This window comes from Triticum aestivum, chromosome 6D (genome assembly GCF_018294505.1).
Source record: "Triticum aestivum cultivar Chinese Spring chromosome 6D, IWGSC CS RefSeq v2.1, whole genome shotgun sequence".
Lineage (NCBI taxonomy): Eukaryota > Viridiplantae > Streptophyta > Magnoliopsida > Poales > Poaceae > Triticum > Triticum aestivum.
The window spans coordinates 3,846,255-3,918,343 of record NC_057811.1 but is presented as its reverse complement, the minus strand read 5'-3'; the positions used below and the strand labels follow the sequence as shown (position 1 = coordinate 3,918,343).

General features: G+C 46.3%; 2 protein-coding genes and 2 pseudogenes across 2 annotated transcripts; all 4 read left to right on the top strand.

Annotated features, from left to right (window-relative positions):
- Nucleotides 1–26,645: 26,645 nt before the first annotated feature.
- LOC123142927 (extra-large guanine nucleotide-binding protein 3) lies at nt 26,646–32,995 on the top strand. The gene is made up of 9 exons (XM_044561637.1): nt 26,646–27,886; nt 27,995–28,132; nt 30,166–30,270; nt 30,379–30,561; nt 30,876–31,053; nt 31,131–31,375; nt 31,747–31,919; nt 31,991–32,179; nt 32,288–32,995. The coding sequence occupies exons 1-9, from the start codon at nt 26,885–26,887 to the stop codon at nt 32,673–32,675; spliced, it is 2,601 nt and encodes an 866-aa protein (XP_044417572.1). The 5' UTR covers nt 26,646–26,884; the 3' UTR covers nt 32,676–32,995.
- A 2,404-nt stretch (nt 32,996–35,399) lies between these two features.
- LOC123146438 (uncharacterized) lies at nt 35,400–36,934 on the top strand (annotated as a pseudogene).
- On the top strand, nt 35,948–40,497 carry LOC123146437 (uncharacterized; annotated as a pseudogene).
- A 2,959-nt stretch (nt 40,498–43,456) lies between these two features.
- LOC123140674 (uncharacterized) lies at nt 43,457–46,513 on the top strand. The gene is made up of 4 exons (XM_044559959.1): nt 43,457–43,564; nt 43,719–43,776; nt 44,132–45,300; nt 46,084–46,513. Exons 2-4 carry the CDS (start codon nt 43,742–43,744, stop codon nt 46,257–46,259), a joined length of 1,380 nt encoding a protein of 459 aa, XP_044415894.1. The 5' UTR covers nt 43,457–43,564; nt 43,719–43,741; the 3' UTR covers nt 46,260–46,513.
- Nucleotides 46,514–72,089: the final 25,576 nt, after the last annotated feature.

The window sequence follows — 72,089 nt, the reverse complement described above, 5'->3', positions numbered from 1 at the left end:
CCGCCACAACATTCTCTTTTCCTTTGATGTACTTGATGACATAAGGAAATGACTCAATGAATTCACTCCATTTAGCATGACGCTTGTTCAACTTAGTTTGACCCTTAAGATATTTAAGTGTTTCATGATAGGTGTGAAGAATGAACTCATGAGGGCGGAGATAATGCTCCCAAACATGCAAGACTAAAGCATATAGCTCTTTGTCATATATGGGGTAATTGAGTTGCGCTCCGGAAAGTTTCTCACTAAAGTAAGCGATGGGGCGCTTCTCTTGCATTAACGCACCTCCTATGCCATAACCGCTAGCATAGCAATATATCTCAAATGGTTTATCAAAGTTCGGTAATGCAAGCAAAAGAGCATGTGTAAGAAAATTCTTAAGCTCATTGAATGCGGTATCTTGAGATGGTCCCCAAACACAAGGTGCATTCTTCTTACTCAAGGCATGTAAAGGTAAAGCAATGGTGCTAAAATCCTTCACAAATCTATGGTAGAAACCGGCTAAAGCAAGAAAACTTCACACTTGTTGCAAATTTGTTGGTTGGGGCCAAGTTTTAATAGCATTGATCTTAGATTCATCTACATGCACACCCTTAGAAGATACTACAAAACCCAAGAGAACAAGCTTATCGACACCAAAAAGGCATTTTTCCATATTAGCATAAAGGCACTCTTTCCTAAGGGTTTGTAAAACGGTTATAAGATGGGTGACATGATCTTTGAGGGATTTTCTAAAGACAAGAATATTGTCAAAATAGACCACAACAAATATGCCAATGTAGGGGCGAAGAACAAAATGCATGACTCGCATGGAGGTACCGGGTGCTTTGGATAGACCCATTGGCATAACACGCCATTCGTATAAACCAAACTTGGTTTTGAAAGAGGTTTTCCATTCGTCACCCTCTTGGATGCGAATTTGGTAATAGCCACTCTTAAGATCAATCTTAGAGAAAATGGTGGCTCCGCTAAGCTCATCTAACATATCATCAAGGCGAGGAATAGGATAAAGGTATCTAACGGTGATAGCATTGATAGGACGACAATCGAAACACATGCGAAATGTACCATCTTTCTTGGGAACAAGGATTACCGGTACGGCACATGGACTCAAGCTTTCTCGTACATGGCCATTGCCGATGAGTTGTTGTACTTGTCGTTGGATCTCCTTGGTTTCCTCGGGGTTGACGCGGTAGGGAGCCTTGTTAGGAAGAGGTGCTCCGGGGATGAGGTCGGTGTTCGATGCCTCGTAGTGGAGGTAGACCCGGAGGTAGCTCGTTGGGGAATACATCTTGGAATTCCTGCAATAGAGAAGATAACACTAAAGGTAGATTGTGAGAGGTGTTAGTTGTTGTTGCCTCGTCCTTGCACAAAAGGACATAGTGCATAACACTTGATGGGTTCTCGCACACTTCTCTCATCTCACTTTTTGTGGAAAATAGCACTAAGTATTTCTTCTCGCTCATCATGGAGGCACTCATTTTGGGCTTGTGGCTCTCACTCCCTTTTGGGTGGCTCACTCTTTCACTATTCTCTCCACAATGGGTGGCTTGCTTGTCGGCGATCACTTGGCTTGGAGATATAGGTCGTAGCACGTACTCCTTTCCCTTCATCTTGAAGCTATAGTGATTGGTTCACCTGTTGTGGATGACGCCTTGGTCAAATTGCCATGGTCGTCCAAGAAGGAGGTGGCGAACGGACATCGGAACGACATCACACTCCAAAGTATCTTCATATGCTCCTATCTTGAAGAAACTTGCACCATGTGCTCCACTTGAATAGTGCCGGAGTTGCTTAGCCATTGGATCTTGTAGGGATGCGGGTGCTTCATCTTGACCAATTGGAGCTTGGAGCATAGTTCTTCACTCGCCAATTTATGGCAACTCCCTCCATCAATGATGACCTTCACGTACCTTCCATTGATGCCGGCCTTGGTGTGGAAGATATGGCATCTTTGGTCTTCGTCTTGTTGATGTTGAAGTGTCAAGACCTTGGAGACAATGACAGCGGGGCTCGAATCTTCGTCACAAAAGACTTGATCATCTTCACCTTCATTCGCTTGTCGGTGCATGGCCACTTGCTCAAGGGCTTCCATTTCCCCTTCACTCATGGAGTCATATGTACCATCGTCGTTGAGGATCATGGTGCGCTTGCTGGTACACTCGAAGGACTTGTGGCCTCGGCCGCCGCAAGTGAAACATTTGATGGAACTTGTCTTGACGGTCTCATCCAGTGGAGTGGTAGATGATGAAGCTTGCGGCTTGAAGTTGCTTGTAGTAGGAGGACGACTTGAGGTTGTCCAAGTTTTCTTGTAACTTGACTTGTCGCAGTTGCTTGTAGAAGGCGTTGGAGTCGTTGACGCTTGGTTGTTGTAGTCGTATGTCCTGGAAGAGAATTTGGCATACTTGAAGTCATCTTGCACTTGTCGTTCCGCCTTGGTAGCTTGATGCACTAACTCTATGAGGTTGGAGTAAGGTTGGAAGTCGGCAATCTTCTTGATAGGGCTATTGAGTCCATTCAAGAAACGTGCCATAGTTTTCTCATCATCTTCCGTGACATTAGCTCGTATCATGGCGATCTCCATTTCCTTGTAGTACTCTTCAACGGTCTTTGTTCCTTGCTTTAGGAATTGGAGTTTCTTGAAGAAGTCATGGTTGTAGTAGGTTGGCACAAAGCATGCTCACATGACATCCTTCATTTGAGCCCATGTTGTGATGGGTGGTTCACCTCTTGCCTCGCGGCGCTCAATGACTTGCTCCCACCAAATGAGGACATAGTCTTGAAATTCAAGGGATGCCATGGCGATCTTCTTCGCTTCATCATAGTTGTGCGATCGAAATATTTTGTCAACCTTCAATGCCCATGAGATACACTCCTCGGGATCATTGCTTCCGGTGAACTTGGGCATGCATGGTGAACTTGAGTTTGCCGTAGCGTTGCTCTTCATTGATTTGGGGTCGAGGGTGATGATGACGTCCTTGATGAGGAGGATTTTCTACCTCATGTTGCTCTTGGCGTGTAGGATTTCCATTGTCTTGTTGCTCTTGGCTAGCTTGTGGTTATTGTCGAGCTTGTGGGGGAGCTTGAGGAACTTGTTGGTGCAATCGTGCTTGATAGATCCTCTCTAGAACTTCATCGCGAAGTGCTTCTTCTGAAGGAAATATGCCCTAGAGGCAATAATAAAGTTGTTATTTATGTTTTCTTATATCATGATAAATGTTTATTATTCATGCTAGAATTGTATTAACCGGAAACTTAGTACATATGTGAATACATAGACAAACAGAGTGTCACTAGTATGCCTCTACTTGACTAGCTCGTTGAATCAAAGATGGTTAAGTTTCCTAGCCATAGACATGAGTTGTCATTTGATTAACGGGATCACATCATTAGAGAATGATGTGATTGACTTGACCCATTCCGTTAGCTTAGCACTTGATCGTTTAGTATGTTGCTATTTCTTTCTTCATGACTTATACATGTTCCTATGACTATGAGATTATGCAACTCCCAAATACCGGAGGAACACTTTGTGTGCTACCAAACGTCACAACGTAACTGGGTGATTATAAAGGTGTTGTACAGGTGTCTCCAATAGTGTTTGTTGAGTTAGCATAGATTGAGATTAGGATTTGTCACTCCGATTGTCAGAGAGGTATCTCTAGGCCCTCTCGGTAATGCACATCACTATAAGCCTTGCAAGCAATGTGACTAATGTGTTAGTTGCGGGATGATGCATTACGGAATGAGTAAAGAGACTTGTCGGTAACGAGATTAAACTAGGTATTGAGATCCCGACGATCGAATCTCGGGCAAGTAACATACCGATGACAAAGGGAACAATGTATGTTGTTATGCGGTTTGACCGATAAAGATCTTCGTAGAATATGTAGGAACCAATATGAGCATCCAGGTTCCGCTATTGGTTACTGACCGGAGATGAGTCTCGGTCATGTCTACATAGTTCTCGAACCCGTAGGGTCCGCACGCTTAACGTTCGGTGACGATCGGTATTATGAGTTTATGTGTTTTGATGTAACGAAGGTAGTTCGGAGTCCCGGATATGATCACGGACATTACGAGGAGTGTCGAAATGGTCGAGACATAAATATCAATATATTGGATGACTATGTTTGGACATCGGAAAGGTTTCGAGAGAGTTCGGGCATATACCGGAGTACCGGGGGGTTACTGGAATCCCCCAGGGAGTATATGGGCCCTAATGGGCTTTAGTTGAGAGAGAGAGGCAGCCAGGGCAGGCCGCGTGCCCCCTCCCCCTCTGGTCCGAATTGGACTAGGAAGGGGGGCGGCGCCCCCCTTTCCTTCCTCCCTCTCTCCCCCTTCCTTCTCTCCTAGTCCAACTAGGGAAGGGGGAATCCTACTCTCGGTGGGAGTAGGACTTTTCCAGGGCGCGCCATAGAGGGCCGGCCCTCCCCCCTCCTCCACTCCTTTATATACGGGGGAGGGGCACCCCATAGACACACAAGTTGATCATTGATCTCTTAGCAGTGTGTGGTTCCCCCCTCCACCATAATCCACCTAGGTCATATCGTTGCACTGCTTAGGAGAAGCCCTGCGCTGGTAGCTTCATCATCACCGTCATCACGCCGTCGTGCTGATGAAGCTCTCCCTCGACACTCAGCTGAATCAAGAGTTCGTGGGACGTCACCGAGCCGAATGTGTGCAGATCACGGAGGTGCCGTACTTTCGGTACTAGGATCGGCCGGATCGTGAAGACGTACGACTACATCAACCACGTTTTCATAACGCTTCCGCTTACGGTCTACGAGGGTACGTGGACTACACTCTCCTCTCTCGTTGCTATGCATCACCATGATCTCGCGTGTGCGTAGGCAATTTTTTGAATTACTATGTTCCTCAACAGTGGTATCAGAGCCAGGTTTATGCGTAGATGTTATATGCACGAGTAGAACACAAATGAGTTGTGGGCGATAATAGTCATACTGCTTACCAGCATGTCATACTTTGATTTGGCGGTATTGTTGGATGAAGCGGTCCAGACCGCCATTACGCATACGCTTATGCGAGACTGGTTCTACCGACGTGCTTCACACACAGGTGGCTGGCAGGTGTCAGTTTCTCCAACTTTAGTTGAATCAAGTGTGGCTACGCCTGGTCCTTGTTGAAGGTTAGAACAGCACACTTGACGAAAAATCGTTGTGGTTTTTATGCGTAGGTAAGAACGGTTCTTGCTCAGCCCGTACCAACCACGTAAAACTTGCAACAATAAAGTAGAGGACGTCTAACTTGTTTTTGCAGGGCATGTTGTGATGTGATATGGTCAAGACATGATGCTAAATTTTATTGTATGAGATGATCATGTTTTGTAACAAAGTTATCGGCAACTGGCAGGAGCCATATGGTTGTCGCTTTATTGTATGAAATGCAATCGCCATGTAATTGCTTTACTTTATCACTAAGCGGTAGCGATACTCGTAGAAGCAATAGTTGGCGGGACGACAATGATGCTACGATGGAGATCAAGGTGTCGCACCAGTGACGATGATGATCATTACGGTGCTTTGGAGATGGGGATCAAAGGCACAAGATGATGATGGCCATATCATATCACTTATATTGATTCCATGTGATGTTTATCCTTTATGCATCTTATTTTGGTTAGTTCGGCGGTAGAATTATAAGATGATCTCTCACTAAATTTCAAGGTACAAGTGTTCTCCCTGAGTATGCACCGTTGCGAAAGTTCGTCGTGCCGAGACACCACGTGATGATCAGGTGTGATAAGCTCTATGTTCACATACAACGGGTGCAAGCCAGTTTTGCACATGCAGAATACTCGGGTTAAACTTGACGAGCCTAGCATATGCAGATATGGCCTCGGAACACTGAGACCGAAAGGTCGGGCGTGAATCATATAGTAGATATGATCAACATAGTGATGTTCACCATTGAAAACTACTCCATCTGACGTGATGATCGGACATGGTTTAGTTGATTTGGATCACGTGATCACTTAGATGATTAGAGGGATGTCTATATAAGTGGGAGTTCTTAAGTAATATGATTAATTGACCTTTAATTTATCATGAACTTAGTACCTGATAGTATTTTGCATGTCTACGTTGTTGCAGATCAATGGCCCGTGCTACGGTTCCTTTGAATTTTAATGCGTTCCTAGAGAAAGCTAAGTTGAAAGATGATGGTAGCAACTATACGGACTGGGTCCGTAACTTGAGGATTATCCTCATTGCTGCATAGAAGAATTACGTCGTGGAAGCACCGCTAGGTGCAAGACCGCTGCATGAGCAACGCCGAACGTTGTGAACGCCTGGCAGAGCAAAGCTGATGACTACTCGATAGTTCAGTGTGCCATGCTTTACGGCTTAGAACCGGGACTTCAACGACGTTTTGAACGTCATGGAGCATATGAGATGTTCCAGGAGTTGAAGTTAATATTTCAAGCAAATGCCCGGATTGAGAGATATGAAGTCTCCAATAAGTTCTACAACTGCAAAATGGAGGAGAATAGTTCTGTCAGTGAGCATATACTCAAAATGCCTGGGTATAACAATCACTTGATTCAACTGGAAGTTAATCTTCCTGATGATAGTGTCATTGACAGAATTCTTCAATCACTGCCACCAAGCTACAAGAGTTTCGTGATGAACTATAATATGCAAGGGATGGATAAGACAATTCCCGAGCTCTTCGCAATGCTAAAGGCTGCGGAGGTAGAAATCAAGAAAGAGCATCAAGTGTTGATGGTCAACAAGACCACCAGTTTCAAGAAAAAGGGTAAAGGGAAGAAGGGGAACTTCAAGAAGAACAGCAAGTGAGGCAGTCCTGGATTAGGGGGTCCTCAGACAGCCAGACTATATCCTTTGGCTGGACTGTTGGACTATGAAGATACAAGATTGAAGACTTCGTCCTGTGTCTGGGTGGGACTCTCCTTTGCGTGGAAGGCAAGCTTGGCAATTCGGATATGTAGATCTCCTCCCTTGTAACCGACTCTGTGTAACCCTAGCCCCCTCCGGTGTCTATATAAACCGGAGGGTTTAGTCTGTAGGACAACAACAATCATAATCATAGGCTAGCTTTTAGGGTTTAGCCTCAATGATCTCGTGGTAGATCAACTCTTGTAATACTAATATCATCAAGATTAATCAAGCAGGAAGTAGGGTATTACCTCCATCGAGAGGGCCCGAACCTGGGTAAACATTGTGTCATCCGCCTCCTGTTACCATCCGCCTTAGACGCACAGTTCGGGACCCCCTACCCGAGATCCGCCGGTTTTGACACCGACATTGGTGCTTTCATTGAGAGTTCCACTGTGTCGTCGTCAAAAGGCTTGATGGCTCCTGCGGCAGTATTCGGGAGATCACCCCTGTGGCAGCTCCGGCCCTCGATCCGGAGCAGATCGCGCCGTCCGAGGACGGGTGGATGGACCCCGCCACGGAGGCCGCACACTCAGCAGCGATAGAGCCGAATACTGACTTCACTTCCTACGAGACTTGTGTTGCCGGATCCTTGGATTCGTCCCCGGCCACGGGCTCCAAACCGCCGGCGTCCGTGCCTATCGAATCTGATTGGCGCCGATCATGGAGTTTTTCTCCGCGGATATCCTTCAGCACTCACCCCTGGGCGACGTGCTGAATTCGTTAAGGTCTCTCTCCTTGTCAGGAGGCCCTTGGCCGAACTATGTCCGGCTTGAGTGGGAAGCGGACGGCGAAGAAATTCGTTCCCCACCCACCACCCACTTAGTAGCCACTGTCGACGACTTAACCGACATGCTCGATTTCGGCTCCGAAGACATCGTCGGTATGGACGACGATGCAGGAGAAGAACAGGAACCACCGCCCACAGGGCACTGGACTGCCACCTCATCTTATGATATATACATGGTGGACACCCCCAAAGAAAGCGATGGCAATAAGGCAACGGAGGATAATCCCCCCGAGAAGCAATCTAAACACTGGCGTCATCGGCGCCGCTCTAAGCCCCGCCATAGCAAAAGCAGCGATACCGGATAGTGCCAAAGACAAAGACAATCCCCTCCAACCAGGCCTCGAGCAGGAGGATGGGCAAGCTAGCCCTAAGGAACAGGCAGCAGACGGAGAATCAGAGGATGACAATTACATGCCTCTCTCCGAAGACGAGGTGAGCCTCAGCAACGAAGAATTTATCGTGCCTGAGGATCCCGTCGAATAGGAGCGATTCCAGCGCCGACTTATAGCCACAGCAAAAAGGCTGAAGAAAAAGCAACAGCAGCTTAAAGCTGACCAAGATCTGCTAGCGGATAGATGGACTGAGGTCCTAGCGGCCGAGGAATACGAACTCGAGCGCCCAACCAAAAGCTACCCAAAGCGCAGGTTGCTACCCCAACTAGAGGAGGAAGCATTGAAGCCTGCGCCTCCAGCATATGATGCGGCTGACCGGCCACCTTGTGGCCGAGACAAAGCGGCATATCAGGCCGAAGTCCAGCCCGCACCCCGTCGCCAGACAAATAAAAATACCAAGGATCGGGGTAACACGCAGGACCTGCGAGAAGTATTGGAAAACAAAGCAGGACATGCAAGATCAATTTATGGATCACGGGGGCGCGCCCCAACGCGTGACGATGACCGTCACGCCGGATATACTAAAAGCAAACCCGGCCGGGCCGAATACAGCAGACAAGACTCGTATGAACTGCGTCGTGATATAGCCCGGCACAGAGGTGCCGCACACCCCCTATGCTTCACAGATGAAGTAATGGATCACGAATTCCCGGAAGGTTTTAAACCCGTGAACATCGAATCATATGATGGTACAACAGACCCCGCGGTATGGATTGAAGATTTCCTCCTCCACATGCACATGGCCCGCGGTGACGATCTACATGCCATCAAGTACCTCCCGTTAAAACTCAAAGGACCCGCCCGGCATTGGCTCAATAGCCTGTCGGCAAACTCCATTGGCAGTTGGGAGAATTTGGAGGACGCATTCCTTGACAATTTCCAAGGCACTTATGTGCGACCACCAGATGCCGATGACTTGAGTCACATAACCCAACAGCCAGGGGAATCAGCCAGGAAATTCTGGACTCGGTTCCTAACTAAAAAGAACCAAATTGTCGACTGTCCGGATGTCGATGCCTTAGCCGCATTTAAGCATAACATCCGCGACGAGTGGCTCGCCCGACACCTCGGCCAAGAAAAACCGAAGTCCATGGCGGCCCTCACGACACTCATGACCCGCTTTTGTGCGGGCGAGGATAGCTGGCTGGCTCGCAACAACAGCACATCAAGAAACCCTGGCAATTCAGATGCCAAAGATAGCAACGGCAGGCCACGTCGCAACAGACACAAGCGCCGCAACAACGGCGACAGCACCGAAGACACGACAGTTAATGCCGGATTCAGTGGCTCTAAATCCGGTCAGCGGAAAAAGCCGTTCAAAATAAGCAATCCGGGCCCGTCCAGCTTGGACCGCAAACTCGATCGCTCGTGTCAAATTCACGGCACCCCCGATAAACCAGCCAATAACACCAACAGAGAATGCTGGGTGTTCAAACAGGCCGGCAAGCTGAATGTCGAAAACAAGGAAAAGGGGCTGCATAGCAACGACGAGGAGGAGCCCCGGCCGCCGAACACAGGAGGACAGAAGAAATTTCCTCCCCAAGTGAAAACGGTAAACATGATATACGCAACCCATATTCCCAAGCGGGAGCGGAAGCGTGCACTGAGGGACGTCTATGCGATGGAGCCAATCGCCCCAAAGTTCAACCCATGGTCTTCTTGTCCGATCACCTTCGATCGCAGGGACCACCCCACTAGTATCCGTCATGGCGGTTCTGCCGCATTGGTCCTTGACCCCATCATTGACGGATTTCACCTCACCCGAGTCCTTATGGACGGTGGCAGAAGCCTGAACCTGCTCTATCAGGATACAGTGCGCAAAATGGGTATAGACCCCTCGAGGATCAAACCCACTAAAACCACCTTTAAAGGTGTCATCCCATGTGTAGAGGCCTGTTGCACGGGCTCAATCACACTGGAAGTGGTCTTCGGATCTCCAGACAACTTCCGAAGCGAGGAGTTAATCTTTGATATCGTCCCCTTTCGCAGTGGCTATCACGCACTGCTCGGACGAACCGCATTTGCCAGATTCAATGCGGTACCGCATTATGCATACCTCAAGCTCAAAATGCCAGGACCTCGTGGGGTTATAACAGTCAATGGAAACACAGAACGCTCACTCCGTACGGAGGAGCACACTGCGGCCCTCGCAGCAGAAGCGCAAAGCAGCCTTATGAGGCAAACCGCCAATTCGGCGAAAAAGACCCCAGACACCTTCAAGCGAGTCCGGAGTAACCTGCAAGAGGATCGCCAGGCACGTCTAGAGCTCGCCTAGCAATTCGGCCTCCGTCCTAGCCCCAGTCAAGCGGCGAAATTTGCGCCGCGCGTACATAATTACGCACTCAAGATACCATGGGCATAGGCGGAGGCATGGCCATGGCACGGCCCACAATGCGGCTCAACCGCTTCAGGACCTGTATAACTTTGATCTTCCTTTCAGGCCCCTATTCTCTGAAGGCCCTCTCCGATCGTCTGATTATCGGACCCGTCACGGGAAGGAAGAACCAAGGAAGCTAGAAGCTTTGACGTACAAGGGAATCCTCAGGTGGTCTCTGATAACGATCGATATACCTGTTTTGCATACCCACACGCAGCTTGCCCTTGGATAGGACATGTCAAATAGTCCTATTTTTTACTTATTGCACTACATGTATGCATACGCTTTGACGTATCATTTAAATAACAATGTACAGCATTAGCTCATTATTGCATTCTTTTATCTTTTTTCCTGTCTGCTTATTTACGACAAATTGCACCCGTACATTCTGATACGTCCAGTGCGCTAGGGGCTTCAGTGTACCCCATAACATAGCATGAAAAGTCCGAACACTTTCGACAGTGCGGCACCCCGAACTTATAGCATTATATGCATCAGCTCTGAATCATGTCTTGGGTCAATAGTTGGGTTTGCCCGGCTCCCATGTTTTGGTACCTTACGTTCCGCTATATCGGCTAAGGTAGCACTAGGAGAACTACTGCGGTTGTGTCCCGGTTCTCCCGGACGAGCACCTCGGTAAAGAAAGCCGAAAACTGACTGTCATGATACGGCGAGGGCTGGTCACTGTTCGAGAGGTCTCAAATCCTTAAAGATTTTTTCCGCTTCGGGCGAGGAGTCGGCCTTGTCCGATTTAGGCGTACATAGCGCCCCAAGTTCGGCCTTCCGAATACTAGGGGCTTTGCCAAAATTTAAAATTGTAGACTTCTATGGCTAAGTGGGAGTGATAGAGCCTTATAGTCCGATTGCCTGGTTCGTTGTGCTGAACACCTCCTTCGAAGGACCCAAAACTGGGATACAGAGTGATCAGGTTTATCCCGAACACCTCAGTACTAGTTACATGGGTGCAGAAGCCGACGACTGGCCAACTCTCAAATTTTATAAACGGCCGCATAGAAGGTAATATTTTAAATTAACAAGCGTTACATAGCGCACATGAACTCGTTTCATATTACAGGATCACATGAGTACATTCATTCAAATATTACATCCTTAGCACATTCCTCTGCCACAAGGCGAGCACCCTTCAGGACACTGTCATAATACTTTTTGGGGTGGCGATGCTCCTTGCCCTCCGGCGGCCCCTCCTTCACCAGCTTTTCGGCGTCCATCTTCGCCCAGTGCACTTTCGCCCGGGCAAAAGCCCGGCATGCACCCTCAATGCAGACGGACCGCTTTATGATTTCAAACCGTGGGCAGGCGTTCACAAGCCGCCTCACCAGGCCGAAATAGCTGCTAGGAAGGGGCTCACCAGGCCACATCTAGACTATGAGACCCTTCATGGCCAATTCGGCCACCTTGTGAAGCTCGACCAGTTGCTTCAACTGGTCGCTCAAGGGCATCGGATGTTCAGTCCCAGTATACTGAGACCAGAACAACTTCTCCGTCGAGCTCCCTTCCTCGGCCCGGTAGAACTCCGCGGCATCCGACACACTACTGGGTAGATCTGCGAATGCTCCTGGAGAGCTCCGAATTCGGGTAAGTAAAAGGAAAGTTTCACTCACATGCTTGCTTTGCATATTGAATGCCTTACCCACCGCTATCTTCTTAACCGCCTCAATTTCCTGGAGGGCCTTTTGGGCTTCGGCCTTGGCATTTTGTGCGTTCTCAAGGGCCTTCGCAAGCTCGGACCCTTGCGTCTTAGAGTCACGCTCCAAGGACTTGTACTTCTTGACAAAGTCCTGGAGCTCTTGCTGCACCTCGCCGACTCGGGCCTCTTGCTTCTCCCGCTCGGCGCGCTCCTTGGCCGCTTTGCCTTCGGCCTCGGACAGCGCCTTCTTCAGGGCCGCCACTTCGGTCGTGGCCCCTAGCAAAATTCATGACGATCCTGTGATCTAACAACCACCTTCCTTTTTCTTTATCAATAAACAGACGGGGTATTACTTACCTTTGTTCTCTTTGAGCTGCCTCTTAGTAAGGCCGAGCTCTTCCTCGGACCGCTCAAGGTCCCGCTTCAGTGCGGCGACCTCTGCCGTGCGAGCGGCAGCGGCCAGCAACGAAGCCTGCTTATGCACATAGACATATTCTGATTAGACTCCTGTGATTATTATTTTGATCCTCTGTTCGGCCTTTCTTTGCGAACACCAAACAGAGCATCAGGGGCTACTGTCTATGCTGTAACATTTTCTCATAATTTGATTACTTACCTCAAAGCCTGTTAGGAGGCTGGCACAGGCTTCAGTCAATCCGCTTTTGGCGGACTAAACCTTCTTGACCACCGCACTCATGATAGTGCGGTGCTCTTTGTCAATGGAAGCGCCGCGAAGCACTTCCAGCAAATTGTCCGATGCCTCTGGATGGACAGAAGACATCGGCACAGACGGCTTGCCCCCCTTGGCGAGGGGTCGCCTGACAGAGTCCGGAACCACTGGAGGTTCCGGCGTAGTATTCGGCTAGGGGCTAGACTTGCTGCCCCCGGCATTAGGGCCCATGGGAGTCTTGCCCCTCGTGCGCCCACCACCTGGAATGTCGCCTTGGGGCGCCTCTGGAACTGTCTCCCCTTTGTTCAGTGCCCTTTGAGACAACACCTTGACATTGTCTGTAGGGCGGGGGGAGGAGGCGGTCGGGAGTGAATCGCTGTTCATCTCCGACGGGCCCAAAGACTCCTCCGAAGAGGATACATCGATATGGGCTTTGGATGGGCTGCATGATCATGTTCGGCATGATAAGAAGAAATAAAATGAAACATACCAAGAACTATCATGGTATCCGGATACTTACAACTTCGCCAGGGGCTTGTCCCTGGGTAACCACTCCTCGTCGCTAAAAGCGGCCGCCGTGGAGCAGTCCGGAAGGAGAGTCCTTCCCTTCTTGGACCCTTCGGCCTCCCCTGACGGGGCGACCTTCCTCTTCTTGTCTCCCCAGGCTGGGGGGGGAGAACTTTCCTCTTCCTCCTCCTCGTTTTCGTGGGAGGAGGGCGCCTCGGTGTTATCGGACGATGAGTCCGATATGACCTTGTGCCGGAGACCTTTCCTGGTCCCCGTGGCCTTCTTCTTGGCCTTCCTCTCCGGCGCCTCATAGGGCGCCAGAACCAGCATCTCCGTTAGGAGATCCCTTGCTGGATCTTCGGGTAGTGGGGCCGGACAATCAATCGACTCCGTTGTCGCGACCCAGTCCTGTTAAGTGGCATGGAGGCTTAGACCCCTCATGTGATTATACTGGGGAAAGGAACATCTTATGAGATACAAGGAGCTTACCGGATTGGCATGGCTCTTCGCGCTGAGTCCGCGATCCTCGGTAAGGGGAGGAGGTACCTCGGCGGACTTGAACAACACCTTCCAGATGTCTTGGTGCGTCGTGTCGAAGAGCTCTCGCAGCGTCTGGTGCTTAGCCGAGTCGAACTCCCACAAATTGAATGCCCGCCTTTGACACGGGAGGATCCGCCGGAAGAGCATGACTTGGACCACGTTGACAAGCTTGATTTTCTTGCTTATCATGTTTTGGACGCAGTTCTGGAGTCCGGTCAGCTCCACCGATGAACCCTAGGATAGGCCCTTCTCTTTCCAGGAGGTGAGCCGCATGGGGATGCCGGATCGAAATTCGGGGCCGCCACCCAGTTGGTGTCGCGCGGCTCGGTGATGTAGAACCACCCCGATTGCCACCCCTTTACGGTCTCCACATAGGAGCCTTCGAGCCAGGTGACGTTGGGCATTTTGCCCACCATGGCGCCTCCGCACTCCGCTTGCTAGCCGACCACCACCTTCGGTTTAACATTGAAGGTCTTCAGCCACAGGCCGAAGTGGGGCTTGATGCGGAGGAAGGCCTCGCACACGACGATAAATGCCGAGATGTTGAGGATGAAATTGGGGGACAGATCATGGAAGTCCAGCCCGTAGTAGAACATGAGCCCGCGGACAAATGGGTGGAGGGGAAATCCCAGCCCGCGGATGAAATGGGTAAGAAATACAACCCTTTCGTGGGGTTCGGGGGTAGGGATGATCTGCCCCACGTCTGGGAGCCGGTGCGCGATATCTGCGGCCGGGTATCCAGCTTCCCGGAGCTTCGTAATGTTCTCCTCCGTAACGGAGGAGACCATCCACTTGCCTCCCGCTCCGGACATGTTTGGAGTGGTTTTGCGGAGAAAATGCGAACTTGGGCGTTGGAGCTCGAGTGCGCGACAATGGATGGGCAGGGAAGGAGAAGGCGTGGGTGGAAAGGAGGAATCCTTGTCCCTTTATAAGGGCGGAAGAAACTGTGCGCCTCCCCACCTGCCTGGTAAACCCGCTTATTTCCCAAGCACCGTAATTGATGGCGCGGTTGGGTTACCCACACCCGTATTGATGAGAATCTCGTGATAAGGGGACACGATCTCTGCTTCGACAAGACATGCCAAGAAAACTGCCTCGCAATATGTGCAGTAGCTGGTCGAGAAAAACGGTTCGAATAATGACCGGGCCATGGCGTGATGTCACGTGGTGAAAAGTTGTCAGCGGATTAGATTTGCGGAAATATTATACTCTCTACGGTGGTATGTGGAATTTGTTTTGTAGAGCCGGGCACTATCCTTGTGTTCGAAATCTTCTATGGAGTATTCGGAGGAAGAACCCGCCTTGCAATGCCGAAGACAATCTGCGCGCCGGACTCATTGTCATTGAAGCCTGGTTCAGGGGCTACTGAGGGAGTCCTGGATTAGGGGGTCCTTGGACAGCCAGACTATATCCTTTGGCTGGACTGTTGGACTATGAAGATACAAGATTGAAGACTTCGTCCCGTGTCCGGGTGGGACTCTCCTTTGCGTGGAAGGCAAGCTTGGCAATTCGGATATGTAGATCTCCTCCCTTGTAACCGACTCTGTGTAACCCTAGCCCCCTCCGGTGTCTATATAAACCGGAGCGTTTAGTCCGTAGGACAACAACAATCATAATCATGGGCTAGCTTTTAGGGTTTAGCCTCAACGATCTCGTGGTAGATCAACTCTTGTAATACTCATATCATCAAGATCAATCAAGCAGGAAGTAGGGTATTACCTCCATCGAGAGGGCCCGAACCTGGGTAAACATTGTGTCCCCCGCCTCTTGTTACCATCCGCCTTAGACGCACAGTTCGGGACCCCCTACACGAGATCCGCCGGTTTTGACACCGACAGCAAGCAAGTTGCTTCTCAAGTGAAGAAGCCCAAGTCTGGACCTAAGCCCGAGACTGAGTGCTTCTACTGCAAAGGGACTAGTCACTGGAAGCGGAACTGCCCCAAGTATTTGGCGGATAAGAAGTATGGCAAGGTGAACAAAGGTATATGTGATATACATGTTATTGATGTGTACCTTACTAATGCTCGCAGTAGTGCCTGGGTATTTGATACTTGTTCTGTTGCTAATATTTGCAACTTGAAACAGGGACTACGGATTAAGCGAAGATTGGCTAAGGACGAGGTGACGATGCGCATGGGAAATGGTTCCAAAGTCGATGTGATCGCCGTCGGCACGCTACCTCTACATCTACCTTCGGGATTAGTTTTAGACCTGAATAATTGTTATCTGGTGCCAGCATTGAGCATGAACATTATATCTGGATCTTGTTTGATGCGATACGGTTACTCATTTAAATCTGAGAATAATGGTTGTTCTATTTATATGAGTAATATCTTTTATGGTTATGCACCCTTGAAGGAGTGGTCTGTTTTTGTTGAATCTCGATAGTAGTGACACACATATTCATAATATTGAAGCGAAAATATGCAGAGTTGATAATGATAGTGCAACTTATTTGTGGCACTGCCTTTTGGGTCATATTGGTGTAAAGCGCATGAAGAAACTCCATTCTGATGGACTTTTGGAATCACTTTGATTATGAATCACTTGGTACTTGCGAACCATGCCTCATGGGCAAGATGACTAAAACTCCGTTCTCTGGAACAATGGAGCGAGCAACAGATTTGTTGGAAATCATACATACTGATGTATGTGGTCCGATGAATATTGAGGCTCGCGGCGGGTATCGTTATTTTCTCACCTTCACAGATGATTTGAGAAGATATGGGTATATCTACTTGATGAAACATAAGTCTGAAACATTTGAAAAATTCAAAGAATTTCAGAGTGAAGTGAAAAATCATCGTAACAAGAAAATAAAGTTTCTACGATCTGATCATGGAGGATAATATTTGAGTTACGAGTTTGGCCTTCATTTGAAACAATGCAGAATAGTTTCGCAACTCACGCCACCTGGAACACCACAACGTATGGTGTGTCCGAACGTCGTAACCGCACTTTATTAGATATGGTGCGATCTATGATGTCTCTTACTGATTTACCGCTATCGTTTTGGGGTTATGCTTTAGAGACGGCTGCATTCACATTAAATAGGGCACCATCTAAATCTGTTGAGATGACACCTTATGAACTGTGGTTTGGCAAGAAACCCAAGTTGTCGTTTCTTAAAGTTTGTGGCTGCGATGCTTAAGTGAAAAAGCTTCAACCTGATAAGCTCGAACCCAAATCGGAGAAATGTGTCTTCATAGGATACCCAAAGGAGACTGTTGGGTACACCTTCTATCACAGATCCAAAGGCAAGACATTCGTTGCTAAGAATGGATCCTTTCTAGAGAAGAAGTTTCTCTCGAAAGAAGTGAGTGGGAGGAAAGTAGAACTTGATGAGGTAACTGTACCTGCTCCCTTATTGGAAAGTAGTTCATCACAGAAATCTGTTCCTGTGACTCCTACACCAATTAGTGAGGAAGCTAATGATGATGATCATGTAACTTCAGATGAAGTTACTACCGAACCTCGTAGGTCAACCAGAATAAGATCCGCACCAGAGTGGTACGGTAATCCTGTTCTGGAGGTCATGTTACTTGACCATGACGAACCCTACGAACTATGAGGACGCGATGATGAGCCCAGATTCTGCAAAAATGGCTTGAGGCCATGAAATCTGAGATGAGATCCATGTATGAGAACAAAGTGTGGACTTTGGTTGACTTCCCCGATGATCGGCAAGCCATCGAGAATAAATGGCAAGAAGAAGACTGACGCTGACGGTAATGTTACTATCTACAAAGATCGACTTGTTGCGAAAGGTTTTTGACAAGTTCAAGGAGTTGACTACGATGAGACTTTCTCACCCGTAGCGATGCTTAAGTCCGTCCGAATCATGTTAGCAATTGCTACATTTTATGATTATGAAATTTTGCAAATGGATGTAAAGACTGCATTCCTGAATGGAATTCTGGAAGAAGAGTTGTATATGATGCAACCTGAAGGTTTTATCAATCCAAAGGATGCTAACAAAGTGTGCAAACTCCAGCGATCCATTTATGGACTGGTGCAAGCATCTTAGAGTTGGAATAAACGTTTTGATAGTGTGATCAAAGCATATGGTTTTATGCAGACTTTCGGAGAAGCCTGTATTTACAAGAAAGTGAGTGGGAGCTCTGCAGCATTTCTAATATTATATGTGGATGACATATTGTTAATTGGAAATGATATAGAATTTCTGGATAGCATAAAAGGATACTTGAACAAGAGTTTTTCAATGAAAGACCTCGGTGAAGCTGCTTATATATTGGCATCAAGATCTATAGAGATAGATCAAGACGCTTAATTGGACTTTCACAAAGCACATACCTTGATAAAGTTTTGAAGAAGTTCAAAATGGATCAAACAAAGAAAGGGTTCTTGCCTGTGTTACAAGGTGTGAAGTTGAGTCAGACTCAATGCCCGACCACTGCAGAAGATAGAGAGAAAATGAAAGTCATTCTCTATGCTTCAGCCATAGGTTCTATCATGTATGCAATGCTATGTACCAGACCTGATGTGTGCCTTGCGATTAGTTTAGCAGGGAGGTACCACAGTAATCCAGGAGTGGATCACTGGACAGCGGTCAAGAACATCCTGAAATACCTGAAAAGGACTAAGGATATGTTTCTCGTTTATGGAGGTGACAAAGAGCTCGTCGTAAATGGTTACGTCGATGCAAGCTTTGACACAGATCCGGATGACTCTAAGTCACAAACCGGATACGTGTTTATATTGAACGGTGGAGCTATCAGTTGGTGCAGTTCTAAGCAAAGCGTCGTGGCGGGATCTACGTGCGAAGCGGAGTACATAGCTGCTTTGGAAGCAGCAAATGAAGGAGTCTGGATGAAGGAGTTCATATCCGATCTAGGTGTCATACCTAGTGCATCGGGTCCAATGAAAATCTTTTGTGACAATACTAGTGCAATTGCCTTGGCAAAGGAATCCAGATTTCACAAGAGAACCAAGCACGTCAAGAGATGCTTCAATTCCATCCGCGATCAAGTCAAGGAGGGAGACATAGAGATTTGCAAGATACATACGGATCTAAATGTTGCAGACCCATTGACTAAGCCTCTCTCACGAGCAAAACATGATCAGCACTAAGACTCCATGGGTGTTAGAATCATTACTGTGTAATCTTGATTATTGACTCTAGTGCAAGTGGGAGACTGAAGGAAATATGCCCTAGAGGCAATAATAAAGTTGTTATTCATATTTCCTTATATCATGATAAATGTTTATTATTCATGCTAGAATTGTATTAACCGAAAACTTAGTACATGTGTGAATACATAGACAAACAGAGTGTCACTAGTATGCCTCTACTTGACTAGCTCGTTGAATCAAAGATGGTTAAGTTTCCTAGCGATAGACATGAGTTGTCATTTGATTAACGGGATCACATCATTAGGGAATGATGTGATTGACTTGACCCATTCCGTTAGCTTAGCACTTGATCGTTTAGTATGTTGCTATTGCTTTCTTCATGACTTATACATGTTCCTATGACTATGAGATTATGCAACTCCCGAATACCGGAGGAACACTTTGTGTGCTACCAAACGTCACAACGTAACTGGGTGATTATAAAGGTGCTCTACAGGTGTCTCCGATGGTACTTGTTGAGTTGGCATAGATCGAGATTAGGATTTGTCAATCCAATTGTCGGAGAGGTATCTCTGGGCCCTCTCGGTAATGCACATCACTATAAGCCTCGGGAGCAATGTGACTAATGTGTTAGTTGCGGGATGTTGCATTACGGAACATGTAAAGAGACTTGCCGGTAACGAGATTGAACTATGTATTGAGATACCGACGATCGAATCTCGGGCAAGTAACATACCGATGACAAAGGGAACAACGTATGTTGTTATGCGGTTTGACCGATAAAGATCTTCGTAGAATATGTAGGAACCAATATGAGAATCCAGGTTTCGCTATTGGTTATTGACCGGAGATGAGTCTCGGTCATGTCTACATAGTTCTCGAACCCGTAGGGCCCGCACGCTTAACGTTCGGTGATGATCGGTATTATGAGTTTATGTGTTTTGATGTACCGAAGGTAGTTCAGAGTCCCGTATATGATCACGGACATGACGAGGAGACTCGAAATGGTCGAGACATAAAGATCGATATATCGGATGACTATGTTTGGACATCAGAAAGGTTTCGAGAGAGTTCGGGCATATACCAGAGTACCGGGGGGTTACTGGAACCCCCCGGGGAGTATATGGGCCCTAATGGGCTTTAGTGGAGAGAGAGAGAGAGGGGCAGCCAGGGCAGGCCGCGCGCCCCTCCCCCTCTGGTCCGAATTGGACTAGGAAGGGGGGCGGCGCCCCCCTTTCCTTCCTCCCTCTCTCCCCCTTCCTTCTCTCCTAGTCCAACTAGGGAAGGGGGGAATCCTACTCCCGGTGGGAGTAGGACTCCTCCAGGGCGCGCCATAGAGGGCCGGCCCTCCCCCCTCCTCCACTCCTTTATATACGGGGCAGGGGGCACCCCATAGACACATAAGTTGATCATTGATCTCTTAGCCGTGTGCGGTGCCCCCTCCACCATAATCTACCTCGGTCATATCGTTGCAGTGCTTAGGCGAAGCCCTGCGCCGGTAGCTTCATCATCACCGTCATCACGCCGTCGTGCTGACGAAGCTCTCCCTCGACACTCAGCTGGATCAAGAGTTCGTGGGACGTCAACGAGCCGAACGTGTGCAGATCGCGGAGGTGCCGTACTTTCGGTACTAGGATCGGTCGGATCGTGAAGACGTACGACTACATCAACCGCGTTGTCATAACGCTTCCGCTTACGGTCTACGAGGGTACGTGGACTACACTCTCCCCTCTCGTTGCTATGCATCACCATGATCTTGCGTGTGCGTAGGAATTTTTTTGAATTACTACGTTCCCCAACATCTTATTGCTCACGAGTATGCCAGTTGCGTGCGGCGACGACACGATTGGTGTTGAGGACAGCGCGTTCCGCCTCAAGGGCTTGTGCTTCACGCCGTTGTTGTTGTTGACGTTGTGCCTCGGCATCTTGTTCGTCTTGGTGTTGGCGCGCTCGCTCTTCTTCTTGTTCGTGTTGGCATTGCCTTTCTTGTGCTTGCGCAAAGGTAGCTTGATTTTGGCGATGTCGATGTTCTTGCGCGCGAAGTTGATCTTGATGATCGGTGTCGTGTAGAGGATTGCGGTTTGCTTGACGGTCTTGGCGCGCGGCTTGGCGAAGAGTGTTCAATGTCAGCGTACTTGAGTTGTCGAAGGAGTGTCGACTTGAGTGGCTCCGTCTTGAATATGATGATGAGGTAGAAGAGTGGTTGACCAACAAGGTGATAATCTCGTCCATTCTTGCATTGTTCTCTTTTTTTGTTCATCGAGCTTGTTGTCGAAGTAGTCTCGTGTACGTTGCTCGGAGAGTCGCAAGTCGGTGGCGAGATTATGCAAAGCTCGTTGTGCACCGAAGAGGTGGTTCTTGGTGATGTAGGTGTTCGAGTCATCGTCTTGCTCGATGAAGAGTGGGTTGGTAGAAGAACTTGGCCTATCCATCATTCCAAGCAAATATGTGAGTGGGAGAAAGAGAAGAACTATACCAAATGTACCTTGACCGATGTTGAGGGTGGATCAATGATCACTCAAATGTGTAACAAGGAAATAGCACAATTGGTACCAATTCTTGTCGGTTCTCAAACCTACACAAATAAAGCTTATAGTGGAGCTCGGTTAGGATGGTGGCACAAAATTTATGCAATTGTTAGTGAGACTCAATAATGTTGGAAAAGATTCACAAAATCGCAAATGTAGCAAGTAGACCAAGCAAGTAAGGTACACGGAAACACACACACAAATAGATAAGTGGGGTTGTGCAAACCAAAAATGAGCTCAAGATGTGGAATCCACGGAAAATGCTCTTGTTGCACAACTCTAGAGAGACGCTAGCACGATTGCACAATAGGCGGATACGAGACTTGTGCACAACCTATAAAGCAAAAATGCAACGACTTCTATCCCAAGTATGCTATATGTATGGTGTTCTGATGATATGATCCAAGATGATCGAGTATGACAATCTTAATGTAGTATGGTGCTATGGTTCTTGCTTAAAAGCTCTTTGCTTATCTTTCCCTTTTGCTTAAAAGCTTATTTGGCTCTTTCTCTTTTGAGCTCTTTCTCATGCAAAATTTGATGAACCAAGATAGCAATTGTGTATATGCTATGACAACCTTGTGACACAAGAGATGATACCAAGATATGGGCACCAAGATGATGATATATGCAATGATCTCTAATGTGCACAAGTAACGTTGCCGGCAATACTCAAAGGCTAGTCTCGATGGGTAAGTGACGCAAAAGGAAGGCTATGGGGTTATCAATGCAATGGCAAGGCGTAGACAAAGTTGTCGTCGAAGTTACCGTCAATGGTTTGTCTAGTGTAAGCAAGGACGGATGATGATGAAGTGGCCGGGGTCGTAGTGCACGGTCTTCACTACATTGGCGAAGACACCGCTGCACCGTAGTCGGAGTTGGCGAAGTAGTGGAAGTAGTCGAGGATGCGCAGCCTTTTTGTCGAGGCCGGACGTTCCGAGGAAGACGGAAGGTCCGGGGGCGGAAGTTCCGGGCGGGGCCAGAAGGTCCGAGGGTCGCGATTGTGCCAAGAACAGGAAACTTGGGGATCGTGGATTTGGGCGGAAAAACTTCGGGAAAAACCCAAATCAGAGGGGAAAAGAAAAAATTTGGGTGGAAGGAAGGATGGGAATGCTAGATCTACGTGTCACATGCAAAATCCACGGATCAAATCCAACAAAACTTCATCATACCAACAAATCACAAAAAATTTGGGAATGCTATTTTTATGGGGATTTTCAAAATTGGGACGAATCACAACAAAATTAGGCTAGAAAACAAAGAAGGAGGCTCCAAAATCGTGATCAACGTGGCTCATGATACCAAGATGATGTAGGGTAGAACCCTAGATGCCCAATCTTTCACGATTAGAGCAAATCACGTGAGGAAGACGAGGAACACGAGGGGAACACGAGGGGAAACACGGGAGAAAACACTCAAACCAACAAGATTCGATTACACATGTGCTAGATCCTCGAAACACAAAGAGATACACGATCCACGAACAACAAGGGACGATACAAGTAGCAAGTTCTTCTCCGTGAGGAGGTCTTGAGGGGTCTTGAATCCACTTGGGGGATCTTCTCCGTAGAGGTCATGAACTCTGATGGAGAAGGGATCAAGTGGAGAGCAAAGCTTCTCAAATGAGCTACTACTTTGCTAACCCTAAAATGTAGGTAGGAGAAGAGTATATATAGTCTAGGGGGCGAAGGGGTACATGGGCCTCGGCCCAAGTCACTGCACGCTAGCAGGGCCGAACGTTCCGGGCTAGGCCGGAAGTTCCGGGCGCCGGAGGTTTTGAGCCAAGGTTCGGGGAGGGTCCGGCCTAACCAGAGAGTTGGCACGATGGGAGCTGGGTTGACGTCCGGGGGCCGGAAGGTCCGGGACAGGTTCCGGGCTAACCAGAGAGTTGGCGCGCCGGGGCTTGTCTGGGTCGTCGGAGGCCGGAAGTTCCGGGTTGGCCGGAGGTTCCAGGGGCTGGAAGTTCCGGGCTGAACAGAGAGTTGTCGCCTGTTCCTTCTTCCTTAACTCTCGGCTTCGTGGCTTGTGCGTTGTACCTGATCATGCATAGTGTTTCTTACTTAGGCAGCAGCCATGTCTCACTCGAATGTAAGGGAAGTTCAAGTAGGAGAGATGTCACCTCGGATTGAGTAGCACGTGCTCGAGCTCTTGTCATGGGTCCACTTGGAGCTTGGGTAGTCGAGGTAGTGTCCATGGGGATGACCGGGGATGCTCCGCATCACCTACCTACTAATAAAGTATGGAGTGTTTCTTCCAGTCCGCCATCATACATTTTAGAAAAAAACCTGGTGTTTTTTTTAAATAACACGCGGTCCATGATCCAGTATTAAGTTCCTCTCCTTTCTCTCTATCTGTTGGGCTTCAGCCCAACTTCTGTATCAACTGTCGCGCGCACTTGGGCGCTGGTTAGTATTTCGCGTGTTGCATTAGGCTCAGTTCACTCTGTTTTCAGCCTGTTTAGGTCCCTGGTTTTCCACACGCGTTTTCGGCTTTTTGGATGGTTTTTATTTCATTTTTTTGGCTTTGTGGTTTTCCACTAGTCTTTCTTAGCTTTTGGATGAGAAAACAATTTGAACGAAAAAATGTGTTTTTTCCTCCCGCAAGAGGCACGGATTTACTTCCGCGAGAGGTACAGAATTGCTTCCGCGAGAGGCACAGCCGTGCCTCTCGGAAACGAAAAAAACACGTTTTCTCTTTTTTTTCCATGAAAGGCATGTTTTTGCTTCCGTGAAAGGCACGAATTTGCTTCCGCGAAAGGCACGGATTTGCTTCCGCGAGAGGCACGACCGGAAATGGAAAAAACATGTTTTCTTTTTATTTCTTCCGTGAGAGGCAGGGTGCTGTTTCCACGAGAGGTACGACCGTGCCTCTCGGAAACTGAAAATAAAAACGTGTTTTTTTTCCTTCAACAGGAGGAACGGTTTTACTTCCACGAGAGGCATGGTTGTGCCTCTCGAAAAGGGAAAAAACTTACTCCCAGTTTGGTTTTTTCGTCCGGTTTTTTCTGTAAAAAAGTTCGTCAAAACCTGTCAAACACGGGCGGCAGCACAACCAGGCTCTTCTTTTACTTTCGTCCGCCGGGGTTTTACCTGGTTTTATTTACTGCCGCTGCACAATATTACGTGCGCGCGGGTGGATGGCTGGCATCGTGTGTCTGTCTGCTGCAGCGACACCGATCCAAAGGCCATAACTACGCCGCGTCGGTCGGTCGGTCGGTGGCCCAGTACGACCATGTTGTCCTGGCTAGCAGTAAATGTAACTTTACTCGTACGTACTACGGCTGCTTAATTAGTACCTGGTTGTTTTTGCCGTTCCACCACCCTCCCAACCTCGTACTGCACTACATGTACTACTACCACATTCCTACATGTGCCAGCGGCAGCGTATACGACGGTCGCCAGCAAGTATATATACTATACGTACTGCTACGTACGTACTACCATACTCGCTGCCGGTCGTTTTCATTTCGGTCAAGGATCGGGTCTCTCTTGCCACGACTACGTATATACCGTCCCCGTTGGCGTCCGTGTCTTCTACGAGTACTCTATCCACAAAAAAAAAAGAGTGAAACAAAGGATAATTCATCCTGGAGCCCGGGCTCATCTGCACCTGATAAGCAAAAAATTCAAAAAAAATACTAGAAAAATCCAAAAAAATCCAAAAAAAAATTCGGGTGGTAGATAAGTTGATGCGTGAGGTCCGCTCCAAAATTCAACCCATTTGGACATCTGAGTAGGCCTCGGCGAAAAAGACAAATCGAGTCAAAACAGTTTGTGAACAGTAAACTTTTTCACAGACCCCGATTTTGTCTTTTTTGCACAGACTTGCTCAAATGTCCAAACGAGTTGCATTTTGCAGCGAACCTCACGCACCTAATTATCTACCACCCGAATTTTTTTAGAATTTTTTGAATTTTTCTAGTATTTTTTTTGATTTTTCCCGTGAGCGCGGGTGCAGATTCGCCGCACTCACAAACAAAAGCATACTTATTACCCTATCCACAAAACGCAAAGTTTGGCGAATAGGCGTTACAAATTCAGATAGTTATCCTGCACAAATTTTCCTTGTTGCCAAGAGGAAAAATATTGAAGCGGAGGCACAGATGGCACTTTGAAGGTGGATCACAAACTTACTACCCCATGCCCGCAATATTCTTTTTCAAGAAAATCAGAAATTATATTAAAAGGACTTCAATCAATACAATACATCTTGAAAAACAAGAAAATACAACCAAGTTCTTACATAGCCAAACATATTCAATATCCAGTGCGAGCAGAAGACACGTCGCCGACGCTGCTGTTCCATCACCGTTGACCACCAGACATTGTACCCCGCGGCTGGAAAGTTTTCGTGCTAAGGTCAAGTTGGACCAACAATCCGAAAAAGATGTTATCATCGTCAAAGCCCAATGTATATCGGAAAAACCGCGAGCCGAAACACCTCCTTAATAAAAACATCTGACGAGCGCATAAAACGCTGATGCGATGGAGAGGGAGCATGAACTGCCATAAAGCGAACTACCGCATCAGGAATACACCCAAGGGTGGTAAAAGTGGCAATAACCTCACATTTGACGCAAAAATGTTCAGGGCAACATCACCATGATCCCCAAGGGTCGACCTTCCATCAATGCCGTTGGGTATCCATAACACCACCACCGCAAAAAGAGCATGAAGAAGGGGTTCATTATACCCACACGAACACAAAGCGCCCACCCAATATTTGAAGGACCCAAGACGACGCAAACACCCCCTCCCAAATCCAACATCAAAAGTCGAAAAAACCACCGCTCCAGTTAAAGATCTAGAGGAAACTTACTAATTTGTCAGTCTTGTTAAATGAGACATGGTTTGCAGCCCCAAGGTCAAGGGAGGCCTCAGGCTCACACGTCTTTTGAGACCATAAGCTCGGCCATGAAGAAACGTAGAGCATGGATCGCTCGCACCACCCCGGACGTCCCCTGGCGCCACCTTGATGTTTTACTAAATGCCGATGATACGATCAAATTCAATTCAACTACTAAGGTTGTTGTCGACAACGGTGACAACACCTTTTTTTTTTGGGTAAGATGGTTGGATTGAGAAAACCTTATCATTTCAATTAATAATCAATTAAAAACAGTTGTTAGGTTATTCACATAATCACATTCACAAGTACTATGTACCAAGTTGCCAAAAAAATCGATTCCTCCACTCCACAGCGCAGCAGCATCAGCAACTCCTCCTCCACCTTTCCTCTTCCTCTCGCCACCACTTCCCCTACCCGAGCCCAATCCCTCCCCCTCCGCCGCGCCGCGCCGTGGCGTAGCCCAGCCCAGCCTCGCGGCCGCCGCCGGCGCCCCATCTCAAGCATTGGGTTTTTGACGGGTAAAGGCGCGACCTTTTAGCGCTCCGGCGCCGTCCAGTCCAGATCCGCCGCGCCATGGCGGAGGCGGAGTCGGCGGACGGCGGCAGCTGGCAGGAGATGATGCGGCGGATCCTGCCCCCCGGCGCCCCCGTCCCGGAGGAGGCGCCCAACCTCGACTACTCCATCGCGCTCGTGTACGACGGCCCGCCGGTGCCCTACGACCTCCCCCGGGTGGACCCGGTGGAGATCCCCGCGGAGATCCCCACGGCGGAGCCGGCGTCGGGCCCCCAGACCCTCGGGGGCGGGGGACGAGGGGTTCCCGTGGCGCCGGTGGTCGAGCCGATCCGCCTCCCGGTGTCCCGGATCGCCCGGTGCGCGGAGCCTGCGGGGGCCGCCAGGCAGGGCGGCGACGGCGACGGCGGGGGCGGCAGCTCGGAGTCGGTCAACTCGGTGCTGCAGAACGGGGAGTTCGACGACGAGGACGACGACTCCCGGTCGCGGTCGCACGGCTCGGCGCAGAGCTCGCCGGGGCCGGGGAGCCGGGACGGGAGGAGGGCTCCTGTGGTGACCTTCGGGTTCACGCCGGACAGCAAGTACGGCGAGAGCGGCGACGACATGTCGGAGCAGTACGTGGCGGTCACCAAGCAGGAGAAGAGGCGGCGAAGGAGGAGGATGGCGTGCAACCGGTGTGGGAAGAGGAAATGGGAGAGCAAGGAGGCCTGCATCGTCTGCGATGCGAGGTACTGCGGCTACTGCGTGCTGAGGATGATGGGGTCGATGCCCGAAGGCCGCAAGTGCGTCAGCTGCATTGGGGGGCCGATCGACGAGTCGAAGCGGTCAAAGCTTGGGAAGAGCTCGAGGACACTCGCGCGCTTGCTCAGCCCGTTGGAAGTAAGGCAGATTTTGAAAGCCGAGAAGGAGTGCCAAGCGAACCAGCTTCGACCAGAGCAGCTTATCGTGAACGGCTGCCCGTTGAGGCCGGAGGAGCTGACCGACTTGCTTAGCTGCTCGCGGCCACCTCAGAAGCTCAAGCCTGGTAGATATTGGTACGACAAGGAGTCGGGCTTATGGGGAAAGGTAAAATTCAGTAACCATCGATCAGGAGCGCGCAGCTTATGTATATATAAGTTGAGCTGGATTTTGTTTGTGCTAATAATTTGCCTCCTTTTCCATATCATGTCATAGGATGGACAAAAGCCAGACAGGATTGTTAGCTCTAACCTCAATTTCAGCGGCAAGCTTCACGCCAAGGCCAGCAACGGCAACACCCAGGTTTATATAAATGGAAGGGAAATTACAAAGAGTGAGCTCAAAATTCTCAAGGTACAAAAAAAAAACTTCCATTTCTAAAAATTACCCCAGCTAGCATCTTCTCTCACCATTCGGCAAGTATTTATTTATTCATCTTCTCTCACCATTCGGCAAGTATTTATTTATTCGTCTAGGTTGCTTATAGATATATTGCTTTTATGGGAAATCGTGAGGATTTAGGTGCGGCACAACTGTTAAGCCCCCTTTGGTTTGGCTATAAGGATATAAGAACTCACTGCTCTAAGAAGGGATAATTTAATGTCTAAACTTATCTATGCTTTGAATAGCATTTATTTTCCGTTACAGCTGCGTTCACTTAAGCATCCTTTTTTCTTCAAGGCTAATGATGAGATCCACGCAATCATTACGGATACATCAGATTCCGACAAGAAAAGGGAACAACCAGTTTGTTCGTTAAATTTTCAGTTTGTCATGTGACATGATAAATGCCATATCCATTTTAAGACTTCCTGGTTCACGACAAATTAGGATTTCCCCGCAAATGTAACGGTTTTGTCGTTCTGTAGAGCGCTCTATTAAATATTTATTCATGAATGGAAGTTCCCTGCTGTAGCTAGGACTAGTAACCGGCACTAGCAGTCTAGCACCTTCTGCTCTGTTTTTGTTCAGCTTCATTGGATACGCGGCCATGATTTAAACAGTCCCTGCACCTGCAGAGGCAAGCAATGTGCCTTTGAAGGGCTCTTTCCTCGCATCATTTGGATCTAAGAACCCACTGCATTCAGAAGGGAAAAATTAGTGTCTAAACTCTTATGTATGCTTTGCAATAGCATTTATTTTCCGTTACAGCCGTGTTTACTTAAACATCCTTCTCTTCAAGTCTAATAATGAGATCCATAGGATCATTACTAGGATATATCAAATTCCGACAAGAAAAAGGGTCAACCAGTTTGTTTCACTAAATCTAATAATGAGATCCATGTGACAAGACAACTGCCATATCCCTTTTTAAGATTTCCTAGTTCACGACAAATTAGGGTTTCCCCATAAACGCAATGGTTTTGTCGTTCTGTAGAGCTCTCTGTTAAATATTAATTCATGAATGGAAGTTCCCTGCCGTAGCTAGAACCAGTAACCGGCACCATATGCTCTGTTTTAGCTCAGCACCCTTTTGCCCTAGCTATAATTAGTCTTTGGACTCTTATCTATGCTTTCCAATAGCATTTATTTTCCGTTATAGCTGTGTTTGCTTAAGCATCCTTTTCTTCATCAAGCTAATAATGAGGCGTTAACGTAGACAACTAGGAAGTCACAAGATCAGTCAATGAAGCAAGTGACGACAGATAGTAAATTGTTTTCTATGCACCAGTGTGATTTGATACCCTGAGATATGAGTTATTTATTCACATAAAGTGCAAACGATTTGATACCCTGAGACGTGAGCACATTAGTTTGAATCTCAATATATTATATTGGTTGGCTTGAAATACCATATATTTTGCCATTTGTTTCCAGAAATTGAAATTATATACTCTGTTGTTTTAACGGCAACCACCCCCAAACTCAAAGATCCAGGAGTAGGATATAAGTACCAAAAGAAAAAGGAACAACCAATTTGTTTCATTAAATTGTCATGTGACACGATGACTGCCATATCCGTTTTAAGACTTACCATTCACGACAAATTAGGACTTTTTTCCTTTCATAAATGCGATGGTTTTGTCATTCTGAGTCCTGGAAACAGCCTCTTGCAGAAATGTAGGGAAAGGCTGCGTACTATAGACCCAAAGCGGTCGGACCCTTCCCTGGACCCTGCGCAAGCGGGAGCTACGTGCACCGGGCTGCCCTTTTTTTTTTAAATGCGATGGTTTTGTCATTCTGTAGAGCGTTCTATTAAATATTAATTGATGAATGGAAGTTACCTGCTGTACGAGGACCAGTAATCGGCACTACCACCTTATGCTCTGTTTTAGCTCAGCGATCTTGGATACACACCCATGATTTAAAGAATCCCTGTACCTGCGGAGGCAAGCGACGTGCCTTAGAAGAGCTCTTTTCTCACATCATTCGTTTCATGCTTGCAGGTTGCACATGTTCAGTGTCCACGTGATACACATTTCTGGGTTTATGACGATGGTCGTTATGAGGAAGAAGGACAGAACAACATCAAAGGAAAAATATGGGAGTCAGTAAGTATCTTAGTTATAAAAGGAATTCCAGCCTGTTGTTATTTCCTTGAAAGCTTAAGCTAGGTGTGATTATTTCTAACAATCTTCTCCTTTTCTTTTTGTGACCAGGCCTTGACACGTTTTGCATGTGCGTTGTTCTCACTTCCGGTGCCTCCTGGGGACTCTAATGGAACCAAGGACGAAATTCCCTTTGTACCAAGAGCAGTCCCTGATTATTTGGATCAGAAACGAATCCAGAAACTGTTGCTTCTTGGACCACCTAGTGCTGGTACAAGCACTATATTTAAGCAGGTCTGATCCGGTTCCACACCACTTATGCCTAGAATTACTTGCAGTCATGCCCTGCAATTATGTGATGTAGCAGTATGTATTATCTGATCCCTCGCACAAACCTGAACTAGGCTATACCTGAGATTTGCTATGATGTTCGTATAGTGCAATCAGAAGAATGTTTTTTTTACTGAGTTTTCACGAGTCATGGTTCATCCAGTGGAGTTGTGTTGTCTCTACCATGCAGTTGTGTACATACTTAGAAGTTATAAATTATAACCTGTGCTAGTTCTTGCAAGTTTCATGCTGATATGTGTTCTCCTTCTGTGTCTCAGGCTAAGTACCTCTATGGAACAAGGTTCACCCAAGATGAACTTGATGCTATCAAATTAATGATCCAAAGCAATATGTTCAAGTATCTTGGAATTTTGCTAGAAGGTCGTGAGCGTTTCGAGGAAGAGGCTTTGTCTAGATTGGATCAAACAATCCCAGAGGATGAAGCAGCACAAAAAGGTAACCTTTTCAAGCCATTTACTCCTGTTTGTTTCTTCAGGCACATATGCTCTGTACTTAACTGTTCATCTATGCAGATGAAAATAAAGCTAATGGTCGAGATTCGTGTATATACTCAATAAATGCAAGGCTGAAGAAATTCTCCGATTGGCTTTTGGATATCATCGCAATGGGCGATCTAGATGCATTCTTCCCTGCCGCAACTCGTGAATATGCTCCATTTGTCGATGAGATGTGGAAGGATCCTGCCATACAAGCAACATATAAAAGAAAGGATGAGTTGCATTTTCTCCCTGATGTTGCTGAGTACTTCTTGAGCAGGGTATGGATTCAGAGCTTTGAAATTAACTTATTTCAACCTTATATGATAAGATGAACTTGTAGCATTTAACTGAATTTCACTAGATTATCGTTTTCGGTTACAGTAATAATTTACGACTTCCAGAACATATGCTAATGTTATATATTCAGTCTTACCAATTTGAAATATTCAACACATAGCGTCTATTCTTATGTTAAATCTATCTTCGAAGGATTTCTAATCTCTGTTCCATATATCTTAATTTTGTATTTATGTTGGACTGTTAACAATAATATTTTCATTATTTTCATGTTCTAGTTTTGGACCGTGTATAGTTTTTTCTGTTTTCAAGTTATTCAACTCATTTGTCCATACATGCCATCTGTGTGCAGGCCATTGAGGTATCAAGCAATGAGTATGAACCTTCAGAGAAAGATGTGATCTTTGCTGAAGGCGTAACACAGGGGAATGGGCTATCTTTCATCGAGTTCACCCTTGATGATCGCAGCCCCATGTCTGAACCTTACATCGACAACCCAGAGGCGCATTCTCAGCCTCTCACCAAGTAATTAATCTCTTAACCTCTTTCATGCCTCTCACTGTGTACACTCAAGTCTAATATGTGCTGCTCCTCAGATTTCAGCTGATCAGAGTCAGCGCCAAGGGCATGAATGATGGCTGCAAGTGGGTGGAAATGTTTGAGGATGTCCGCATGGTGATATTCTGTGTTGCACTCAGTGACTATGACCTAGTGGGAACCCCTGTGAATGGCAATCTTCAGAACAAGATGATGCAAAGCAAGGAGTTGTTTGAGGCTACTATCAGGTATGCGAAACTTTTTCCATGACCACTACTCTTGGTGCTGGTATCATGGTCTTCAGAATGGAAGTTCCAAAAATGTGACTCAACCATTTTTCACTTGTGTTGGACCAGGCAACCATGCTTCTGCGACACGCCATTCGTGCTGGTGCTCAACAAGTACGACCTGTTCGAGGAGAAGATCAGCCGAGCCCCGCTGACGGCGTGCGAGTGGTTCGGCGACTTCTCCCCGGTGCGGACGCAGAGCAACAACCAGACTCTCGCCCAGCAGGCCTACTACTACGTGGCGATGAAGTTCAAGGAGGCGTACAACGACCACACGGGGCGCAAGCTGTTTGTGTGGCAGGCGCGCGGCCGCGACCGCCAGACGGTCGACGAGGCCTTCAAGTACATCCGGGAGGTGCTCAAGTGGGAGGAGGACAAGGACGAGAACTACTACCAGGAGGAGTCCTTCTACAGCACCACCGAGATGAGCTCCTCCCCCTTCATCCGAGCCGAATGAGACCGCGTCCCCTGCCCCCGCCGAAGGCCGGTTCCTATACTAATGATGCGCCGTTTCGTTTTCGCCGCCAGTCGATTCCGTTTTGCGCCGTACAAAAAATCATTCATTGATTGTTGGTCTGTAAAAAGTTAATCTGCAGGTTTTTGTTCTTCTGATGGATGGGATGTTTTTCATGTTTGTGTCTCTTGGTCCTTGAGATAGAGATGAAGCATGATTGATCTGTTGGTGTGTATTTAGTGAGTGGTACTAGCAGTTTTCTTCTAGTCAGTGCACAGATTGACCTGTTGGCACCAAAATTGATTAATTTCGTTCTGCTGAAACTGCTGCTGTTGGAGTATGTATTCATTTTGGGAAGCAGAGAAAACAAGCAAAGACTTTGCTCTGATGATGATAATAAACAATAAAAAGAAAGACTTCGCTCTGCAACATTTGTTTTCTTTTTGTTCAGCTGAGGAAAGCATTAAGCATCACACTTTTTTTTTGTTGGCTTGGTTTTTGCCCTCGAATTGTTCACTAATTTTTCTTCCCTCGTGTCATCTAATTCCGAACGAGGGAGTAATATATTTATGTGCTTCATATATCCAGTTACAATATTTATGATGAACTCGCAAAACGTCTTGTGCGTTGCAATGGGAGAAAAAAAATCATAATCTCCGACGGCCCGAGATACAATATCACTCTCATTTTCAAGAAATCGTGAACAATTTTTGAAAATCATGAACATTTTTTAAACTTGTGAACATATCTGAAATCGTGAACATTTTTCAAATTCATAAACATTTTTACATATGTTTGAACATTTTCTAAAATCATGGACATTTTGAATTCATTAAAAATTTATTCTATTTGCAAACATTTAAAAAAAACTGTGAACATTTGTAAAACATTTTTCTTCAATAGGTGAACATTTCTAGAATCGCGAACATTTTGTTGGAAATTGGTGGACCAATTTCTGAAATTCATGAACATTTTTTTGATTTAACAAACATATTTAGAAATGCATGGTCATTTTTTCAATCAGCGAACATTTTATGAATCAATAAACTATTTTTGTAAGTCACGAACAATTTTTAAAATTTTAGGATATTTTCCAATTCATGAACATTTTTTGAACTGGCAAATTTTGTTCAATTTCATTCACATATTTTAATACATGAACTTTAAAAAAAAACACTAGCAAAAGAGCCCGTGCGTTACGACGGAGTAACAAAATTATGTATTCGCCACTTATCATAATTGCTCTATCTCGTCATTTTCATCAATCCATTCATCGTTCCGCCTTTTGCAAGTCTCTTTCAGCCTTTTTCCAAGTTTTACTATGTACACGCCTTTGTGGTTCTCATCATGATATGGAGCAAATAGCAGTTAGAAAGGAAAGGCGGAGGTCAAGGACGTGGAGTATTTGAGCTCGGGCTCAAATGAGCCGCATGAACAGTAAAAACGGGAAAATGAAAAACAAATTCAAAAATTCTGATTTTTTTTATGATAAACTTTGACAAATTTTCTAAGTGCTTGCAAATTTTCATTACGAGATCACATTCGAGGAAGGCGTGACAAAAAAACAAAAATGATCTAAAAATGCTACTTTCAGAAGCATTTTAAAACACTAATTTTGTTTTTTTCCTGCGCCTTCCGCAAATGTGATCTCATGCTGAAAATTTACAAACACTTAGAACATTTGCCAAAGTATACCATAAAAAAATTCAGATTTTTTTGAATTGTTTTGAATTTTTTACGAATTTACTGTTCATCCGGGCTCAAATGAGCTCGAGCTCAAAAGGATACTTTCCGGAGGTCAAGGCCTACTCTGTGCCATCTTAATAATGGAGCTTCGGTTTATTTTTTTACTTTCTTGTCAGAAAAATTAATGATATTGATTTGCTTGTATCTGGGTTATATACGCAAGCCAGTGTATCTAAATTAGGATCATCCTCTAATAATTGTGCATGTGCTTTTACAAATACACAAAATTTCAAACAATTGTCGATGTCAACAACATAAATCACTCATTTGAAATCAAGGATGATGAGATTGACAACAATTGTCACCTAAATGAACCTCGTGGAGCTAGTGTTCACATCCCTTGGTAGTAATCGTTATAGCTGCAATACAAGGCTCTGATGTTTTGGGTGGGATCATGCACATGGAAAACAAATTATACCATCGATGCCGAAGGGTAAGAAAGATGTAGGTTATCAAAAATATATTCAACTTGAAAGCTGCTTCTCCTGTGAGCTCCCACTCGAGGGAAGCGAGGCATGACCTAGTTCCCAACACCTGCGAGCTCCCCATCTCATTGTAAACTTGACTACTTCTTGTCCCGATCTCTCCATTAGAGTACCGTCGGCAAACTCACATCTCACCGCGTGCCTCTTCGCTGACTTTATCCATCTGTCAACGTATTGAATTTTAAAGTATTGATTGTTTTGTTGTCTTTGTTAACCAAACGTACATACATTCCATCGAGGCATATTTTCCACACTTTATTTACTAGCCATCCGTGCAAAAGAAAAAGAAAAACACCAAGTGAATTTTTTTATGGAGCAGAACTAAGGTGATACTGGTATTACGAAGCTATGAATACATTCATTTATTATTATGTTAGAAGAGAAACTATGAGCACATGGGCTTTGCTCTCACCACATAGCAGGCCGGCACTGATTGGGCTGGACTTAGATGGGCCAATATTACAACTCTCCCCTCGCTCTCACGCCTCAAACTTAGATGGGCCGAGCACATCGGCCGTATGCAAGCGCTGGGGCAGCATACTGTCCGACCCGGTGTTTCTCAAACTCTTCCGCAAACACCACCGGAAACCTCCTCTGCTCGGCTTCTTCAGAGGGCATGCTAACAACTTCATTCCTGCCATGGACCCGCCTGACCGCATACCTGCTGCCCGCTTCTCCCTGCCCAAGAGCAGCACACCGTACCATCAGAATGAATACATGGGCTGCCGCCACGGACTTTCTCTCCTAATCGACAAGTTTGAGAGCCAGGCCGTCGTGTGGGATCCCCTCACCGGTGAAGACCGCATCGTGGCTTTTCCACCAGGGTTCAACAACAGCGTCGTGAGGAGGAATTACTGTGCCTGGCATGGCGCTGTATTGTGCGTCGATGCCGAAGATGGGCATGTCCACGGCGATTGCTTCTCGAGCCCGTTTGAATTGGTTTTGGTCTGTGCTGACTACGATACACCGGCATTTTGTTCTGTCTACGACTCGGCGTCTGGTGTTTGGGGAAATATTTTCTCGACGATGACGATAACAGCTGGAATGTCTAGGTTAAAAAGGCCCAGCATCCTTGTCGGGAATGCACTTTTCTGGTTGATTTGTCTAGGTGAAGTCCTTGTGTTTGATTTGGAATGTCAGAGCCTTGATGTGATCGAGAAGCCGGCATTCTACTATGTTACCGACGGGTGTTTTCAGATCTTACAGATGGAGGGTGGTGGACTTGGCCTTGCTGTTTTGTTGGACCTGACCATCCAATTGTGGGAGAGGAAATCTAACTCTGATGGTGTCGTCGGATGGTTGTTGCTGAAGAAAACCATTCCACTGGAAGGGATGTTTCCAAGGAAAATGAGTTCTGTACGTTTCGTCGGGTATGATGAGGACACAAATGTGACTGTTCTCACTTCGATGACCGGCAACTTCACGCTCCAACTTGACTCGGTGCAGCTCAAACATATTGTTAAAACAAACAACATATGTTACGACCCGTTTTATCCCTACACAAATTTCTATACTGCAGGTAATACCTCCCTGTTTACATTGTACAAATAAGAAAGCCCAATTAGTATGTTTCACTCAGATTCAATGCAGTTGCTTTATGCACTTGGTTGCGGTAATATTGTTCCTTTGAGTAAGGATATATATAAATACATTGTGCTGTTTGTTTTTTGTTGGTCTGGTGATTTTATGGTGATCTAAATTCTTATTATTACTAGGCTACATTAAAGCTAGAACAGGAATATAACTATTGCTTTGATGCCTGGCCATTGCTAAATCCTAACTATGATTATGTGCTTGCAATGATCTTGTCATCAGAGGGTCTCAAACAATTGAAATGAAACCATCTGCTCTGTGAAATAGTTAACCAATTGGTACATCTAGAAGCTTAAAGCTTGTTAAGTTTTCTCATTCATTGTTTTGCCTTGTAAGCTTAAAATTTATCTTGATCAATCTTGATAGTTATCGTCAATTCATAGTACCATGTACTCTAGTTTTTATTGAGGAGTAGTACTAGTTCATTAATTTCACATAGTACCATGTAATGCTTGTTTCCAATCTGCACATATTTTATTTTGGCATTATGGTCATAACTGGTACAAACTCGCTCGAAAATAATTCTGGATAAATGAATTTTTTTCTGAACATGTAAATAAAGCATTCTTTTTTGGACCCAGCAACATTTACTATCCTTGGCTCAACTTTTCTTTCAATTTTCGTTTGGTTTGCGCTTCTTTTGCTTGTAGCAAGGCAGGGCAGTCGGTCAGGAAGGGGTGAATCTGGAACTAATTGTGATCGGACCAGATCTGCTAACATACTATCTTGGTCGAACAATTTAGGTAATTTTATCTTCCCGTATATGTTTTTTTTCCTGCTTTCCCAATTTACAAGATGGTGCCATGGCAATTCTTAGATTTCCAAAAAGCATGCCTTTGAGTAGAGATCCCAGGCATCTTTTTGCCTCAGATGACAGGCATCTTGTCACTGATCTTTTATGTTCTACTGCAATCGTACATAGTTATGTAGCACACAAAGTAAATGTTCTCTTATTGCTGCTCTCCATTTGTAGTATCAATTTCTCTAATAGCGCTGGGATGATTCAGCTCTGGATATTTTGTTTCGTATAATTTGCACTATGGCAAAGTTAATGTTTATTGTTGGGGATCATACATAATTTGGCTTTTCTGTGAGAGAGCATTACCAATTTGTTCTTACTGAGATGACATTGATTGTTTTGCAGGTATGAAGAGTTAAATTCGGGTTGCTGAGACGCAGCCATGGCTAGTTGGCATACGGAAGTTCTTCTATTTTGCTGAGATGCAGACATGGCCAGTTGTGTAGTGAAGTTCTTCTATTTTGTATAATGATGCGGTTCACGCTTAAACTGTCCCGCTATGTAGTCTGTTGGATCCTCTACTATGTAGTATGCTGTGGCATGTGATTTGGTCGACGCTGAGATGTCTCCTCTATGTAGTCTGTAGGTTGTTCTACTTTTAGGTACCGCGGGCTGTGACGTGAACCTATCGGGTCTAATCATCTGAACTCTGATATATTAGTATCTAAGATCAGCAGACATTAGTCAATTTTGTGTGCCTGGTTAATGCCTCGTGGAGTTGGTCCTGTTAATACTTTGCTCTGTGATGCGAGGTACTAGCAAGGTGCATGGACAAGAAGCAGCAGGTTCTGGCACTTTATAGAGATTCTTTGTGAAGTCCCTAACTCTGTGTCTTGCTAGTGATCTAACTATGATAATGCTGCTCACATCACCACTTGCCCAGTTGCCTACTTCAATGAAAGAAATTAAGAATGTTTAACCTTCATTGTTGGGTTGCTACATGACCCTTAAGCACCTCTCTTGTTTTCAGTAATTTCAAAAGTATTCTCTGATCTGACACTGATATTCGCCACCGGTAACTTGTCATTGTTATTAAGTTTAATTGGGTTTCTGGATTGCAAGGCTGAGACACACAGAGGAGATGTTTGCCTAGTTGGGTGAGACTGACTTGGCTCTTTCTTGGAGACAAATCAGAAAAATGTTGTCAGTTCTTGTTTGAACTTCAAAGAGTTTTGTGGCTTGGCTCTTAATCGAAATAGTGTTGTGAGTTTTTGTTTGAACTTTGTTTGACTGGAGAAAATTACTGATTTTTTGTTAAATGCTAGTCTTATTCTGGATCTGCCATGGAGATTTTTATTGTCCTGAGTTACACTGAAGATATTTTTCAGATCTTGGACTTGCCATTTTCGACACTCGTCCATTAAAGTCGGTTCTCCAGGAAAAACAAGAGACCACCGCAGCCTGGTGAGAGAGCCAACCAGTGACTGCCACGGCGGCGTTTTTCTTCCGACCGCACCTTGGTGCCTTAGATCGTTGCTGCTGTTAAAATCAAAATGTTTGGCCGTGATGTTCAGTTTTTTATAGCGCAGTTTCAGTTCTATACGTTTTGACCTTTGAATCAGGCCCTGCTCACTTTGCTTGCAGTACAGACATCACACTCACAATCTTGTGTCCTGCACTTGATCTGACCTTGTAGATTACTTTATTTTTTCTTGTTCATGCGTTGAATAGTACTACTCTATATTGGTGCAAAACACAGTACTGCACAAAACACAAGAATTCAAGTGAAGTCTTTCAAACTCTGTACTTGCTAAGTGGTTTGTGAATCTTGCTGTGTTGCTGGTAGATGAATTGAAAGAAGCATAATATAACATGCTTGGCATATGAGGAAGCAAAAAAATGGTTCCGAAAGTCAAGTTATTTGGCCAAACAATGATCAAATTACAAGAAAGTGTAGTAAAATTAAAAGGCAAAAAAATAGAAATATGAGGATGTTCATGATTTTTTTTTATTTTCAAAATTGGGTATCATAAAATGAAAAATAGAAAGAAAAATATTTATGCTTTACCAAAACCATGGTTTTCAAAAATGAAATTATCCCAGAAAATATGATAAAAAATGAAATTATCTCACAGAAAAAAGTCTTGCCTGAAAGAAAGAAAAAAAAACTGCGGTTTTTTCCATAACGATGCATGTGTTTTTTCGGGGCAACTTGCACATGGTCATCGGTCTGTTTTTTTCAAAATAAAATAAAATCTCAGTGCTTGTTTGTGAGAGGATTGTTTTTCTCAAGGGTGCTTAGTAAGAAGACTGGCCTTTTTTCTTTAGTGTGATGAGTAAGAAGATTGTTTTTTTAGGCAAGACTTTTTTTTTGGGGTGGCAAGAGTAAGAAGATTGGTGATAAGGCTTTTTTCTAATTAATTGATTACTTTGTGTACATATGTGTGTGGGATAAGATAATGGGAGAAACCACCAGATTCACTGTTACCACTCGCATGCTATGCTCTTATCTCGATCATGGATGTGCATATGTGTGTTGGATGTTTAATTTGCAACTGCCCGGATGCGCCTGTGTGTGTCCATTGATTGCACTTCTTGTTCATGACAGGGCTGATCCCATTCCCAGCACGCCGCGTGTCGACGGCAGGAGGCTGCGCCGTTCTGTGCCGCTGGCCGGCCCTGTGTCCGAGGTGCTTGGCAACGACAACCTCGTCATCGAGATCCTCGTTCGCCTCCCTCCGAAGCCGTCCTCGCTCCCCCGCGCGTCCATGGTATGCAAGCGCAAACGCTTCCTTAAGCACCACCGGAAGCCTCCTCTGCTCGGCTTCTTCCAAGGCTATGCCAACCGCTTTGCTCCCATCATGGACTCGCCAAACCGTGTCCCTGCCGCGAGCTTCTCCCCGCTCAGGAGCAGCACACCCTACAACGGCCACGGGGAATACATGGGCTGCCGCCATGGCCTCTCTGTCGTAATCAACAAGCATGAGCGCAAGACTGTTGTGTGGGACCCACTCACCGGCCGACATCACATCGTGGCTTTTCCACCAGGACTCGACGACGCCTTTACGGAGAGTTTCTGTATGTGGCATGGCGCTGTGTTGTGTGCTGACGCCGAAGATGGGCATGTGCATGGAGATTGCTTCTCGAGCACGTTTAAATTGGTTTTGGTCTGCTGCGGTGGATACAATACACAGGCATTCTGTTCTGTCTACGACTCGGCGTTTGGCGTCTGGTGTTTGGGGAGGTGTTTTCTCAACCGTGATATCACGTATAATTTCTGTGTTAAGGCCCAGCATCTTAGTCGGGAATGCACTTTGCTGGTTGATTTCTAGAGGTGATATCCTTGTGTTTGATTTCGAAATTCAGAGCCTCAATTCCATTGAGAAGCCAGCATACTACAATATTACCGACGGGTGTTTTCAGCTCTTGAGTATGGAGGATGGTGGACTTGGCCTCGCCGTTTTGTTGGACCTGACCATCCAATTATGGGAGAGGAAATCTAACTGTGATGGCGTTGCCGAATGGGTGTTGCTGCAGAAAACCATTCCACTGGAGGGGGTGTTTCCAAGGAGAGTGCATTCTTCATTTTTTGTCGGTTACGATGAGGACACAAATATGATTGGTCATTATCATCTTCGTTGAGTTGCTGTGTGGCAGTGTTGTTCTGAACTCTCGGACCTCCTCTCTGGCCTGCATTAATAAGGGGAGGTGGAAGGCCATATTCTGTGATTGAATGTCAAGCAATTCCTGTGCATTGTTGATTTTTATATTTGAAAAAAAAGCATATCTTTGAGTAGAGATACCAGAAAGTTTTGCTTTGTACTCTGAGCCTCTCACATGGGCTTGGCACAGAAAGTAAATCTAGATTGAGTTGAAAGGGTCTGTGACATAGTTATGTCACATCTAACCTGATGTCCACTATATTTGTGGTCTATTTTTTTATCCCAGTTTGTTTTTTGTTCCTTGTTGCTGTGGTATTTGTGGGAGCTTAGATGTGACATCCTTAGAAAACATCTAGATGTGAATTAGACAAACTGGAGTTTGAAAATCTTGGAAGTTCAGTTTTTTACTTCAGATGTTAGGCATCAAGTCACTGATCTTTTAGTTTCTAACTTAATCATACGTAGTTATATACTTATATAGCAAGAATCTTTAAAATCTGTCAACAAATGGGTGCCAGTACAAACTAAATATTCTCTTTTGCTGTTCTCCGGTTGTAGTGTTAGTTTGTCTAATAAGTAATAACACTGGATGAGCGGGTCAAAAGAAAAAAAACACTGGATGATTCTCTTTTGGATAGTTTTTTGTATAATTTGACCTACGGGAAAGTCAATGTTTTTTTTGGGGGATCATACAAAATTTGGCTTTTCTGTCGGTGAGTATTAGCAATTTGTTTTACTGAAATAACATTGGAAGATCTTCTGTTTTAATGCAGTTGACGCTCAAAACATCGTGCTATGTAGTATGTAGGTTCTTCCGCTATGTAAGCTGTGTCATGTGAAGTGGTTGAGGCCGAGATATCTTCTCTGTGTAGTATGTAGGTTGTTCTACTTTTATTATGTAGCGTAGCCTATGAAGTGGAACTTATCGGATTTAATTGTGCGAACTCTTACTCTTGTATATTGTCTAAGATCAGCAGACATCAGTCAATTTGCGTGCCTGACCAGTGACTCGTGGAGTTGGTTCGGTTAATGCTTAGCTCTATGATGTGAGGTTCTAGCAAGGTGGATGGACAAGAAGCAGTAGGCTCTAGCAGTTTACACAGTTTCTTTGTGAAGTCCCCTAACCGTGAGTCTTGGTCACATCAGCTCTTGCAGCAGAGGTAGACCATGCTTGTATATGCCCAGTTTTACTGCCTAGTAGTGAACACCCATAGCCCCAGTGCCTACTTAAAAGAAACTAAGAATGTTTAAAACCTCTGATGTTTCAGTAATTTGTGTCTCCTGTTTGATGCTTATGCACTTACATGGTTCGGTGTCTGGATATTTGTCACCAATAACTTGTTTTCATGCTTATTAACTTTTGTTGGATTTCTTGGTTGCAAGGCCAAGATACACAGAGGAGATGTTTGCCTGGTTCTGGTTCATTGAGATTCACCTGGCTCTTTCTTGGAGGAGGCAAGTCAAAATGAGCATTTGAGTTTTTGCTTGAACTTTGTTTGACAGAAGAAAATTACTGATTTTTTTCTTAAATGCTAGTCCTATTCTGGATCTGTCATAGAGATTCTTCTTGTCCTGTGTAAACTGAAGATATCTTCCAGATCATGGACTTGCCATTTCCGACATGTGTCCAATAAGTCGGTCCTCCAGGAAAAGAGTGGCCTGGCGAGAAAGCCAACTTGTGACTGCCGTGGCCTGGGGCTACGTGCGCACAAGGAAAATGCTGCCTTAGATCGTTGCTGCTGTCAAAATCAAAATGTTTGGCCGTGATGTTCAGCATTTTTAGCACGGTTTCAGTTTTCTTTGACACGTTGTGGTTCTATACGTTTTGACCTTTGAATCAGGCCCCACGATCAATTTCCTTGCAGTACACAGATATCACATTCACAATGCTGTGTCCTGCACTCGACCTGACCATCTAGATTGTTTTTTTCTTGTTCATGCAGTCTTGCACAGCATACGAAATAAAAAAGAGATCAATTCAGTCATAGTACTACTGTGTATTGATCAATTAGTTCATTACAACATAATATTACACAAAAAACAAGAATTTAAGTAAAGTAGTTGAAACTCTGTACTGGTTAAGTAGTTTGTGAATCTTGCTGTGTTGGTGGTAGATGAATTGGAAGAAGCATAATAACATGCTTGGCATATAAAGAAACTAAAAAATGGTTCCCAAAGTGAAGTTATTTGGTCAAACAATGATCAAAATGGGATTTGTAAATTTGACAAAATTGAAAGAAACAGGAGGAGGGGGGGGGGGGGGGGGGGGGGGGGGTTATTTTTGAGAAATATAAACTATGCAAAACAACTCCTTGAAATATATTACAAGAAAGTGTATTAAAATAAAAAAAATAAAATTCAGAATTATAAGGATATTCATGTTTTTAAAAATCAGGTATCACAAAATAAAAAATGGAAAGAAAATATTTATGCTTCAACAAACATCATGATTTTCCTAAAAACCATGGTTTCCAAAAATGAAATTATCTCACAAAATAAAAAAAAGAAATTATGCTTACTATATTCGTCGTTCCCCACTCCCACTCTCAGATGCGGATCGGAGAAGTTTCTAAGAAAAAAGCCGCGGACCGGAGAAAGGAGGAGCGGAGCCGCCGGCGACCTCACCCCACCGCCCCATCTCCGGCAGCCACCCACCGGCGATTCGAGGTCTGGCTACCCAATCTACTCGTTCCTCTCCCTCTCCATCTAAACTGATAACTCCCTTCTTCTTTTCTCTTCTTAATTTTTCCCTAGTAGTAAAAGTAAACCCTAGCTAGATTTCCCCTCCTAATCAAACCCTAACAATCCTCCCCTGCTGCAGCTGTGGAGAGATAGGTGCTTCTGATGGATGCTGCTGCTGAGGTTCCCCAAGGCCAAGAGTAAGATTCCCCATCCAATTCCTCTCGCTTTGTGTATGCTATATATGCAGGATGGATGTGCATATTTGTGTGGGATAAGATAATGGGAGAAACCACCAGATTCATTATTACTTGCCTTATGCCATGCTATATACTCCCTCCGTTCGGAAATACTTGTCATCAAAATGGATAAAAGGGGATGTATCTAGACGTATTTTAGTTCTAGATACATCTTTTTTTTATCCATTTTGATGATAAGTATTTTAGGACGGAGGGAGTATGCAGGATGGATGTGCATATGTGTGTTGGATGTTTAATTTGCAACTGCCCCGATGTGCATATGTGTGTCCATTGATTACATTTCCTTTCATGCCAGGGCTGATCCCATTCCCAGCTCGCCGCATGTGGATGTCAGTAGGCTGCGCTGTTCTGTACTGCTGGCCGGCCCGGTGTCCGAGGTGCTCCGCGATGACAACCTCCTAATCGAGATCCTCGTCCGCCTCCCTCCCAAGCCGTCCTCGCTGCCCTGCGCGTCCGCCGTATGCAAGCGCTGGGGCAGCATCCTCTCCGACCCCCACTTCCGCAAACGCTTCCGCAAGCACCACCGGAAACCTCCTCTGCTCGGCTTCTTCAGAGGGTATGCTAAAAACTTCATTCCTGCCATGGACTCACCTGACCGCATCCCTGCTGCCCGCTTCTCCCTGCCCAAGAGCAGAATACCCTACCACGAAGATGAAGCATACATGGGCTGCCGCCATGGCCTCTCTCTCCTAATCAACATGCATAAGGGCGAGACTGTCGTGTGGGATCCCCTCACCGGTGAAGAGCGCATCGTGGCTTTTCCACCAGGATTCAACAGTGCCTCAATGGGGAGTTACTGTGGCTGGCATGGCACTGTATTGTGCGTCGATGCCGAAGATGGGCATGTCCACGGAGATTGTTTCTCGAGCCCGTTTAAATTGGTTTTGGTTTGCGCTGAGTACAATACACCGGCATTTTGTTCTGTCTACGACTCGGCGTCTGGTGTTTGGGGAGATATTTTCTCGACGATGACGGTAACAGCTGGAGTGTCTAGGTTAAGAAGGCCCAGCACCCTTGTCGGGAATGCACTTTGCTTGTTGATTTCTGGAGGTGATGTCCTTGTGTTTGATTTCGAAATGCAAAGTCTTGGTCTGATCGAAAAGCCGGTAGAAAACCATGGTACCGACGACTGGTATTTTCAGCTCTTACGGATGGAGAATGATGGACTAGGCCTTGCTATTTTGTTGGACCTGACTATCAAATTATGGGAGAGGAAATCTAACAGCTATGGTGTTTTCGAATGGGTGCTGCTGCAGAAAACCATTCCACTCGAGGGTACGGTTCCAAGGAGAATGGATTCTGCACTTTTCGTCGGGTATGATGAGGACGCAAATGTGATTGTTCTCACCACTATAACCGGCAACTTCACACTCCAAGTTGACTCGATGCAGATCAAACATATTGTTAAAAGAAACAACATATGTCTTGACACCTTTTATCCCTACAGGAATTTCTATACTGCAGGTAATACGCCCTATCTACATTGCACAAGCAAAAATGTCCATTTAGTTTGTTTCGCTCGTATTCGTTCCAGTTACTTTTGGTACGTTATTGCGGTAACATTGTTCCTGTTATTAGGATTGAGCTAGATACATAAAATATGTTGTCTTATTTGTTCCTCTGTTGATCTGGTCTCATCTTATGGTTATCTAATTTCTTGTTATTATAGAGCTCCATTAAAGCTAGAACAGGAATACAAATATTGCTTTGATGCCTGGCCATTGCGAAAGGCTAAATACAATTATGTGCTTGTAATGATCTTTTCATCAGAGGTGTTCTAAAAATTGGAAAGTGGCAATAGCTGCAGTAGTGAAACCATCTGAAGTAATTAAGAAACTGGAACATCTGGGGGCGGCTTAAAGCTTGTTATGTTTTCTTATTCACTATTTTTTTCCTTGCAAGATTAAAATTTAACTTGATTGATATTCACAGAAATCATCAATTCATAATACCATGTGCTCTAATTTTTATCGAAGAGTAGTACTAGTTCATTAATTTCGCGTAGTACTATGCAATACTTGTTATGGAACTCTGGTTTTCCAAGCCGTGCATATTTTATTTTGGCCTTATGGTCACAACTGGCACAAAACTCACTCGACAATAATTCTGGATAAATGCATTTTCTCTGAACATGTAAACAATTTTGCCATTCTTTTTTGGACCTAGCGGTATATTTGGCTTCATTTACTATCCTTGACTCAACTTCTCTTCGAATTTTCATATGGTTTGGGCTTCTTTTGCTTGTAGGCAAGGGAGTTGGGAGGAACTTTGAACAGACTAGATCTGCTAACATGCTATCTTGGTCAAACAACATTGGTAATTTTCTCTTTATATATATATATATTTTTTTTTTCTTGGTTAGCCAACTTACAAGATGGTGCATAGTCTATGCTTACATTTTCAAGAAGCATGCCTTTGGGTAGAGATACCAGCCATTTCTCCTTTGTCTGAGCCTTACATATGGCTTGGCACACAAAAGTAAATCTGGAATTAGTTGACAATCTTGGAAGTTCAGTTTTTTTGCCTCAGATGATAGGCGGTGAGTCATCGATCTCTTAGTTTCTACTGCGATTGTACGTAGTTATGTAGCAAGAATCTTGAAAACATGTAAGCATATAGGTGCCAGTACAAACTAAATGTTCCCTTATTGTTGTTCGGTTGCTACATACTCCGTGTCTTTGCCTACTTTGGTCTTTCTTTTGCGGAGACAAGTCAAAACATTTGTTCTACTTAAAAATGAAATTTAAGTGTTTTGATGCTTTTTTTCCCCAAATGTGTGCAATGTATTTATATGGGCGTGCGTTGTGTTTCGCTCATGCGCCGCAAAGAGTATTTAACTTGAGAGAACCGTGGATTCGTTTTTGAAAGCAAATCCAGTACTGGATCCTCAGTTAAATTTTTCACACGATTTTGCCACTATTAGTTCTATAAGCTGACTCATCAGCGTGTACTATCACTAGTGCAGAACCGGGCTATAGCACCGGTTCGTAAGACCCTTTAATGCCGATTCTGCACGAACCGCCGCTAAAGGGCCACCACGTGGCACGAACCAGCGCCGGGGGAGGGGAGCCCTTTAGTACCGGCCACCACGTGGCACGAACCAACGCCGGGGGAGGGGAGCCCTTTAGTACCGGTTGGTGGCACGACCTGCATACGACTAGAAACCCAACCTCTAGTTGGGCCAGGATGCAAGCCCGTATGGCCCTGTAGGACCCATAGGGCAGAAGACTTGCAATAGGCCCACAAAGGCCTGCTTAGAGAGGAGCTCGACACGGTAGTCGCGGCGGGGCTTATAAACCGGTGCGAGCTCCTCTCAACTAGCAAGGTGGGACTAAACATTGTGTACGGCGGGTGGCAGCACCCCTTTAGTACCGGTTGGTGGCACGAACCTGTACTAAAGGGGGCTCTTTAGTACCGGTTGGAGCCACCAACCCGTACTAAAGGCCACCACCTCTTTAATACCGGTTCGTGGCACAAACCGGTACTAAAGGTTCGCCACGAACCGGTACTAATGAGCGCCGCCCGCCTAGCCGTTGGAACCGGCACTAATGGTCACATTAGTGCCAGCTCAAATACAAACCGGAACTAATGAGCTGAACATTAGACCTTTTTTCTACTAGTGTATCTTGACAGTATATGTATCGTGGTTGTGTTTCCTTTCAGTTTAAAATTAGAATTTTTATCTGGTGAATGAATTTTTATCGTGGTTGTGTTGTCTGCCCTCTGCTTTGCCTACACACACACAAAAAAAACTATGCCCTCTGCTATCTGAACTTCTTTGGGCATTTCAGCAACAGCAGTAGCTTTGCTCCGTCCGTGACGCATTAGCACTGCTGACAGTCTAGTTCTGGATCAACCGTTGTATAGTTTCTATTGATTTGAATTAGACATAATTCTGTTTCCTGTTTCGGGTTTACCACTTGCAGCTACAAGTCGCCAAACACACATCCGTGATGATACACCTTTGTCATAGTAGGTCACGTTTTCTGTCACGCATGTATATCCGTGACGATTTTATAACAGAATCTAGATAGTCATACTCTACCTAACACGGCATGCCCAACCGCAAACATGTCCAGTACACAAGTCATGGTCAATACGCCGGCCAATGACAAGGGATTGCAGGCGACTACGGTGGTCGTCGACAAAGGGATGCAAATAGAGAATATTATGGATGAGGCGACTACAGTGCAGGTCAACGAGGCCGATGTAAGAAAGTTAGTTATTTTTCAAGTTTATATTTCTTTGTTTGCAAATTTTTTTGTAAATTTTCCTTCTTGTTTTTGCATTTACCATAAATTGTTCAAAACTGCCAAAAAAAAATCTTCCGGTCTTCACATTTTATTCATAAATTCAAAAAATGTTTGTTTTTTCATAAAATGTTTCAAAATTTTAAAAATAATCTTGTTTCCAAATTTGTTCATAAATTCATAAACATTCAGGAATTTCAAAAAATGTTCGTGGTTTCAAAATTTTGTTCACAAATTCAAGAAATTTTCATGGTTTCAAATTTTAGGTTGGAATTTCATCAAATCTTTAATTTTCCAAATACTTGTTCACAATTCCAAAAACGTGCATGGTTTAAAAAAATCGGAGTTTCATGAATTGTTCAAAAAAATTGTGTAATATTTTAAAATATTTTTTCACATATTCAAAAAATCCAGTTATGCAATTTCAAATTCTTTTTAAGATTTTTTAAATATGTTTTCAACATATTCAAAAAATGTTCGTGCTTTTAAAATCTGTTCTGGTTTTCATATTCGCAAATTCAACAAACGTTAGCCTTTTTCAAAGTATACGCTATCAGAAAAATGTAGTACATTTTTTTTTCGAAAATGTTTCCCGATTATAGTTTCTAAAAGATCGCCACAGTAACTGATTCCGGTTTGATAAAGTAGCATATTCTGCTTAGCTATATATATAGGAAGTTAATGTGGTCCACTACAGCCGTGGTTGATTCTTTTAGTGTCCCCGCTGCAGTACAACGAACCAGGCAACATCGCTCGGTGTGATGCCGTGCCAATGGACCAGCCCAGCCGGGTTGCCTTCTGTGCGTGGCGTTATATATATTTGACGCTACGATCCTCGAGCCGAGGGTAAGATTCCCCACCCAATGAGTTCCCTTGGTTATGAGAAATAATTCCGCACCGAAAAAACGCTTCATTCGCGTCCCCAGGATGCTGAAAAGCGCCGGTTCGGCCCGTTTTTGGGCCCGGCGATCGCAGGCCGAACCCGGCGCACTGGGGGGGCGCTCGGGGGCTCCGGCGCAGGGGAAAAGCACGGCTGGCCCACACCGTTAGGCGAAAAGTCAAGTATTTCTTCCCCGACTCGCTCCCCCCCCCCCGTGCTCGGCCGCCAACAGCAGTATCACGGCGCCGCCCGCCGCCCGCCACCGCAAGATAGCCAATCCCCGCCGGAAAAAGAGCAAAGGTTCGCCGAGACATCCCCCTCCACCAGCAGCTGGGCGTTTTTTCCGCCGTTTCCGGCCGCGGAGGGGCAGTTTAGCGGCGGAGCAAGCCAAAGACGGGCGCAAGGTGTTCGGCGATTTGCCTACCTCGGCGATGGACTCGGACGACGAGGAAGCGCTTGCCGCGCTGCTGGAGGAGGAAGCCGAAGCCGAGGCCGACGTCCAGAAAGAGGAACATCTCATGGTGCTCGCCGCCCTCGCCCAACTGCTGGCGAGCAATGAAAAGCCGCGGCGAGGTGGCTCGGCGCCGGGGCGGATGAAAGTAAAGAACCGGCATCGTCTCGAAGGCTACTGCATGCTCTACTCCGACTACTTCGCCGATGCTCCACTGCACGGCGACAAAACATTTCGGCGCCGTTATCGGATGAGCCAAAAGCTCTTCCTCAAGATTGTGAATTCCATCCAGGAGTTCAACAACTACTTCAAGTGCAAGATGGATTGCACTGGCACACTTGGCTTCACCTCGATCCAGAAGTGCATGACAGCGATGAGGATGCTTGCATACGGAGCTCCTAGTGATTCACTCGACGACTACGGGCGCATGGCCGAGTCCACCACCATTGAGTGTTTCTACAAGTTCTGTCGGGTAGTGGTGGCAGTGTTTGGACCACAATACTTGCGAACACCCAATGCGGAAGACACTGCTCGGATCCTAGCACAGAATGCAGCAAGAGGATTTCCTGGGATGCTTGGAAGCATCGACTGCATGCATTGGAAATGGAAGAACTGCCCATTTGCTTGGCAGGGGATGTACAAAGGCACCAAAGGCAGTTGCAGTGTGGTACTTGAAGCGGTGGCCACACAGGACCTCTGGATTTGGCACTCCTTCTTTGGTATGCCAGGAACTCACAATGACATCAACGTGTTGCAGTGCTCCCCTGTCTTTGCCAAGCTGGTTGAAGGTCATTCTCCTCCGGTGAACTTCGAGATCAACGGGTGGCACTACAACAAGGGTTACTACCTAGCTGATGGCATCTATCCGAGATGGTCTACATTTGTGAAGACTATCTCAAACGCTGTGCCAGGAGGCAATAAGTCCCACTTTGCCAAGATGCAGGAGGCTTGCAGGAAGGATGTCGAGCTGGCATTTGGTGTGCTCCAATCTCGATTTGCTGTTGTCCGGTACTCTGCTCAGACCTGGTCGAAAGATCAAATGTGGGAGATCATGACTTGCTGTGTCATCTTGCACAACATGATCATCGAGAGCGAGCAGGAAGAGCCAGTGTTTGACACTGAACCATACTACAGGCATGGTCCTCTAGCCGAAGTTGATCACCAGCTACCGGCAAACTGGACTGCCTACCTTAGTATGCGCCAGGAGATCCGAAACCCACAGGTGCATCATCAACTGCAGCAGGATCTGGTGGAGCACCTATGGAGGATCAAGGGCGACGTCGGGCTCGACGTGTGATGAAATATGAGTTTTTTATTTGTTGAAATATATAATTTGTATTGAACTATTTGTTGTTGCACTATTTTGTTGAACTATTTTTTTTGTGATGAACTATGTGATAAAAAATTATTTGTGTTGCGAATTCAACGCCAAACCACGCCGATTCTCGCCGAATATGGGCCGAAAAGCGGCCACGAATGGGCCGATATCGGCGCCTGGGGGCGACGGCTGGATGCCCGACCGCCCCCAGCGCCGATTGTATCGCCGGCTCGCCCCCAGGGGGCGATTTTTATGCCTCCTGGGGGGGGGGGGGCAACGGCTGGAGATGCTCTGAGAGATGGAGAGACCTCGAATCTTCAAAATCTCCTTTCCCACTTGAGTCTGGTCTACATTCCTTGGTGAACCCCCCACCCATTAGGAGGAATCCTAGCTGATCATCGCCTAAGGGGATCTCGACTTTATAGTCATTGTTTTGTTTGCCGATCGCAGATCTAAGCATTTTGTTTTTTTTTCTAGCCTATGCATAACTTTGGTCTTATATGACTTTGCTGTTTTGCCGGCATGTTTTTGCGTGTGTGTGGGTTGATTTGGCTGTGTGCATCCACCCTTTGTCAAAGAAACAAAGTAAAAAGACATTGGTGTCCTTGTACATAGCAGCAAGCAATTTCTCAAGTAGAAGCCACATGGAAGGGCAAAAAGGGAAAACGAAAGGGAGAAAAAGAACATATTCACTCTATCCTTCAGTGTCAGCCCGTGCGTTCCTCGACGGCACCCAGCATCGACGGCCGCCCCTACCACCGGCACCGCATCGCGCCCGCTCGCCGCCGTCTCCCCGGCCTCCGTAGTTCGTCCCAGCCTCAACCTCCCTTCGCGCTCCTCCGTTTAGCCCTACCCCGAGCTCCTCCCGGCGACCGACGGCGGCGCTCCGGCACGGCTCCTCCGGGAGCAACGGTGAGCGCCCCTAAATCCTCTTGCTTTCTCTCCGAGGAGAGATCCTGCTACCCAATTCCAGTTTGGTCTGCATTCCTTGGTGATCCTCTTCCTCCCTTCGCCATTAGGAGTAGGAGGAACCCTAGCTCGCTCACCATCGCTTGAGGGGATCTCGGCTTGGACCACCCAAGTATGAGCGGCATCCACTCCTCGCCGCTGGAGGACGAGGACCTGCTCCAGGAGATCCTCCTCCGCCTCCCTCTGCAGCCGTCCTCCCTCCCGTGCGCCTCCCTCGTCTGCCCGCGCTGGCGGTGAGCGGCGGTGCATCACCCTCGGCGTCGAGGCTAAACGGTGACGTGTTCGTGTGCGAACACACTTTTTGGCGACTCCGTTTGGGAGCCGTCCAAAAAGTGTGTTCTACTAGTGCATCAGTTAGTTTTATCATTTGTTTCAGTTATGTCGGCACTGTATATTGCTTTGCAGCCTATTTTGTTTGCCATACAATATTCATCTCCATCAACTTGAGAATCAGGAACAAATATTTAAGATCGAATACCTTGATCTCTTTAAGAAAAATATATTCTTCCACATTCATCCTTGGTTTTGAGTTTTAACATCTGGATCGTGATGACAATACTGACAGTGATATCGATGTGACAAGCAGAAGATTGCCACATTAAAGAGGGCCTTACATAGCTGGGGACAAACTTTGTTCTTCTAAACCTAATATTAAAAACTCTCCAAAGAAATCTAAACAAAGCTACACTTCCACATACATTCCTCAAGATAATATATCTGATCCTCAAAGATCAAAGCCGTCGATTCTATATCTAACTTGATTCTGGAATTGGATGAATGTCCAATTGGTCTTACACCAATTGCCCCAAGGACGACCTACCATCAGAACCAGCTTACATCCATATCACACACTTTCGGCAATGGATCAAAATTATGTCCAGAGGATACCATGTCAACGTCACTCTGAATAAGCTAGCGTCAAGACGGCGACCCACTGAACTCGCGGCGTGAGGGGATATACTTTAGATCTTGCAAGATGTAGCACTTCTGATGATAATAAATGTGTCCTTTCAAAATCATTCATGTACATAGTCTGTTTTCTTGTGACTACCGAGTTATAACGGCAAGTTTACACACATGAAGACCTTATTTTTCATCACATGAGTGAAAATAACACAATACACATGTACAATATCGACGGGGCGTGGCGTGCCGCCGCGCGGGCTAAGCTAGTTGGTATCTAGAGCCTCGACGATCTATGATTTACAATGACGGACATCGACAAGGAGTCGATCAAGTCCGCCAACAGCGGTTCCAAGGTGAACAAGAAAGGCGACAAGGTGAAGAAGGGCGGCAAGTCAGCGACTAGTGGTGGCGGAACGGGCGGCGCCAACGTACTGGCATATCGCAACATTCCCATCCAGTACCCGATGCTCAACGACGCCAACGACGGTGTATGGGCGGTGATGATGAAGATTATTCTTCGAACCCTTCGAGTGTGGGCGGCCATCACGGACGATGATGTCGACGACGAGTGTGACGAAGGTGCCATGGCCGCTATAGCCCAGTCTGTGCCGAATTCCGTGCTAATGACACTGGCGAAGTTAGAGACAGCAAGAGAGGTGTGGAACACACTCAAAGAGATGAGGATCGGAGAAGATCACGTCACGAAGGCTCGGGCACGAGTGCTGAAGCACCAATTCACAAGTTGCACTTGGAGAAAACTGAATCGGTGAACGACTATGCCATGCGTCTAACTACTTTGGTGGGAGAGATCTGTGCACTTGGTGAAAAGCTCGAGGAAGCTGAGACCATGGAGAAATTTTTCGGTTCAGTGATTGATAAGTTCACGTACATCATCGGCACGCTCGAGCAGCTTTACGACATCGACGCCATGACCATAATGAAGGTGTTCGGACGCCTGCGGACATGGGAAGCGAATGCTTGTGGCTGTCGGAAAGGCAAAGGAGGAGGTAGTGACCAACTCATGTACTCGCACGCAGATTGGGAGGCCCAAAGTAGCAAAGGAAGGCGTGACCATGGTGAAGGCTCAAGCAACGCAAAGCGTGGCGGACACAGCGGAAAAGGCAAAAGAGAAGGCAAGCCACAAGGTCGTGGTAAGCAAGACCGATCTAAAGAGCGGAAGCCAAGGAACTTGGATATGTCTGAGGTCAAGTGCTATAACTGCAATGAGGTGGGTTACTTTGCGAAAGATTGTCCAGAGCCTAACAAATGAGAAGCTCGAGATGGTATATAATGTTCAAGGATCGGTCAAGTTCGGTGATGGTTCAAATGTGAAGATTTGTGGGCAAGGTTCTGTCCTCTTCGAGGGTCTCACAGCAGAACATCGAATACTCACCGGAGTATACTACATCCCACGGCTTCGCAACAACATCATCTTTCTCGGGAAACTTGACGAGAATGGATGCAAGTTGGATATTGAGAACGGAGTGATGACGGTCTCGACAACCTCCGAAACATGCTAGCGCATGTGAATCGCACATGGAACATGCTCTATATCATCAACCTTGATCAATCACAACCGGAGTGTTGGCTCGCCAAGAGTGATGATGATTCGTGGTTATGGCATGCTAGATTTGGACACGTTAACTTCTAGGCCTTGAAGAAGATGTCGAAGATGGAGATGGTATCCGGGATGCCGTTTATTGACCATGTTGATCGAGTATGTGATAGGTGCTTGGTTGGAAAGAAGTACTTCTTCCTTGTGGTAGATGACTACTCGAGATACATGTGGGTCGTTCTCCTACAATCTGAAGATGAGGCGTTTGAAGCATTTAAGAAGCTCAAGGTTGCAACGGAGATGGAACACAAGCTGAAGGTTCACGCTCTACGAATAGATCACGGCGGAGAGTTTACGTCGAACGAGCTCAATGACTACTGCGAGAAGATTGGCATAAAGAGGTTCCTCACGGCACCTTAAACGCCATAGCAGAACGGGGTTGCTGAAAGGCGCAATCGAACCGTCGTTGATATAGTGAGAAGTTTACTCAAGAGCAAGAACTTGCCGGTGACTTTTTGGGGAGAAGCTGTCTCGACGACGATGCGCACAGGTTGCAAGGTGATAGCGACAACGACGCGCATGACACGGGTGGAGATCTCGGCAACGACATCGACATCGAGGCGCATAGTGATGATGACAGTCAAGATGATGATCACGATAACGACGACTACGTCGACAACGCGGATGTCAACGATACATGTGGGGAATGTCCCTTTTGTTCTCATACTTATACATGTGAGGAAACAACCTCCCTTATAAGGAGATCCAACTCCTTCGAAACTAGCAATGTGGGACTAAACTTTAATTCCACCTCTTGCCTTGTACGAATGGTCTGAGTGGGCCTCTAAGTTTTATGAGGAATTACTGAAATTGCTATTGGGCTGACCCAAAATAGATTAAATAGAGCTGCTCCCCGGGAAATACACTTTGGTTCTTGGTTGTATATGCACCCTATATGGGGATTTTTTTAATATTTTAATAAAAAGTCAAAATAGGTAAGAACTATTTTGACAAAACACTTGACTTACTTTTGCACTGATATATAAATGTCGACGAAAAAAAGTTGACCTCACAGCAAAAAGACAAAATTTATTTGCTATTATAGGTTACTATTCACACTACGTTAGCCAAAAATTTGTCTTTTTTGAAAAGAAGTCAAAAGGATATTTTTTTATGGATTTTATTTCTCACGAGTACAATAGAAGGTCAAGTTTATTTCAAAAATATTTTCAGGAATTTTTGACTTTTTGTTGAATTACTAATTTTTTTCACATATAGGGTGCATATGTCCCCATAGACCAAAAGCTCCCCTCCGCTGCTCCCCCACCTAGTCATGCGAGTCATGGTGCGACGACGAGACCACTGACCACGTCTTCATCATGGCGCACTGCCGAGGTCTCGGGGCGGCTCAATATGACCCCCCCCCCCCCCCCCCCCCCCCCCCCCCGGCTCTATCTCTAGGTCGTGCTGGAGGGACGGACCGTTTGTTCTCCCCTAGCAGGTTTGTAAAGCAAGGAACGATGATGTTGTTTTTAACAACCGGGCGTGTGCTTCGAGTGTAGTTCTTCAGAAGGGATCAGGCGACCTTCTTATCTGGAGCAGGCGTTTTTGTGACCAAGGACGCTGGCAGCTGATGGTTATAGCATGGATGAGTTTTTTTTTCTCCTTTCCTCCCCTGACTTTGTTGTTCTCTTAGCTTGTTGTTTTCATCACTTCGATGAAAACACTGTATGACTTCCAAGTCCTTCGAGTAATATAATAACCGGTGGAGGTTGTTCTCGCCCGTCATTCTCGAAAAAAAACCAGTTGTAATCAATGTTTCTCGTGAAAAAAATAAGCCATGCGGTACAACAGTTGGGTACGTTGATATTTCCACTAAGCTGACATAATAATACTCGTGGGGAAGGGATACAGCCATGCCCATGTTCAACCGGCCGGGTGCAACATGATAAGCAAGTCGTCGTTGGAAGGTGTACGTGCCCATGTTCGCCAAGGAGCAAGTTGCATGCATGGATGTGACCTTGAATATATCTTTATTTATGATGGAATAAAGAGCATGCATGCATCTAGCTGATCTGAACTACGATTCAGATCAAGTCTTACCGAAATTGGATTTCCCTACACTGACTCGCTTATCCGGGATCGATCCTCACTACGGTCTTTTATTTCGAAATGAGCTGTAATCCGCAGCTTTAGAGATAGGGGCGGCTGCATAAGTGCTGTCAATAATACTGTTGCAAAAACCAAAAGGGGCATTTTCAATCGGGACGTAATTTGGTATCCAACACAGTAACCTCATCGATCCATGGAGCGATCCAGTTGTCCATTTTCCCCCAAACTGGAAACCGGGGGGGGGGGGGGGGGGGGGTGTTAAGGTCCGAAGCACTGCCGCGTATGTGTCCGCCAACCAGGCCCCATGAAACAACCTTCCCATCTCCCGCGCGAATGCGCCTCCGCTCCCAGCACCGCATTCATGCCGGCCCATGCCTTACTCTTACTCGCCGGCACCTGCAGCCGGAGTTAGACACGGACATGGGAACAATAAGGACTTGGAGCAGGGACGCCAACGAAGATTTAGACTAGGTTAGCTGCAACACACTTTTGATTAATGAACTGTGTAAAAAATGTACTGAATGTTGTCCTATTTAAATGAAAATCAACTGGTTTGCGTGAGAATTGTTCGGTTTTGTTTTAAATGTATGCGGATATTTGAGGTACACGGTTGGTTCACCGGCTCCTGTATTACTATCCGTTTTAGGGCTCTGCGTTGAAGATGACCTAAATGCTGTGCTTTTTTAAGAGAATAGAGCATCATGGCCCTGCTTTATAGAGAAAACAACCAATAGCCACTAACAACAGTACAGTGCAGAAAATAGAATACAAACTCCACCCAGCCAACACAACATTTATGCTAAGTCGCTAACCAACATAGCGCACACCACCAGCACGAAAAAAGTGGGGCTGATCTTATTATCGGCGGCACACACACAAAGCACAAGGTCGTGTGCTCACACATGAAAATGGAAATAATAAATTATGGTTAACAACAAGATGATAACATTTGAACAACTTCTCGGCGGGCAATTAAAAAAGAAGAGTTGAGAAAGATCGATCATTATGGTCTGTATTGCAGTGCAGGACACATCAACTTCTCGGCTGTAATTTAATACCTTTCCCAGTCCATGCTCCGAGGGACGACATGGGCCTGGTGATTTGGCTGCAATGGCTTTGGCGTGCACATCTTGTTGTCGATGGTCTGGTGGACGGCGGCATCCTCTTGCTTCCTCTTAGCTTTTTCTTCATCTTCATGTCCAGCACGTTCCACTGGCATCGCAAGGAGCCCAATTCCTCCTCCTCCTCTCGCTTCGTCGCCCTTTGTCCCTCCATGGGCCGCCAGTCCCACATGAGATTGCTCACCGCAGTAGCTTAAGTCCTTCGCCGCCGCACCGACGACGAGCAGGGCTAGGCCTAGGACGGCGCATGACACAATAACCTTCTTCCTGGAACCCATACCCACACCCATGGCTACCTTGTTGGCTAGCTGGTTTGCTTCTCAAGTAATTAGTGGTACGTTGTGGCTAACCACGCAGGATGGATGGATGGATTTACCAGCGGGCACACACACACTCCTATATAAAGAGGCGGAGAGGCCGGTGAAGCCAGCAAGCTTCTTCTAAGTTTGATGAATAATCTAGTCCATGTAGCTTCGGATGAGATCTGACGATCCACATGCATCAGATGGTCTTCTGGTAGGGAGACAGAGTGCAGCAGATGCATGTGCTTGTCAACCTACTATTAACCAGCAGCTAGATTATTAGTATTAGATTCAAAGAAGCCAATCCATGGAACAAAGGCCACGCAAAACTAGAACTAACTATGTTAGATTCCAAAACGGTCTAATATTGTGGGGTGGGGGGAGTACATTCTAATTTAATCCTTCCAGATTTTTAGAAACTGATTTCGATCGGTTGTTAAGAAAAATGTGCAATTTTCAGCTCTTTCAGGCCATCAGTATTTTCGACCGTCGGACAAGCAGCTCTAGCCGTTTTGGCCATCAGATTACACTTCAAGCGCATTACTTATCGTGGTTGAGCTGGGGCAGTTGCCTAGCCGTCTTTGGCAGTCCGATTACACTTGAAGCGCAATACATACCGCGGCTGGGATGGGGCAGCTGCCCCCACAGCAAAATTGAAGGCACGTGGTTCAAGGCTACTCCCAACTTTCGTCCTATCTCGCTGGAAAACTACATTATGAAAGCCATCACTAAAGTATTGTGCTCCCGTCTCCAACGTTTTATTCACACTCTTGTCGACCCCGACCAAACCAGTTTCCTCGCGGTCGCCGCATCACCGAGAACAGGTTTATCTACCTGCTGAGCTGGGAAGTTCCTACCTTTGTTGTTCAAAATCGACTTTCGCAAAGCCTACGACTCCGTTAACTGGACCAGTCTTCTTTCAATTCTTTCTTCGTGCAGTTTCGATGACCGATAGTGTGAATGGATTCACCCCATTCTCTCCACCAGTGACACCTCAGTCCTCCTTAACAACTCCCAGGGGACTGGATCCTTTGCCAAAACGGGCTCCAGCAGGAGGATGCTCTACCCCTACCTTCTCCTCCTCGTGGCGGATGTGCTTCAGCGCCTTATCCGTTTGCTAGCTCGGCTGGCCAGCTAGCCCACTCTATTGACCCTTCTTTGTGGTGCCCCGTTCTTCAGTATGCGGATGACACGTCGATTCATTGACGCATGGATCTCACTTCAGCTGTTCAACTTGGCGGATATTGTGGGTCCAGTGGCAAGAAAAAAGTGAAGTGCCATCACTGCGGCAAGCTCGGGCACTGGAAGAAGGACTGCAGAGCCTGGCTGCGTGAACATGAGTAACAGGAGCAAGCAAACATCATGCACGCCAGCGACGAACATGACCAGGGCTTGCTTATGGCCATGGTCACCGGTGTCACCACCACCCATATCGTTGCGCTGTAGGCAGTCTTCCTCAACGAGGAGAAGCTCATCCACGTGCCGTCACCAGACGGTGAGTGGCTCTTTGACACAGGGGCGAGCAGGAAAATGACCGGTGAGTGGCACGTGTTCGAGACGATGGACGATACCATGCACGGCACCATCAACTTCGGGGATGGATCAGCAGTGGCGATACACGGATGCGGCTCCGTCATGTTTCACTACCAAAGTGGTGAACAACGAGTACTCACCAAGGTGTTCTACATCCTGAGCATACGGAGTAACATAATCTCCATCCGGCAGCTCGACGAGGGCGGCTACGCGGTCGGCATAAAAGACAGTGTCATGACGATCCAGGATCCAACGGGGCATCCTTCCCCGCGTGAAACGCACGACATCATGCCTATACACAGGCATACAGATGATCGACGTGCCCACCTACCTGCTCATCAAGAGTGATGACATAACTTGGCGCTAGCATGCGCGCCTGGGCCACCTTCACTTCCAGGCTCTCCATGCCATGCCGACAAAGGACATGGTCAAAGGCTTGCCAGACATTGATAATGTGGAGGAGTATCGCGGAGAAAGGCCTCGAGCTCGTCCACACCTACCTGTTCGGCTCGATGTCTCCAGCGACACCGAGAGGTAACAAATATTTCATCCTCGTCGTTGATGAGCACAAGCTCTATATGTGGGTGGAGCTCCTGAAGTCCAAAGATGAGGCGTTCGACCCTTTAAGAGGATCAAGGCGATGGCGAGGCAGGAGACCAGTGCAAGCTACGGGGTTTTCGGTTGGACTGTGGCAGGGGATTTAACTCCGGTGAATTCGTGGAATTCTGCATCGACCACAACATCAAACACTACGCGGCGCCCTACACGCCCCAGAAGAACGGGGTTGTCGAACACCGCAACCAAACGGTCGTCGAGATGGCCCGATGCATGCTGAACAGCATGCCCATCCCGGCGTTCTTCTGGGCAGAGGCGGTCAAGAGCGCCGTCTATTCGGCTGCTGAAAATGATATTCTGGTTGCCCCGTTTCGGAGAAGGAGGTGTTTGATGCTATAGCACAGTTGAAAAATAATAAAGCTCCCGGACCGGATGGATTTCTGGTGGAGTTCTACAAGAAGTGCTGGCATATTATTAAGGGGATTTGCTACCTATGTTTCATGATCTGTTCTCTGGACAGCTTCAATTATTTCACTTGAATTTTGGAACTATCACACTGCTTCCTAAGAAGACAGATGCTGTGAGAATTGAGCAGTTCAGGCCAATCTGCCTTCTCAATGTTAGTTTTAAAATATTCACCAAGGTCGGGACTAATAGGCTCACACAGATTGCGCATTCTGTGGTGCAGCACTCTCAAACTGCTTTCATGCCGGATAGAAACATCCTTGAAGGGGTGGTCGTCCTTCATGAAACGCTTCATGAAATCCATTCCAAGAACTTAGATGGTGTCATTTTTAAGGTGGATTTCGAGAAAGCGTACGACAAGGTCAAATGGCCATTTCTCCAACAGGCATTGCGTATGAAAGGTTTTGATGAAGCCTGGCGACGCCAGGTCGAATCATTTACGCAAAAAGGGAGTGTGGGAATTAAAGTGAATGACGATATTGGTCATTACTTCCAGACACATAAAGGCCTAAGACAAGGAGATCCGATGTCCCCTATCCTGTTTAACATTGTGGTTGATATGTTAGCCATCTTGATAGGAAGGGCTAAGGAGAATGGTCAAGTGGGTGGCTTGGTACCTCATCTGGTTGATGGAGGTGTATCCATCCTTTAGTACGCTGATGATACAATCATCTTTATGGAGCATGACCTGGCCAAGGCGAGAAATATGAAGCTGGTGTTATGCCTTTTCGAACAATTGACCGGGTTAAAGATTAACTTTCATAAGAGCGAGCTGTTCTGCTTTGGTAGAGCCAAAGACGAACAGGAGGCTTATAGGCAATTGTTTGGGTGCGACTTGGGGGATTTACCTTTCTCTTACCTAGGTATTCCAATCCACCATCGAAAGCTGACCAATAGAGAATGGAAGTGCATCGAAGACCGGTTTGAGAAGAAACTGAGTTGCTGGAAGGGCAAGCTCATGTCATATGGAGGCCGATTAATTCTGATTAATTCGGTGCTCACGAGTATGCCTATGTTTCTCTTATCATTCTTTCAAGTCCCAGTTGGTGTTAGGAAAAGACTGGACTTTTATCGATCACGTTTCTTTTGGCAGGGTGATGAGCTAAAAAGAAAGTACAGACTTGCAAAATGGGATATCATCTGTAGACCGAAAGATCAAGGGGGTCTTGGTATTGAGAATCTTGAAGTTAAGAACAGATGCCTTCTTAGCAAGTGGCTGTGGAAGCTTTCTTTTGAGACTGATGTTATGTGGGCCCAAATCCTTCGCAGCAAGTACCTACAGACAAAATCCTTGTCCCAGGTCACAGTAAGGCCAACTGACTCGCCTTTCTGGAGAGGCCTGATGAAAGTCAAACAATCTATGTTTAATAGGACAAAGGTTGTTATTGGCAACGGCGCTAGTACACGATTCTGGGAGGATACTTGGCTTGACGAGACACCCTTGGCCATTCAATATCCGTCTTTATATCGCATTGTTCAACGACGTGAGGTATTCGTTGCTACGGTGTTTCAATCCACCCCCCTTAATATTCAATTCAGACGGTCGTTAGTGGGCAATCGTTGGGAAGATTGGCTCCGTCTAGTTCGGAGACTAATGGATGTCCATCTTTCTCAACAACCCGATGAATTACGCTGGAAACTGACTAGGTCTGGAGTATTCACGGTGAAATCAATGTATATTGATGTAATTAATTCGAGCTCCATTCCTACCTCCAAGCATGTTTGGGCTGTCAAAGTTCCTTTGAAAATAAAAGTGTTTATGTGGTTTGTCCATAAACAGGTTATTTTAACCAAGGATAACTTGATTAAGCGTAATTGGACAGACCTACGAGGTGTAGCTTCTGTGATCGGGACGAGACGATCAAACATCTCTTTTTTGATTGCCCGTTTGCCAGAGTACTTTGGCGGACGGTCCACATTGCTTTTAATATTACTCCACCGAATTCTGTCACTACGTTATTTGGGACATGGCTCACCGGGATTGAGCCTGAATTAGCGAGACATATTCATGTTGGAGTTTGCGCTTTGTTGTGGACTATCTGGACTTGCAGAAATGATTTGGTCTTTAACAGAATATCACGTATTCACTTTTTGCAGGTTATTTTTCGAGCCACGGCCGTGATCCGTTCATGGTCGCTACTCACTCCGATGGAGGCCAGGGAGCATTTGGTTACTGGATCTATCCGCTGGGAGATGGTAGCTCGGGATATCTTCAACCGGTTTGGATGACGGTCATCTAATAGGATAGGCAATTAGTTTACCTATCTATCTTTAGCCAGCCGGTTGTGGCGTCTTATCTTGGCTAGTCTGTGTGCCCAGCCTCTTTAGCTCTGTGTGAGCTGTCTTTTTATTTCTTTTTCAGTCGGAGACTTTGGAACCTTGTTGGAACCTTTTATTTCGTTAATAAGATGGCCGTATGCATCATTCTGATGCAGAGGCCGGGGAGATCCCCTTTTTGAAAAAAAAAACATCCTCAACACGACACCCACGAGGAGCCTCTCCAGTGTAACGCCCTAGGAGTCATGGTACTGCCGGAAACCGAGCGTGCATCACATGCGCACATTTGGCTGCACGGTGCACGTCAAGAAGCTCAGCTCCATGTGATCAAGCTCTCCGACCTCTTGACACCGATGGTCTTCGTGGGCTATGAGGAGGGCGCAAAGTGCTACAGGGTGTATGACCCGTGTACTAACAAAGTGCAGGTCACTCCGACGTGTTGTTCGAGGAGAACAGGCCCCGGAACTAGGAGGCTCACAATGCCTAGAGCGCGGTCACTGCACCGCGCACGTTCACGGTGGAGTACAGACAGAGCAGGGCGCCAAGGGTATAGACACAGGAGGTGCGTTTGCCAGCACCACACAACGAAATATGTTGAAATGAGGGCTTTGCAAAAAAAAATCTAGAGTTTTTAACACATGATACTATTCATCCTTCGAGACGATGAATTTGTGTTTTTTGTACAGGTCGCATTCGAACGTATTTCATCCTGAAAGTTTACATATGTATACCTCACATCCTTGTTTACTTTAAAAAAAACCAGATTTTTTCAAAACCAGAAATTTGAAATTTTCAAAGATTCAGCCTCTAGAACGCCACACTCATATTCTTCTTCTATATAAGTTAATATTTCCTCGGTCCGAAAAAGTTTGTCCCAAACTTGTTCCTTAAATGGATATATCTAGCACTAACTTGAAGTTAGATACATCCATTTACAAAATTGTGGTGTATAACTTCAGCGGCTATCGTGAGTGACTAGTGCAAAATGGTTTGACCAATAATATTGGTTGTTCTGCACGTACCTAGAGTTAAACTTGGGTTGCCCGGACATAGAAATGGTGTTATTCGTTCTAGGTTCAATTTTTTTAATGCTGCGCATGTTGCCGAGACATACAAATGCGCGTCGATATGTTTTGCGCAATTCAGCTTTGGATTCTACTGCCACACGATATTAGTGTTGCACGTTGTTGCTGCAGGACTATCTTTGGTGTAGAAACCGTTTTGCCATTGTGGTCGTCGCCGTAACTGTAACATGCGAATGCTAACTAATCGCCTGGCGTGCAACTTGAAAAGGGGCCATGATGGAGCCCCTGTATATTTATCCGAGAAGGCGGCCATGGAAGCAACCAGGCTGTAGTTTCCAGCGCGATGGCTCTGAACCCTCCACACCGTCTTCTCCATCAGTTCCAAAGTATCCTTGTGTGTACTAAGTAATAATGCATGTCATCATCTCCTGAGTCCTGATTTGTAATCCTCCATCCATCCGTTCCAAGATATTATATGAGTCGTATTTTGGTTCGTCAACGCAAAGCCTTCGCGGACAACCACTCCTGTTGTGCCATTCATGGAACCTCGAAGGAACGACTGGATGGCTTCCTTCTTCCGTTGAACGTTTTCTGGATCAAACAACCAACAGAAGCGAAAATCCTTTTCTGAGCCCGGGCTCATCTGCACCAGTGTTGAATAAAAAAATCAAAATAAATACTAAAAAAAGTTCAAAAAATTCTAATTTTTTCCTATGGTAGACAATTTAATGCGTAAGGCCCGCTCCAATTTTCAAATCATTTGGACAAATAAGCAACTCTCGGCAAAAAAGACAAATTCAGGGTCTGTAAAATAGTTCATTCTTCATGTACTGTTTTGACCCTATTTGTCTTTTTTTCTGAGAGCTACTCAGATGTCCAAATGAGCTAGAATTTGGAGCGAACCTCACGAAATAAATTTTCTACCCTGGGAATTTTTTGAATTTTTCTAATATTTTTTGTGAATTTTTTTCTGGACTGGTGCAAATGAGCCTGCGCACCCAATCGCTGCACTCCAACAGAGGCACAATCTCTCCGTTCCTTGGCCAGATTTCTCTCCCCTTCCTCGCCTCCAGCGATCTCCTGTCCGAGCGACAGAGCCTCACGGCCTCACCAGCGACCCCACGCCGCTGCCTCCCGCAAAGGCGTCCCCGTCTTCCTACACGGGCTCCGGCTGATCTGTGTCAGTACGAGAGAGCCCCACCACTGAAACCTGTCAACCCTTGGACTCGCAGCATCTTGCGCCTTGCCCCCTTCTTCTTCCTCCGGAAAAACTGAGACAACTTTCGAATAGCAAATGCGAACAATCATTCATTGTCTTCCTCGCGATGTGATGAGCATGTGGTTTACTAGATAGATAAGCAATTATATCGCAGATATTATACTAAAATGGGTAGTTGGAACTTGGAAGGTGAGCCGGCCATGCACATGTTCATCCGGGAGCAACTTGATAAGGAAGTCATCGCCAAAAGGTGTGCCCATGTTCATCCGCCGGCAACTTGCATATTTGGATCTGGATGCGACCTTGAATGCATCCAGCAACGTACATATATGATGTACACTTACGCTTCGTTTGGATGTCTCCATTGGAGAGCTCCGTTCCAAATCAGTGAGGAAACTGAAATGGAACAAATACGAATTCACCTATTTGGTTGTCCAGTGAATTGGCCCTTGAAATGCCTCTGAGATCTCAATACCAAATCATGTTTGGATGACAGACTTTGGAATTGCATAGCTACATTACCAGGTTATACCTTGTTCTACATGACTCAAAATTAAAATCTTACTACGAATAAATATATAGCAATGAAAATAAATAAATATTCTAGAAATGCATCAGGAAAACGCAAAATGGTTATACATGGACAACAATATATTGCATGTTTCCTCCACTCAATAATTATTGCAGTTTCGTTGCTGTCAAGAATATCAGGAACAGAGCATGCATTGCAGTTTATTCTACCAACAGGATCAGTTGGAAAGATATTTCCTTGATTGATTTGCGGATCACAGTACAGAGTATATATCAAGGAGAACTGCACGTCCTATACAAGTGGCACTCGGGCCCGACGTGGCCTCCTGATCCTATAAACACGGTATGAGTACACAACGTTACATGAGTACAGACTTTTTCTAACACCCCCCTCAGCCGGAACTCCATGTGGAAGGATGTTCAGGCTGGATCGAAAATCTGTAAACACCTGAGACGGCAACCCCTTGGTAACACATCAGCAAACTGAGAGCTCGAAGGAACATGAAGAACACGGACCTCGCCAAGAGCCACGCGGTCTCGGACGAAGTGTAGGTCAATCTCAATGTGCTTGGTGCGTTGATGTTGCACCGGGTTGCATGCAAGGTAAGAGGCACTGATGTTGTCACAATACACAATGGTGGCCCGTGTGGGAGGAAGATGAAGCTCATGGAGAAGTTGATGCAACCAGCATGATTCGGCCACACAGTTGGCCACGCCCCGGTACTCCGCTTCGGCACTTGAACGAGAGATAGTAGGTTGCCTCTTTGAGGACCACGAGACAAGATTGGAGCCAAGGAACACACAAAATCCAGAAGTAGACTTACGTGTATCCAGACAACCTGCCCAATCCGCATCAATATATGCAACAAGATCCATGAAGGAGGACTTATATAGTTGGAGACCATGGTGAGAGGTGCCCTGTAAGTACCGAAGAATCCGTTTGACAAGTTGCATGTGAGTATCTCGGGGAGCGTGCATGAATAAGCAGACTTGTTGAACGGCATAGGCGATGTCAGGCCGTGTGAGAGTAAGGTATTGTAGGGCGCCAGCCAAGCTGCGATAGTGGGTGGGATTGGAGAGGAGTTGGCCGTCGTGGGAGGAGGATTTGGAGCTGGTGTCGATAGGTGTGGAGACGGGCTTACAGTTTAGCATATTGGCGCGCTCTAATATCTCAAGGGTGTATTGTTGTTGGCATAGGAAAAGGCCAGAGGTGTTGGTGGTGACATTGATGCCCAAAAAATGATGGAGAGTGCCAAGATCCGTCATGGAGAATTCCGACTTGAGGGAGTTGATGATGGATGTGAGAACGGCGGAGGAGCTAGCCGTGAGAATGATATCATCCACATAAACGAGCAAATAGGCAATGGAGGTGCCATGGTGCTTGATGAACAAGGAGGAATCACTCTTGGAAGCCCGGAATCCCAATGACAAGAGGAATGCTTGGAACCGAAGAACCCATGTGCGTGGAGCTTGCTTCAGGCCATATAAGGACTTGCGAAGTAGGCATACATGGTCGGGCCGTGAGGGATCCACAAAGCCCGCTGGTTGGGAGAAATACACTGTCTCATTGAGATCGCCGTGAAGGAAAGCATTCTTGACATCAAGTTGGTGAATTGGCCATGACTGAGATGTAGCAATACTGAGCACCACGCAAATAGTGGCCGGCTTCACCACCGGACTGAATGTTTCACCATAGTCCACACCCTCTTGCTGAGTGAACCCACGAACAACCCACCGAGCTTTGTAACGTGCCAATGAGCCATCAGTGTTGAACTTGTGACGAAATATCCACTTGCCCGTGACAATGTTGACACCTGCAGGCTTAGGCACCAAAGACCAAGTAAAGTTATCCATTAAAGCATGATATTCTTCTAACATAGCTTGGTGCCAATGGGGGTCTTTGAGGGCTGATTTGTAGGTTAGTGGTATGGGAGAAATAGTGGGTGAGGTGGCATCAGCAAGAAATAAACGTTTGGGCATGAGAAAACCAGTTTTGGCGCGTGTGGACATCCTGTGTGCGTTCTGCGGTGGCTGTACGGGTATGGCACATGGAGGAATAGGTGGCGCAGGCGGAGTGGACGGAGCGGAAAGCGAGGAGGATCTGGTGGGGCCGTCTAGTCTGGTGGCAGGAGGATCTGGCGATGGATCCGAGGAGGAGTCAAAGGAAGCGGAAGTTGCAGGCGAATCTATCGCGGCTGGGGAATCGGGCGTGGAACACGAGGCGGGGGAGCCATTGGGGCGATGTGGACCGGGCGTGCGGGACGAGGTGGAGCGTGCGGGCGAAGCGGACGGGCCAGCGGGGGAGCGGCACGCGGCAGCGGAAGGCGCGGGAGTGCGGGGCGAATCTGGGGGTGGTGGAGCGTGGGGCCCGTACGAGGTAGCAGGCGCGGGATCCAAGTGATTCGGCCGGGGAAGGGGAGCTGCATGGCGATCCGATGTGGACGTAAGGGGTGTGTGGTCTGGGGTGTGTTGGCGATACGGAAAAGTTGTTTCGTCGAAAACAACATGTCGGGAAACAATGACACGTCGAGTGGTGAGGTCGTAGCACCTGTACCCTTTGTGTTCCAGGGGATAACCAAGGAAGACACAAGGAGAGGAGCGAGGGGAGAGCTTGTGGTCCATGGTGGCATAGAGGTTCGGGTAACACAGACAACCGAACACACGAAGATGAGAGTAGTCGGGCTGCACGCCGTGGAGGAGATAGTATGGCGTATACGGTGTAATGGCACGTGAGGGACGCCTGTTGAGGAGGTAGGTGGCGGTATGAAGGGCTTCCGCCCAAAAGGGAGGAGTTAAGTTGGCTTGGAGAAGGAGAGTGCGCACGATATCATTAGTTGTACGAATAAGGTGTTCCGCTTTGCCATTTTGAGGAGAAGTGTGTGGGCAAGAAAACCGATAGACGATGCCGTTAGAGGAGAAAAATGAGCGAAGAGAGGTGTTTATGAATTCGCCGCCATTGTCACATTGCATACTTTTGATGATCACATGAAATTGAGTGTGAACAAAGGTAAAGAAACGCTGTAGGACAGTAGAGGTCTCGGATTTTTGACGCAAAGGAAATGTCCAAGAGTAATGTGTGTAGTCATCCAAGATAACAAGATAGTATTGAAACCCGGAAAAACTTACAATGGGGGAGGTCCACAAATCACAATGAATTAAATCGAAGGGAGCGAAAGTTTTGCTATGTGAAGAAGAAAATGGGAGGCGTGGTTGGCGCCCTAGTTGGCAAGTGTTACAAGGGAAATGGGGAGCCTTATTACAATCACTAAGAAAATCACGAGAAATAATAGAAAGAGTATGAGCGCCGGGGTGCCCGAGACGACGATGCCACAAATCCGAGGTGGTGGTGAGGAGTGCGGACGCCCGTGCTGGTTTATTGCCAATGAAGGGGTAGAGGTCGCCGGTGCTAGCGGAGATCATGAGAACTTGTCGAGTGCGAAGATCCTTCATAAGAAAACCACACGGAAAAAATTCAACGGAACATGTGTTATCTTTGGTAAATTTGCATACGGAAATAAGGCTGGTAACTACATGTGGAGAGACAAGAATGTCCGTGAGGCGAAATTTGTGAGGGTGGAGTGTGGTGGAGCCAGTGGCCGTGACGGGAAGATGCTGTCCATTGCCAACAAGTATGCTTGAAGGAACATGCGTTAATGAATGACTAGACGACGTGCGAAGAGGCGCCACTGTCCAAGTACCACTCGGGGGCTGGTTGGTTGGGGAAGCCGGAGTTGCTGTAGGCCGCGTTGAGCATGGCAAGATGACCCCACGACGGCGGCGTGGGTGGGTAGTAAGTGCGATCCGGCGGTGGCGGAGGTGCTGCTGAAGAGGGAGGGCGTCGTACCGAAGACGAACGGCGGAGAGGAAGTGGAGGAGGAGGCCGGGGTGGTGGAGGCGGCGGGCGCCGTGGAGGAGGGAGAGCCCGGCGAGGTGACGGAGTCCATGGCGGCGGCGGACGGGGAGGAGTCGGTGCCGGCCATGAGGAGAACCTGGAAGCAGCTGATACCAAGTTGGAAAGATATTTCCTTGATTGATTTGCGGATCACAGTACAGAGTATATATCAAGGAGAACTGCACGTCCTATACAAGTGGCACTCGGGCCTGACGTGGCCTCCTGATCCTATAAACACGGTATGAGTACACAACGTTACATGAGTACAGACTTTTTCTAACAGGATCAGAATATTTGTATCTCTGAATTTTGTTTAGAAAGGCATAACATTTCGGAACTCGTTCAGATTTATTCTTACTTCCTTGTGTAATTTTGTTTATAGAGGCCTAGATCAAAATGACAAAAACAACACACACTTTCAGTTTTGGTGAACTGAATTAAATCAAGATGATGAAAACAACATAGAATTTTATGTTGTCTAACAGAGCGGAAGCGAACTTTCTGCTGTCGAAAGGAGCAGCACACATTCTACCATACATGTTCAGTTTGATACCCATACTGAACACTTGTCTACATTCTCTTGATTATGAAATCAGACAACTCAGCAAAAAAAAAAATTAATGACTGAACTTTGTTACTAACATCTGATATAAACATTGTAAATTAGCTAATCAGAGAGGGATATAGAGGGAGGAGGAGAAGAGGAGGTAGGCTATGGCCATGCTGCAAGAGTAGAAGAATTCATACAGGGAGCGGTCGAGCGGACATGGAGTAGAGGAGCAGAGGAGCTGCAGCTCCGTCGACCATGGTGCAAAAAGAGGGGGTGTACAGGAGGATGGAGGGGCATGGCATAGGGGGAAGCGTGGATCCAGCAGGTCAGGGCGCGGCTGAGCCAGAGGGGGGCATGGCGGATCCAGAGGGGGCGCGGGCTAGATGTCTCGGGCCGCCGCAGGCCTCCATCTTGGTCGCCGACCGACGTTTGGAGGGGACGCAGCACGGGGATGGGATGCGGCGCGGTACGGGGATAGGAGGAGGTATTGGGATGGGGAAGAGGGAGAGGGAACGAGGAAGAACGACACCTGCACAGCCGCCGGTGCTCGTGGTGGTCGCCGCCGCCGAGCTCCTAGGTCGTGGCCGACCTCCCTGCTCTGTTTTCTTATTTTTCGTGGTCGCGGGGGATGAAGGGGTACGTTTTGCGGGCGCTCGCGATTTCAGCCCAAATCGGAGCGGTACCCCTCCGAAACGTGGGAGAAAGCTTTTCGTGGGAGGCAAAACGGTTTGGAATTGGGCTTTTGTTTCCAATACGAATTCGTTGTCCATCCAAACGGCTAAATAGGGGTGGGCACAGTAAACCGAAAACCGAAAAACCAAACCGAACCGAACCGTATTAACTGATATGTCGGTTAATTCGGTGGTTTGGTTTTTGGTTCGGTGGGAAATTTGAAGGTTGTTCGGCGTTTGGTTTGTGTTCGGTTTTCAATGCCCAGAAACCGAATAGACCGAACAAACCGAAGTGTAGGATGCCCTGTGTAATACCATGTTCACTCCATCATGCGGAGGTATCTCCAAAAGGTACTTAGGCGGGGACGGAGGGAGTACTAGTGTATCATTTAGTGCATGAGCTGCTCAGTTTAGAGGCATCATACGTATTCTTCCATATATAATACATGGCACAGTCCATGTGATTTTTTCACTTAATTATGTTCACTAGTTTGCTTGACCGAATAAAGTATTGCCTAATGTTAAAGTTGCATGATCTTGTGACTATTTTATGCTTTCTATACAAATGCGAATCAACGCTCATGAATCATTACACTTATACTGACAGTGCATGTATTTTGGTTTTCCGGTTAACCGAAGAAACCGAACCGATATATTATGGTTAATATGGTTCGGTTTATTAATTTTGTGTGATTGTTTCGGTTTCCATTTCTTCAAAACCGAAATTATTAAAAACCGAACAAACCGAACCGTATTAACCATATAAACCGAACGCCCAGTCCTACGGCTGAATTGCTGCTAGTTCAATACCAAATCCATTTGCTAGGCTCCAATGGAGACATCCAAACGCAGTGTTATGCAAATCTAATAAAGAACTGTAATGCTAAAAATCTGACGTACAAATCGAACGTTTATATGGAAAATTTAGTTGGCGTGAGGCTGGCAAATTTAGTTTAGAGCACAGTAATTCTCTGGGGAAAAAATGAACTGAGGCGAATTTGCCATGCTTGTCAATTAAACTTGCCATCCTCGGCAAAATCAAATTGTTATAAAAATGTTTGATTTGCGATGGTCTAGAATCTGACGTTAGATTTGGAGTAGACTCTTTGTTTTGTGGGCTAGATTTGTAGTAGAATCCATAAAGGAACAACACTACATGGAAATGTAGTGGCATGCTAAGCTCTCTGGACGATTACAATTTGTGTTTGGCCCAGCAACACGATAGCTAGCGGTTTTGGGATTTTTCGAAGGAGTGGTAGGGGGATCTTTCGTCTGGGGTTTGGGGAGGTCTGCATTCTTTTTATTCTGTGTTTTACAATTATTATTTTCCCTATTGGTTTCTTGGTTTTGGTTTTTTTCCTGAACATTTTGTACATTTTTGTTTGTTTGTGTGTCCTTATTTATTTTTTCCATTTTCAAATACTTCTTAGCTTGTCTTAAATACATGACGAACATTTTTCGTATACAGGTTGAACATTTCTTAAATACAAGTTGAACATTTTTCAAATGTAAGTCAATATTTTTTAAATACATGTTGAAGATTTTTCAATCGCACATTGAACATTTTCCAAAAAAAAAGAGTGAACATTTTTTTAATTGTACGAATAATTTTTAAAAATTATGAACATTTTTATAAAATAGCACAATTTTATTAAATGTTCTTAACATTTT

Bases quoted from the DNA above. Each gene is read 5' to 3' on its own strand.
- LOC123142927 (XM_044561637.1), top strand. From the start codon at position 26,885: ATGGCGGAGGCGGAGTCGGCGGACGGCGGCAGCTGGCAGGAGATGATG. The intron at 31,054-31,130 runs GTAACCTTTTCA...TCATCTATGCAG, and splicing joins GGATGAAGCAGCACAAAAAG to ATGAAAATAAAGCTAATGGT. The intron at 31,920-31,990 runs GTAATTAATCTC...GCTGCTCCTCAG, and splicing joins CATTCTCAGCCTCTCACCAA to ATTTCAGCTGATCAGAGTCA.
- LOC123140674 (XM_044559959.1), top strand. From the start codon at position 43,742: ATGGATGCTGCTGCTGAGGTTCCCCAAGGCCAAGA. The intron at 43,777-44,131 runs GTAAGATTCCCC...CTTTCATGCCAG, and splicing joins GAGGTTCCCCAAGGCCAAGA to GGCTGATCCCATTCCCAGCT. The intron at 45,301-46,083 runs GTAATACGCCCT...TTTTGCTTGTAG, and splicing joins CAGGAATTTCTATACTGCAG to GCAAGGGAGTTGGGAGGAAC.